At 34.9% G+C, this 72,089-nt stretch overlaps 3 protein-coding genes across 4 annotated transcripts; 2 read left to right on the forward strand and 1 right to left on the reverse strand.

Moving 5' to 3' along the window:
- The first annotated feature begins 29,695 nt into the window (after window positions 1-29,695).
- On the forward strand, window positions 29,696-35,155 carry LOC113343127 (protein FAR1-RELATED SEQUENCE 5-like). The gene is made up of 9 exons (XM_026587425.1): window positions 29,696-29,850; window positions 30,604-32,870; window positions 32,955-33,142; window positions 33,234-33,290; window positions 33,378-33,464; window positions 33,543-33,623; window positions 33,727-33,813; window positions 33,898-34,159; window positions 34,246-35,155. Exons 2-8 carry the CDS (start codon window positions 30,611-30,613, stop codon window positions 33,943-33,945), a joined length of 2,808 nt encoding a protein of 935 aa, XP_026443210.1. The 5' UTR covers window positions 29,696-29,850; window positions 30,604-30,610; the 3' UTR covers window positions 33,946-34,159; window positions 34,246-35,155.
- On the reverse strand, window positions 35,102-40,469 carry LOC113343126 (alpha-1,4 glucan phosphorylase L isozyme, chloroplastic/amyloplastic-like). The gene is made up of 15 exons (XM_026587424.1): window positions 40,074-40,469; window positions 39,778-40,001; window positions 39,592-39,693; window positions 39,192-39,368; window positions 38,747-39,022; window positions 38,278-38,549; window positions 37,964-38,081; window positions 37,476-37,868; window positions 37,122-37,274; window positions 36,684-36,812; window positions 36,322-36,558; window positions 36,117-36,193; window positions 35,802-35,988; window positions 35,490-35,690; window positions 35,102-35,384 (listed from the first exon to the last, which is right to left on the reverse strand). The coding sequence occupies exons 1-15, from the start codon at window positions 40,297-40,299 to the stop codon at window positions 35,268-35,270; spliced, it is 2,889 nt and encodes a 962-aa protein (XP_026443209.1). The 5' UTR covers window positions 40,300-40,469; the 3' UTR covers window positions 35,102-35,267.
- Window positions 40,470-67,060: 26,591 nt separating this feature from the next.
- Window positions 67,061-70,309, forward strand: LOC113343078 (UDP-glucose 6-dehydrogenase 4-like). 2 transcript variants are annotated; one of them, XM_026587391.1, is made up of 3 exons: window positions 67,061-67,207; window positions 67,631-67,777; window positions 68,514-70,309. In XM_026587391.1, the coding sequence occupies exon 3, from the start codon at window positions 68,535-68,537 to the stop codon at window positions 69,975-69,977; it is 1,443 nt and encodes a 480-aa protein (XP_026443176.1). In that variant the 5' UTR covers window positions 67,061-67,207; window positions 67,631-67,777; window positions 68,514-68,534; the 3' UTR covers window positions 69,978-70,309. The 2 variants fall into 2 exon arrangements, with proteins under 2 accessions (XP_026443176.1, XP_026443175.1); XM_026587390.1 differs by lacking the exon at window positions 67,061-67,207 and adding an exon at window positions 67,292-67,482.
- The last annotated feature ends 1,780 nt before the right edge of the window (window positions 70,310-72,089 follow it).

Raw genomic sequence — 72,089 nt, forward strand, 5'->3', positions numbered from 1 at the left:
TTTAGATATAGAAATTGTTAATTGGGCGTTAGTTGTGGGATTTCCTGCAACTACAATTTGGCGCTAGAAACAGGGAGAGAATAAAAGATTTTATCCTACCTGCAATAAATCTTACCATATCTACAAAATTCAGAAGAAAAAGCCAAAGTTCGTGGAGAAAATGGAAGTTTCAATTGAATATTTTCATGTTCAAGAGAAAAAACAAGAGGTAAACCTTTGGAGGAAACAAAGGAATGCGAAGATAAAGATAAGAGGAAGAAGCTGTGATTTCTGTCACAAACAGAAATTCGCACAGATGGTTCAAGGTTGAGCGAACAAGCAATTGGTCACGGGTTCGAATTTGCGCACATACATATTTTTCATTTTCTTCCCATTTCCAGAGGCGCATGTTCGAATCCTCCCACCTTACTCATATTTTTACCAGGGTTTCTCCAAGTGCGAATAATATAATAAGTAAAAGATGTTATACCTTTATTTTGCACGAAGGTGCTTGAACAGTTGGTTAAGGAAGCACCGTGTATGTTCATGGTCGCGTGATCGAATCCTAACACACACATATTTTTTCATTTTCGCACAGTTATCTCGCAGAGTAGAGGAGATGTTGGTCTTTTATTATGATGCAACTACATTTTGGCGTTAGAAACATGAAGGAGTAAAGGATTTTATCCTACCTGCAAGAAATCTTACCAGATCTACAAAATTCAGAAGAAAAAACCAAAGTTTCGAGGAGAAAATGGAAGTTTTAATTGAAGATTTTCATGTTCAGGAGAAAAAACAAGAGGCAAACCTTGGAAGGAAACAAAGGAATGCGAAGATAAAGATAAGAGGCAGAAGCTGTGGTTTCTGTCACAAACAGAAACCCGCATAAATAGTTCAAGGTTGAGCGAACAAGTAATAGGTCACGGGCTCGAATTCGCTCACATACATATTTTTCATTTTTTCTCATCTCCAAGGGAGAATAAAAGAACAACAGAAAAACATTAAGTGTTTACTTCATAGAGGTGCTTGAACAATTTGTTAAGGCAGCAGCGTGTGCGTTCGTGGTCGTGTGATCGAATCCCAACACTCGCATATTTTTTCATCTTCGCACAGTTATCTCGCAGAGTAGAGGAGTAGTTGGTCTTTGATTACTTCGCAGAGGTTTAGCATGGTTCGCACACTTGGTCTAGTTTTTCGCATGAGAGGGTTCGCACACTTGTTCTTTTATTAGTTCGCACGATCTTTGGTTACTTCGCACAGTAATTTCGTACAGAAGAGAATCAACACAGTTGGTCAGTGCGGTACTTCGCAAGGAGCAGGTCATGGGATCGATTCTTGCCTCTCGCACATTTGTTTTTTTTATGCGAAATTTATATAGAATTTCCTATCACACAGTTGGTTTTTGATTATTTCGAATGAGATGCTTGAACAGTTGGTATGGTGCGAGAAAATGCCAGAGGCAGGTCAAGATGTTCAAGTCTCACTTCTCACACTTCTTTTTGTTGTGCAACGTTCATACATTTCAACAGCAACTCGCATAAAATCTAAGTACCACTTTCTTAAAACATTTTACTTTTATAGAAAATAAAAGATTTTTGATTTGGTTTACAAAACGCGATACAATCGCACAATTACAGAGATTTCATAATTACAAAAATTCGAGAAAAATCTCGCATATATCAATTTTTAAGATTTCTCTTGAATATTTGTTTTGCTTCAAATGATATGGTATTTAACATGGAGAGAAGTAGGGGGGAAAATAAGACCTCACGGACAGGCAAGTAAGACCTTTACAAAGGCTGCATAAGACCTCATTAGGATCATTTCCATGGAATATATTTATCAAATGAGACGAAACAAGTCATTCAAAGGAAATCAAAACAAACAAAAACGATTTGAACTTACACATAAATGAAAATTTTTGAAAAAATAAATGTTGAATACTAATCTACATTCTTATTTTCATTACAGCATAGCATGAGGCAAAGAACATGGAGCAATAGTTTCGCATGATTAGTTCATAATACTTCTTATTCGTATGCAAAGACGGATACTTCTTATATTTCGAGGATTAGTATTTCTTATAATTCTTCAAGGATACTTCATACTTCGCATACTTCAAGGAATGATACTTCATATATACTTCTCAAAGATCCAGAACTTCACAAAAGAATAGAGGCAAGTACGTACTTTTCAAGAAAAAGTGTTCTTTCACGTAGTTCCTTCATCAACAAAGATCAAAGACTACTCCAACATCACGCATCTCGCACCAACAACTACAACAAGGTGGATTTTTCCTTAAAAATCACTCTTCAAGCGATATTCAAGAACAAAGAGGCAAAATGTAGGAGTAAAATATCGCACATGTTAGTAAGCATGCGAGGTGAAGACTATATAACTTAAACGAGGGAGATCGCACACATCAAGGTTGAGATGACGCACCTGATGATGTCAGCAAAGTCACGAGTAAAGTGTGAAGATCTATGTGAAGTATAGTCTTTGCGAGAATGAGTGAGTGTACATGCGAATGTATCACATAGAGATTCCGAAAATAAAGGATCCCTTAGCTGTCATCCACTATGTAAATACATATATAAAGAGAAAGGCAGGAGAGAGAGAGAGATGGGATCATTATTATTTTATTTATCATCTTCTTCAACAAAAGAGAGCTCCAAACACTCATTAATGGAGTCTCCATGTAATCCATATGTAATTTCAACAATCATAGTGAACCCTAACCCCGTGGATGTAGATCACATTGATCGAACCACGTAAATCTCGTGTCTATTTATGTTTCTTGCACTTATACTGATAATTAGAAGACTTATATGATTAGATCTAGAAATTAGTATTGGGGTGTTAGTTGTGGGATTTCTTGCAACTACATTTTTCATTTTAGTCCAAAAATAGGACAAATAGAATTGATATCTCTTTTCCAAAACGAAGATAGTATAAGAGATATTTTTATCCTTGATCACACTTTTTGAGAGAACAAGGAAATAAGGCATATTTTGGTGATTTTGGAATTTCTCTTAACTGAATTAAGGGTTTATGATATTTTTCCTTTGTTATTTTTCAAGTAGTTAAACCTTTCATATTGGTCAAGGATGTGATCAGATACGATAAATATGTTATCTTAATCAAATCATTATCGTTTTTGTTCAATTATTCGTAATTGTCATATATGATTGCATGAATGTTTTCTTAGGAGCGCTACTAAATGACCATGAATGCATATCTATAGCTAGACTAGGTGTAGATGGTGAAATTTGAGTGAAGGCTAAAATGATCATTTTGGGTAAATGTTAAGACTAAGGGTATAATGGTAATTTTATATATTAGGGCACAAACAATTATTAGTAATCTCCCTCAATGTCCACGATGAAAATGGAGTTCAAATGATGAGGCTCAGCACATAAAGAAGTTTTTGAGGATAGGATAAAGCTCTCATCACTAAAAGACGAAGTTTGACCTCGATCTCCGCCCTCGTCACTAAAATATGAAGTTCGGCCTTGACCTCAGCCTTCATCTCCTAAAAAATGAAGTCTAGACTCAGCCTAAACCTAAGTCCTCGCTGTCAAAAGACCAAGTTCAGCCCCGACTGTAGCCCTCGTCGTTAAAAGTCAAGTTCAGCCCTGACTACAGCCCTCGTCACCAAAACACAATCATATCCCCGACTTCAGCACTAGCTATGAAAAGGAAAATTTCAGCCCTGATTGCTAAAAGACGAGTTCGGTCCTAACCTCTGTCCTGGTGGCAAAAAAAAAGCTCAACCTTAGCTTTAGTCCTCGTTTCAGAAAGACGCAATTTAGTTCTCATAGATCAAAACCAACTCTCACAAAGGAGACTCATCCCTTGGTCTACAAGGCACCTGTGGACATGATTTCTAGCATACGTCCTTGTGAAACATGCTGGTCATGATGCCACATTTCTTAGCACACGTCCCCTCAAGACACGCTGATCTTGTAGCTCTGAAGAATAATCAGACGTCCACGGCTGACTCATAACCATGAGCGGAGACTTAATGTCTCCGGTAAGTACGATATTCGCCCCTATCTGAGATCAGGGACTGATTCCGAGTACATTCCAGCGAGATACAACTGGTCATATCTATTCTTGGCCACAACTCTTCTTACCAGAGCCTCGTGAGAAACTTTCCTGCGAGATACACTGACCATTCTGCCTCCTGGCCTCATGAAAGACTTCTAAAACATCCTCTTGATATATATTGGTCTTATATCCCCCATTATATGGTCACAATTGACTCTTAGCACATCAATGCGAGATACGCTGGTCAAACAAAAATATTCCGTAGGCCTTATTGAAACGCCCTAATAAGGACAAAATACATTGTTAGCCTCGCTACCAGTTCAACGAACTGAAAGAGACTCAAATTCTATAGAGTAAATCCCTAGACGACCTTAAAATTTCTCTGAGCAATGTAAGCCCAGTTTAGCGCCTTGTACGATCAAAAGGCTTAGGCATAAGCCTCACCTAAGGCATATGCCTCTTTTTCAGCTTCTCAAACACGCCCACGGCAAGTAATTTAAGTCTGAATCCTACTGAAAAATAGGGTATAACAACCACACCCAATAATTCGTTCGAAAATCTGTATGGACTAAATTTAATATAATTCCGAGAGCACCAGCTTATAAAGCGAGCTCAATCAAGAAATATACTAATGAATCATATCGCAATTTCTCAATACAATCTACAATCAAACAGAAAGAAATCTGTGATCCCGATTGATATGAAAAATAACTTGGACGGTACCAAAGACCAATGCCCAAGTGTCAATCAATTTATATCAACAACCAAAGGTTGGATTTACCAATTGATTGAATTACACACAACCTGTGATATTTCAATTATATAAAATATAATGCAGAAAAAAAATAACATATACTACCGGAGGTTTTCTTAACGAGGAAACCGCAAAGGCAGAATAACCCCGGACCTAGTCTAGATTTGAACACCACACTATATTAAGCCGCTACAGACACTAGCCTACTACAAGTTAACTTCGGACTAGAATGTAGTTGAGCCCTAACCAAGTCCCACACCGATTAAGGTACAATTCGTTCCTTAAGCATCTGAACCCACCAGGACTCTACGTACTTGATTCCCTTAGCCGATCATACCCACAACTAAGAGTTTCTACGATCAAAACTCGAAGACTTATAAAAAAATATGTCTCCTACAAATAAGATAATACTCAATACGATAGAACAAGTAATATCAGATCATGCAACTACATAGAAAATAGTTGGATCTGGCTTCACGAATCCCAAATGAAGTCTTCAAGTCGTTAACCTATAAAGGTTTTGGAAAAACCTAGGTTAAAGGAGAATCAACTCTAATCCCAACTAGGACACAGGAAAGTGCGATTAGGTTTTTCAGTTGCTAGAGTTCTCCCTTATATAGTCTTTCAAATCAAGGTTTGCTTTCAATCAAAGCTAAGATAGCTTAGTAACAACGTATTCAATATTCACCGTTAGATGAAAACCTGATTTAAGATTCAAGCTAAGTCTGCTTAAAACCAAAGTTATATCTCTCCACCGTTAGATGGTCTTAGCTTGTTACACACAAATGAGACATACTTTCATTTAGATATGGGTAACATACCTAAACGTGTATATTTAGTTGGCTAAATAATGGTTAATCGAAGTTATCCATATGAACACTTTTGGATTAACCGCATTCATCTAACACTTATAGATCAAATATGATGAATAATCAAACATTCAAACATGAAAGAAAATCAAATGAATCTAATTTCTAATTGTGTTTCAAATAGAGTTGTTCAATTGTTCACTATTTCACAGAAATAAATATGAACCAATTTAATCAAAATCGGATTGATTCATCAGAATCAATTCATGAAAATTAATCCACGGTTTGCAAAGATTGCATTCCTTAATTCATAAATGTATTTGTTTTATGAGTATGAAAACATACTTAACCGATTTTAGAACTTTAACCACTAAGCTTGCAAACGGGTACATAAACTATAGGTTCCGAACTTTGGTCTTGTCTAGCAATTTGCAAACCGGTATGCATATTGTTGTCCCGGACCTTAACTCAGGTAGAATCGTTCGCATACTGGTATGCAAACTTGGTTCCCACACTTTAACAGTTAAAACTGTTTGCATACCGGTATGCAAACAAGGTTTCGGGACCTGAATTATACCACAACAGTTTGCATATTGTATTTTATCCAAACAAAGGTTAATTTGTTCTGAACTCCCATTTCAATCATTGAAACATCCTTAGAAGACGATAATAGTTGTTTCACACAAACTATTAGCTTATAAGTAATTTTCAAGTGATTGACTGATCAATACGAAAAATTCCGAGTCGACATCAAATGATTGTCTCACACAAATCATGTAAGGTGTTTCAATGCGATTTTCACATGATCATCTTTTGACTTATTATTTAGTTTCCAACAAATAAATTGTTTCCAACTAAACTCGTCAAGAGTATGATGAACGTAGCTAAAGCAAAAAGCTTCCAACACATATTTCGAGAAATAGATAACCGAGTTAAACTCAGCTCGAAATATCAAATGTGTATAATATAAAGTCTATATATCTATACGACTTAGTCTCATTAGGAGATATAATATAATAGACTTCTGGGTGATAGATAAGTTTTAGTCTCCACATACCTTTTGTTGATGAAGTTCCTCCAAGCTCTCCTCAGTAGATGTTCGTCTTCAATCGATGAACGCCTTGAAGTATAAAGCTCAACTACACCTTCTATCTTAATCTAATACATAGCTGTAAGTAGACTAGAAATCAAGACTTATAGTTTTTATCACCTAAACTTGACAAACAAGCTTGAGATAACAATGCTTGCGAGTTCGACTGAGCAATGCTCTAACAATCTCCCCCTTTGTCTATTTAGTGACAAAACTATCTATACATATGAATTACAAAATAAATAAACTTTAAATCTTCTCATCCATCATGCTTTATTTCCTTGGTTCTTCAACATTCCTTGAATTCTTTGCCACTCGTACTCCAGTGATTCTGAACGTGTTCAACTCAGTATTATTGTCGTTGAAGATCTGTAGCCATAACAATAAGAAAACATATGTTATCAATCATTGTTATACAATGTCATAGTATTATTACATAGCATCAAAGCCCAATTGTATCATAATTTTGACAATAATACTATGGTGATATGTGTCACTCCCCCTTAGTCAATACTTCCATCTCAAAATGAAAACCACTCCCCCTTACATAATGATACGTAAACCATATGTATGTAGTGTGAACTACCAGATAATTCTCCCCCTTTTAGTCAATATAAATTGGCAGAGGAACGAAAATTACGGGATCATAATAAAATTCTGAAAGAGATAATTCATGACTAAAAGAGAACATACCCACTTTGTTTCGATGATTTTACATAGTCGAAACTTAGTGTATTCATCAAGGAGTTTATAAAGATACAAGATAACTCATATAATATTCCAAAGCCGCACTCCCCACAAAGATTTGACGACTAAGCACAAGTTCAATTAAGAACTCTCCCCCATAAAATGTTGATCGCGAAAGAAGAGCGACCTTAGTTACTTTTAACAAGAAAAGAAGGATTTCTTTGGACATTAAAAAATTACATGAAACATGAATTTGTATCCAGAAATCTCGAATAAATTAATCATAAGAAGAGCTTATAAATTAATTTAGTCGGAAATGCTCAACATAAGAAAACTTACAGAGCCATACAATACTTTCACACATAAGTGGATCAGGGAAAGATCAATACTGCGGAATATTCAAAAGTTCATTCTATCTTTTATCTATATTTGCATAAATACATAATAGACTTAACTTTTGACATATATGATATAATCCTAGTTCACGGACGTAAACACACATAACCCATAAAATATTTTTGTAATATATAAAACCAATAAAGATTAATAATACAAAATCATCTTCCAAATAACTTAGAATTTAAATAAATAAATCTAAAAGATTGCAAGATGAAAATCGTTGGTAATAGCTAGTAATTACAATATTTTCTATTCCAAACCGTAGTTATCCTTCTTAAGAATAATAATAAATTCTCATAAGAAGTTTCCTAGATATTAAGATTCTTGAAATATTCTTTATCGCCCCCGAACTCGTTGTCGTCAACAGACATTGGAACATAAGGTTCATGAAGAAATGAGTCAATTCCAACAATCCATCTTGACTGATGCCGAACCAGGGCCTTCTGAATTTCAAGAGATCTTAAAACAATAGCCTTTTATTTACTGCATCTCCGTCCTTGTTTCTTTCAACTCTTCAAGAACATCAGAAAACTTCTGAAGATTTGAGGGGTTAGCCCTTGGTTTCTTCATATTCTTCCTTTTTCTCTTCAAATTTGTAGAGGAATGAGATTTTAATCTTTTTTCTTCATGATTGATGGCTTAACAATCATATTAACATCTTCTCCATCAAAAGATATGATGCTTGGAGTCTCCATTCAAATATGGGGTTGTGAGATAACTTACACAAAACTATCTCCACAAGCAATCTTTTGATAAAAAAAGTTTTTAGATAAGGAAAAAGGAATGTAGGGTTACGAAACCTATATACAGAGTAAGTAGGATTCACGTACGAACAACTCTTAACCCTAAAAAATGTAAAATTTTCGATTTTGACCCTCTTTTTACTAATCAAACAGGGTAAACCTTTTCAATACCATGAAAAGATCAACATAATTCCAAAAAGAAAACAAAAAAGAAAAAGAAAAATTCTTTTCCAAAAACCCGATTGTGCATGACTCTTGTCTCTTTGAATTCGGGCATATGAGACAAAATGCACTTTCAACACAATTAGACTGTGTTAGGGTAATTTGTTCACCATTTGATTTTTGTATGGAATTCTCAATTCTGATTTTCATAGAACATTTAGACTTAGTTCTTTTCTGTATAGGTATAATTTTTTCTTTAGAAATTAACTTCTCCTGAGATGAGTTAAGTTTACATACCTCAGATGGATTCGACTTCAGAACAAGTTTAAGATTGTTTTCTAATCGACTTGCTCTCCATTGAAGTTTGTTGACATATCTTATTTTATGTTTTTAATTGAAACAATTTGAGAGTTCATGGCCCTTAAAAGTACAATAAGAACATGTGAATTGGAGGAGGGTTCAGGTATCATAGCCGAGCATGCTGCCAAGCAAATTGAAGTACCTGAAACATATGAGGTAGAATTTTCAGTAGAAAGAGTAAAATCAATTTTATCCTCCAAAGTGGTGGAAGAAGTTTCCCCAGGAATAATATCAAGATTGATGTACGTATTGATACAATTATAAAATTAATATTTCCGCTAAGGAGAGCAACACTTGATTTTTCATCTTCATTTGAAAAATAGTGATCAGACATTTCATCAAGAGTTGCAGCAAGACCTTTGTTACCAGTGTATTTTCTACGATTAGGACACTCATTAGAAAAATGACCAAAACCTCTACACTTGAAGCATTGTGGCATATCTTCATCATCAGTGTCGACAGTGTCCCTGTTTTTAGGAGGGACACGATCATGAGGTTCAACTGGAGATCTGGGTTCATCTCTGGTGAACTGTTTACTTTTCTTCAAAAGAAGATCTCTAAACTGTCTTGTGATCAGAGAGACTGAATTTTCAAGATCCTCATCTGAAGAATCAGTTTCAATAAAATCATCCATAGAGTTTCCAACACTTTTACTTTTATCAAGTAATTTAGTATTTTTTTGTGCTTTGAAAGCAATATTCTTTCCAGACTTGGATGTATGCTCATGATCAAATATCTTTAACTTCCCAACAAGAGTATTTCTGGAAAGAGTATCATGGTTATTTCCTTCAACGATGACATGTTTCTTAGAATCGTATCTAGATGGCAGAGACCTGAAAAATTTCATCATAATGTCCTTTTCAGGAATAGTATTGCCCATTGCAAAAGATGCATTAACAATTTCATACACTTTGTGATTAAACTCATCAAATCAATATTCATCAGCCATACGAAGGTTTTTCCACTAAGAATTTAGTTTTTGAAGCCTAGCTTCCTTTTTAGAAGTATTCCCTTCAAATACGGTTTCTAAGATATCCCAATAATCTTTAGACGATGCACGTAGTCACATGGTGCTGAAGATATGGGGAATGACATGGATTATAGCATTCAGTCCGTCAGAATTATGCTTTGCAGAAAGAATCTTGACAGGCTCATACTCACCAATATCCTTTTGAACAGTTACGTTGTTTACGCTAACCATTGGAGTATTATAGACATTAACAACACAAACCCGTGATTCAAAATCTTGCGCTTGGAGAAAGGCACGAATGAAACTTTTCCAACATAAGTAGTTCGAGCCATGACGACTATCGGTACGTTTATAGAGATAACATTTCTATCGATAAATTCAGATTGCTACAAACACAGACTTATGAGGTCTTTAACAATCTGCTCTGATACCAATTGAAAAGAGAGGGTATAACAACCACACTCAATAATTCATTCGTAAATCTGTATGGAATAAATCTAATATAATTCCGATAGCACTAGTTTATAAAGCAAGAACAATCAAGAAATATACTAAAGAGTTATATCTCAATTTCTCAATACAATCTGCAATCAAACAGATAGAAATAAAAATCTGTAATCCCGATTGATATGAGAAATAACTTGGATTGTACCAAAGGCCAATGCCCAAGTGTCAATCGATTTTTATCAACAACCAAAGGTTGGATTTACCAATTGATTGAACTACGCATAACCTGTGATATTTCAATTATATAAACAAATATAATTCGGAAAAGAAATAACACAGACACCAGAAGTTTTGTTAACGAGAAAACCGCAAATACATAAAAACCCCGAGACCTAGTCCATATTTGAACACCACACTGTATTAAGACGCTACAGACACTAGCCTACTACAAGTTAACTTCGGACTGGAATATTGTTGAGCCCAAACCAAGTCTCACACCGATTAAGGTACAGTCGCGTTCCTTAGGCACTTGAATCCCAGCAAGACTCTACGCACTTGATTCCCTTAGCTGATCTCGCCCACAACTAAGAGTTGCTACGATCACGAAGACTTATAAACAAATCTGTTTCCCACATATATGTCAATTCTGATAGATAAATATGTTTCCCACAGAAGCACATGTGAATTTTTTCTTCCGTCTTTCGATAAATCAAGGTGAACAAGAACCAATTTATTATACGGTATCATATTCTCGAAGAAAAGCCTAGAAATATCAATCATGTCACAATAACTTAACTATATGGTGGTAGAAGAAGTTATTGTGGGACCACAAAGAATGAGACGAAGAGCTTTGTGATTACTTTTTATATATTACCTATCAGAGATAAATCTCGAGTTAATCTTAGAGAAGATAGTTTCAATACTATAGAACAAGTAATATCAAATCATAAAACTACATAGAAAACAGTTGGGTCTGGCTTCACGAATCCCAAATGAAGTCTTCAAGTCGTGAACCTATAATAGTTTTGGGAAAACCTAGTTTAAAGGAAAATTGACTTTAGTCCCAACTAGGACACAGGAAAGTGCCGCGATTAGGCTTTCCTGTGTCTAGAGTTCTACCTTATATAGTCTTTCAAATCAGGGTTTCCTTTCAATCAAAGCTAAGATAGCATAGTAACAAAGCATTCAATATTCACTGTTAGATGAAAACCTAGTTTAAGATTCAAGCTAAGTCTGCTTAAAACCAAAGATATATCTCTCCACCGTTAGATGGTCTTATATTGTTACACACAAATGAAATACACATGGGTAACTGTACCTAAACGTGTATATTGAGTTGGCTCAATAATAGTTAACCGAAGTTAGCCATATGGATACTTTTATCTTAACCACATTCATCTAACACTTCAAGATCAAATATGATGAACAATCAAACATGAAAGGTAATCAAATGAATCTAATTTCTAATTGTGTTTCAAATATAGTTGTTCAATTGTTCACTATTTCACAGAAATATGTATGAACCAATTGAATCAAAATCGAATAGATTCATATTAATCAATTCATGAAAATTAAGCCACAGTTTGCAAAGATTGCATTCCTTAATTCATAAATGTAATTTTTCATGAGCATGAAAACATACTAAACCAATTTTAGAACTTTAACCACTAAGTATGCAAACGGGTACACAAACCATAGCTTCCGGACTTCGGTCTTGTCCAGCAGTTTGCAAACCAATATGCATATTGTTGTCCCGGAACTTAACTCGGGTAGAACCGTTTGCATACTGGTATGCAAACTTGCTTTCCGGACTTTAACAGTTAAAACCGTTTGCATACTAGTATGCAAACAAGGTTTCGGGACCTGAATCATACCACAACAGTTTGCATACTGGTATCCATACTGTGTTGTATCCAGACAAAGGTTAAATTGTTTTAAACTCCCATTTCAATCATTGAAACATCCTTAGAAGACGAAAATAACTGTTTCACAAAAAATATTAGTTAATAAGTAATTTTCAAGTGATTGACTTATCAATACTAAACATTCCGAGTCGACATCAAATGATTGTCTCACACAAATCATGTAAGATGTTTCAAGACGATTTTTACATGATCATATTTTGACTTATTATTTAGTTTCCAACAAATAAATTGTTTCCAAATAAACTCGTCAAGAGTATGATGAACGTAGCTAAAGCAAAAAGCTTCCAACACATATTTCGAGAAATAGAACCGAGTTAAACTGAGCTCGAAATATCAAATGTGTATAATATAAAGTCTATATATCTATACGACTTAGTCTCATTAGGAGATAGAATATAATAGACTTCTAAGTGATAGATAAGTTTTAGTCTCCACATACCTTTTGTTGATGAAGTTCCTACAAGCTCTCCTCAGTAGATCCTTGTATTTAATCGATGAATGACTTGAAGTCTAAATCTCAACTACAAATTTTATCCTAATCCGAGACATAGTTGTAAGTAGATTAGAAATCAAGACTTATAGTTTTGATCACCTAAACTTGAAAAACAAGCTTGAGATAGGAACACTTGCGAGTTCGACCGAGCAATGCTCTAACAATCTCCTTTCCAGACTTGGATGTATGCTCATGATCAAATATCTTTAAATTCCCAACAAGAGTATTGTTTGAAAGAGTATCAAGGTTATTTCCTTCAACGATAGCATGTTTCTTAGAATCGTATCTAGCTGGAAGACGCTTGAAAATTTTCATCACAATGTCTTTTTCAGGAATAGTCTTACCCAATGCAAAACATGCATTAACAATTTCAGACACTTTGTGATTAAACTCATCAAATGAATCTTCGTCAGCCATACGAAGGTTTTTCCAATCAGAATTTAGGTTTTGAAGCCTATCTTGCTTTTCAGAAATATCCCCTTCAAATAAGGTTTCTAAGATATCCCAAGCATCTTTAGACCGAGTGCACGTAGTCACATGGTGATGAAGATCTGGGGAATGGCATGGATGGTAGCATTGAACCCGTCATAATTTTGCTTTGCAGCAAGATTCTCCACAGGCTCATATTCACCAATATTATTTTGAACAGTTACGTTGTTTACAGTAACCATTGGAGGATTATAGACATTAACAACACGAACCCATTATTGAAAATCACACACCTGGAGAAAGATACGCGTAACAATTTTACACCATAAGTAATTCGATCCATCGAAGACTCACTGTAAGTTTATATAGATAGCATTTTTATCCATAAAGTCAGATTGCTACAACACATACTTATGAGGTCTTTAACGTGTTTCCCTTCTCTGATACCAATTGAAAAATCAAGGGTATAACAGCCACACCCAATAATTCGTTCGAAAATCTGTATGGACTAACTCTAATATAATTCTGAGAGCACTAGATTGTAAAGCAAGCTCAATCAAGAAATATACTAAAGAGTTATATCTCAATTTCTCAATACAATCTGCAATCAAACTGATAGAAATCTGTGATCCCGATTGATATGGGAAATAACTTGGACTGTACCAAAGACCAATGCCCAAGTGTCAATCGATTTATATCAACAACCAAAGGTTGGATTTACCAATTTATTGAACTACACGTAACCTGTGATATTTCAATTATATAAACAAATATAATGCGGAAAAGAAATAACACAAACACCTGAAGTTTTGATAAGAAGAAAACCGCAAATGCATAAAAACCCCGGGACCTACTCCAGAATTTAAAACCATACTGTATTAAGCCGCTACAGACACTAGCCTACTACAAGTTAACTTCAGAATGGAATGTATTTGAGCTCTAACCAAGTCTCACACCGATTAAGGTACAGTCGCGTTCCTTACGAAAATGAATCCTAGCAGGACTCTACGTATTTAATTCCCTTAGATGATCTCACCCACAACTAAGAGTTGCTACGATCAAAAGTCGAATGCTTATAAACAAATTTGTCTCCCACAGATAAGTCAATTCTGATAGATAAATCTGTCTACTACAGAAGTACATATGGAATTTTCTTTCGTATTTTGATAAATCAAGGTGAATAGGAACCAATTGATAATCTGGTCTAATATTCTCGAAGAAAAGCCTAGAAATATCAATCACATCACAATAACTTAACTATATGGTAGTAAAAGAAGTTATTTTGGAATCACAAAGAATGATACAAAGAGCTTTGTGATTACTTTTTATATCTTACCTATTGGAGATAAATCTCGAGTTAATCTTAGAGAAGACAATACTCAATACGATAGACCAAGTAATATCAGATCATGCAACTACAGAGAAAATAGTTGGTTCTGGCTTCACGAATCCCAAATGAAGTCTTCAAGTCGTTAACCTATAATGGTTTTGGAAAAACCTAGGTTAAAGGAGAATCGACTCTAGTCGCAACTAGGACACAGGAAAGTGTCGCGATTAGGTTTTCTAGTTGCTAAAGTTCTCCTTTATGTAGTCTTTCAAATCAGGGTTTGCTTTCAATCAAATCTAAGAAAGCTTAGTAAAAAGCATTCAATATTCACCGTTATATGAAAACCTGATTTAAGATTCAAGCTAAGTCTGCTTATAACCAAAGCAATATCTCTCAACCCTTATATGGTCTTAGCTTGTTACACACAAATGAAATATACTTTCATTTAGATATGGATAATCGTACCTAAGCATGTATATTGAATTGGCTCAATAATAGTTAACCGAAGTTAGCCATATGAACACTTTTGTCTTAACCACATTCATCTAACACTTCTAGATCAAATATGATGAACAATCAAACATGAAAGATAATCAAATGAATCTAATTTCTAATTGTGTTTCAAATAGAGTTTTTCAATTGTTCACAATTTCACAGAAATATATATGAAGCAATTGAATCAAAATCGGATTGATTCATGGTAATCAATTCATGAAAATTAAGCCACGGTTTGCAAAGATTGCATGCATTAATTCATAAATGTATTTGTTCATGAGTATGAAAACATACTTAACCGATTTTAGAACTTTAACAACTTAGTTTGCAAACGGGTACACAAACCATAACTTACGGACTTTGGTCTTCTCCAGCAATTTGAAAACCCATATGCATACTGTTGTCCCGGACCTTAACTCAGGTAGAACCGTTCGAATACTGGTATGCAAACTTTGTTTCCGGACTTTTACAGTTAAAACCGTTTGTATACTGGTATGCAGACAAGGTTTCAGGACCTGAATCATACCACAATAGTTTGCATATTGGTATGCATACTGTGTTGTATCCAGACAAACGTTAATTTGTTCTAAACTACAATTTCAATCATTGAAACATCCTTAGAATACGACAATAAATGTTTCACAAAAACTATTAGTTTATAAGTAATTTTCAAGTGATTGACTGATCGATACTAAACATTCCGAGTAGAAATCAAATGATTGTCTCACACAAATCATGTAAGATGTTTCAAGGCAATTTTCACATTATCATCTTTTGACTTATTATTTAGTTTCCAACAAATAAATTGTTTCCAACTAAACTCGTCAAGAGTATGATGAACGTATCTAAAGAAAAAATCTTCCAACACATATTTCGAGAAATAGATAACCGAGTTAAACTCAGGTCGAAATATCAAATGTGTATGATATAAAGTCTATATATCTGTACGACTTAGTTTAGGAGATAAAATATAATAGACTTCTGAGTGATAGAAAAGTTTTAGCCTCTACATACCTTTTGTTGATGAAGTTCCTCCAAGCTCTCCTCAGTAGCTTCATCTTCAATCTATGAACGCCTTGAAGTCTAAATCTCAACTACAAATTTTATCCTAATCCGAGACATAGTTGTAAGTAGATTAGAAATCAAGACTTATAGTTTTGATCACCTAAACTTGAAAAACAAGCTTGAGATAGGAACACTTGCGAGTTCGACCGAGCAATGCTCTAACAATCTCCTTTCCAGACTTGGATGTATGCTCATGATCAAATATCTTTAAATTCCCAACAAGAGTATTGTTTGAAAGAGTATCAAGGTTATTTCCTTCAACGATAGCATGTTTCTTAGAATCGTATCTAGCTGGAAGACGCTTGAAAATTTTCATCACAATGTCTTTTTCAGGAATAGTCTTACCCAATGCAAAACATGCATTAACAATTTCAGAAACGTTGTGATTAAACTCATCAAATGAATCTTCATCGGCCATACAAAGTTTTTTCCAATCAGAATCTAGGTTTTGAATCCTAGCTTCCTTTTAGAGGTATTCTCTTCAAATACGGTTTCTAAGATATCCCAAGCATCTTTAGACCAAGTGCACGTAGTCACATGGTGCTGAAGATCCGGGAATATCATGGATGGTAGCATTCAACCCGCCAGAATTTTGCTTTGCAGCAAGATTCTCCACAGGCTCATACTCACCAATATCCTTTTGAACAATTACGTTGTTTACAATAACCATTGGAGGATTATAGACATTGGCAACACAAACCCATTATTTAAAATCACACGCTTGGAGAAAGGCACGCATAACAATTATTCAGCATAAGTAGTTCGATCCTTCGAAGACTCGCGGTACGTTTATAGAGATAACATTTCTATCCTTAGAGTCAGATTGATACAAACACAGACTTATGAGGTCTTTAAATAACGTGTTTGCCTGCTCTGATACCAACTGAAAAGGCAAGGGTATAACAACCACACCCAATAATTCGTTCGGAAATCTGTTTGGACTAACTCTAATATAATTCTGAAATCACAATCTTATAAAGCAAGCTCAATCAATAAATATACTAAAGAGATAGATCTCAATTTCTCAATACAATCTGCAATCAAACAAATAGAAATCTTTGATCCCGATTGATATGAGAAATAACTTGGACTGTACCAAAGACCAATGCCCAAGTGTCAACCAGTTTATATCAACAACCAAAGGTTGGATTTACCAATTGATTGAACTACGCATCACCTGTGATATTTCAATTATATAAACAAATATAATGCGGAAAAGAAATAACACAGACACCAGAAGTTTTGTTAACGAGAAAACCGCATATGCATAAAAACCCTGGGACCTAGTCCGGATTTGAACACCACACTATATTAAGCCGCTACACACACTAACCTACTACAAATTAACTTCGGACTGGAATGTAGTCAAGCCTTAACCAAGTCTCACACCGATTAAGGTACAGTCGTGTTCCTTACGCATCTGAATCCCAGCGGGACTCTACGCACTTGATTCACTCAGCTGATCTCACCCACAACTAAGATTTGCTACGATCAAAAGTCGAAGACTTATAAAAAAATCTGTCTTCTACAAATAATTCAATTCTGATAGATAAATATGTCTCCTACAGAAGTACCTATGAAGTTTTTCTTGCGTCTTTTGGTAAATCAAGGTGAACAGGAAACAATTGATAATCAGGTCTTATATTCTCGAAGAAAAGCCTAGAAATATCAATCACGTCACAATAACTTAACTATATGGTAGTAGAATAATTTAATGTGGAATCACAAAGAATGAGACGAAGAGCTTTATGATTATTTTTATATCTTACCTATCGGAGATAAATCTCGAGTTAATCTTAGAGAAGATAATACTCAATAGAGAGAACAAGTAATATCAGATCATGCAACTACAAAGAAAATAGTTTGTTCTGGCTTCACGAATCCCAAATGAAGTATTCAAGTCGTTAACCTATAATGGTTTTGAAAAAATCTAGGTTAAAGGAGAATCGACTCAAGTCGCAACTAAGACACAGGAAAGTGCCGCGATTAGGCTTTCCAGTTGCTAGAGTTCTCCCTTATATAGTCCTTCAAATCAGGGTTTGCTTTCAATCAAAGCTAAGATAGCTTAGTAACAAAGCATTCAATATTCACCGTTAGATGAAAACTTGATTTAAGATTCAAGCTAAGTCTGATTAAAACCAAAGCTATATCTCTCAACCGTTAGATGGTCTTAGCTTGTTACACACAACTGAAATATACTTTCATTTAGATATGGGTAATCGTACCTAAACGTGTATATTGAATTGGATCAATAATAGTTAACCGAAGTTAGCCATATGAACACTTTTGTCTTAACCACATTCATCTAACACTTCTAGATCAAATATGATGAACAATCAAATATGAAAGATAATCAAATGAATCTAATTTCTAATTTTCTTTCAAATAGAGTTGTTCAATTGTTCACTATTTCACAGAAATATATATGAAGCAATTGAATCAAAATCGGATTGATTCATGGTAATCAATTCATGAAAATTAAGCCACTGTTTGAAAAGATTGCATGCATTAATTCATAAATGTATTTGTTCATGAGTATGAAAACATACTTAACTGATTTTAGAACTTTATCAACTAAGTTTGCAAACAGGTACACAAACCATAGCTTACGACTTTGGTCTTGTCCAACAGTTTGCAAACCGGAATGCATACTGCTGTCCCGAACCTTAACTCAGGTAGAACCATTCGCATACTGGTATGCAAACTTGGTTTCCATACTTTAACAGTTAAAATCGTTTGCATACTGGTATGCAAACAAGATTTCGAGACCTGAATCATACCACAATAGTTTGCATATTGGTATGCATACTGTGTTGTACCCAGACAAAGGTTAATTTGTTCTAAACTACAATTTCAATCATTGAAAAATCCTTAGAATACGACAATAACTGTCTCACAAAAATTATTAGTTTATAAGTAATTTTCAAGTGATTGACTGATCAATACAAAACATTCCAAGTCGACATCAAATGATTGTCTCACACAAATCATGTAAGATGTTTCAAGGCGATTTTCACATGATCATCTTTTGACTATTTATTTAGTTACCAACAAACAAACTGTTTCCAACTAAACTCGTCAAGAGTATGATGAACGTAGCTAAAGAAAAAATCTTCCAACATATATTTCGAGAAATAGATAACTGAGTTAAACTCAGCTCGAAATATCAAATGTGTATCATATAAAGTCTATATGTTTATACGACTTAGCCTCATTAGGAGATAGAATATAATAGACTTGTGAGTGATAGATAAGTTTTAGTCTCCACATACCTTTTGTTGATGAAGTTCCTCCAAGCTCTCCTCAGTAGCTTCATCTTCAATCTATGAACGCCTTGAAGTCTAAGTCTCAACTACAAATTTTATCCTAATCCGAGACATAGTTGTAAGTAGACTAGAAATTAAGACTTATAGTTTTGATTACCTAAACTTGACAAACAAGCTTGAGATAGGAACGCTTGCGAGTTCGACCGATCAATTCTCTAACACCCACATGTTTATCCAAAACGTGAATAGGATTTCTGAAGATCCATACAACCATATGAGGGATCCACAAGCTAGTAATTGACTTTTACAAGTCACATGTGACCGGCCACACAAATTTAGAGCTCAGTTCTTTTCGTGTTTTGCACATGATTTTCAAGACATTTTTTACCCAACACATGACTCATCCTAGTCATACTCGTAAATCATGGAATATTCTTATATCTTGACCCACGTCAGCTGCAGAGAGTATCCTACCCTATCAAACACGTCATCGCAAAGGCTATTTCAGTCATAAACAAATGGGATATCAATTAGGGTTTTGGTCTGGCGGTCCATGACACGTATGAGAAATATACAAATATTTTCTTATCACATGAAATAGAGTAAAATCGGTCAGAGGAATCTAAGATAAGGACGGTTCACTCATCCTTAATTATTCCTGAAAATACGGGTAGAGTGCTCCGCACGACAAGAAAATCATATTTTCACCCACTAGATATCTGAGAATTCAACTATAAATATGTCATATATTTCTCCAAGCGAACAAAAACTTTCTCTCAACAACTCAGAGCAATTCTTCTGTAAAACTTAGAATACTATGACTCTCTCTCTCTCTTCAGATTCCCTCCCTAAGACCGACCCTACCTCCCATGTGAGTGAAGAAGCCTTTGAACGGCCACCGTGCATAGTTTAGGCGAAGGCTGTTCATGCTCAACCTCCTGAAACTCACACTCATAAACCCTAAAATACCACTTATACCATCTCACCATTTTTAGGTAACTCACTAGGGTTTTGAGACACGTAATTGTTGATAAACCTTGCCATAAGTAGCATAATGTGATTAACAATTATATTTAAAACCTTTGTGTGATTGTTGGTAACTATACCAGCTTTGTTACTCGTAGTATTTATGTTGCATTGATTATTTTAATTCATATAACTTAAATCTCGTGGATGATTAAACTTGACATTGCATTAGGTTGTTCTTTGAGTGGCATTTACATATTCATCGTTACATGTGATAACATAAGGAATTTACCAGAGTATGCTCCAATTGGGTACTTTAGAACTCCTAATAATGAATGATTAAGTGACAACTCTAATTATTAGTCAAAGTACATTCTTATGATTGATAATGAACCCTAACCAGCATTTTTAACCTATTAATTTTGTTTATTCATTCTTTTCCCATATAATTAGTTTAATTACTTTAGACTTAAATCACAAAATCCCCCATGTTTACTTAAATTTTCGAATATAATAACAACCCATATCTCCTTGTGGATCGGATATATTCTTATTGCTGTACTATTATTATATTATGAAATGAAATAACTTAAAATAATTTTGCTTGGTTGACAGCCGACCATTCATCGCCACATATCAATCACTCATCTGCTATTTGTAGATGATTGTTTTGTGTTTGGTAAAGCTAATGTAGCACAAGTATGAAGATTTCTTAAAATTTTTCATATTTTCTGCTCTTTATGTGGACAAGAAATCAAATTTTCCACAAGTCAAGTATCTACTTTCCTCCCGAAGTTCATCATAAGCATTGTAGGCTCATAGTAATTGTTTTGAAATTTAAAAGAATATCAAAGGATGATAAAACCTAGGTACATCGTTCTTCTGTATATCCAGAAATTTAAACTTTGAACCTTTTCTTGAGAAAACCTATGCTAGGTGTTGATACATGAAAATAATTACCCCTTAGCAGAACTAGGGAGTTCCTAAAGGAAAGGCAAACCCAATATGAAAGATGGGGGACTTGGAGAATAAAGCCCAAGCCCACTAGAAAGTATCCATAACATGGAAAGGATAAAGAGGGAACTAATGGAGAATGAGAAGATTGTATAAGAGAAGGAGTGATATTACTGGAATGATTTCATAAAAGAAAGTGCTTTTGGGAAGTCTATAAAAGGAGGTACATAGTACAATGAAAAGCAAGCCATCTCTCATACCATTCCTAAAAAAGTGTTGTCATTAGGTGTGATTAGGACGGATAGGACCAATATCACATTCACCCTTCAGCACTAGGCTTAGAGGATGAAAATTAAAGTTACTTTCTCAGGATGATATAACTAATTTGATGAACTATATTAATTCCGCGTTTCCATCATTTCAAATAAGTTGTCTTGAATTCCCTAGTGAAACTTTGAATAAGATGGATAAGATACAAAGGATTATTGGTGGAATAAATATGACCAACAATTGGAAATGAAAACAAAAGTACATAGTATTATATTTCATAAGTTAATAAGGGAATTCATTTTGTGTACTATTACTAGTTCTTGTATATATGCCTGATCTTTGCAATTTTTTGTTGAGAGCTTTCGCATATGGTGAGTAGTAAACGATGGGGAAGGGGAAAAGGAGAAATAACAGAGGTTGATGAACAAGGTTTATAGAGGAAGTACCGAGCTTAAGAAGATAAACTTGGATAATTTTCCTCCACAAATGAATGCTACCACTGATGAAATAGTGATGTTATCCAATCATTTCAATAACGGGATTTTCAATTGATTCAACGAGATGATGATTACTAGTTAGAGACATAAATTTTCAATTATCATATCTTTCCAGTAGGAATAGTTTTTCTTGTAAAATATCTGGAAATGATAACTTCTATAATTTGAAGAGTTTATTGAGAACAAATAAAATGATCAGCATCCATCCTCGTGGATAGAAAAGAAGAATACCTATTGTAGGCAGAGCATACTCTGGCTTAACAAGATGCCCTGGAGAAACTAAAAGTATTGGTTCAAAAGATACCATTAGTTGGGCATTGAATCTCAAGATAACACTGATATTATATTATTGGGTGACTGTGAAAATGTGATTCAACCACTTAGATAATTCAATATTAATTTAGATTAAAGAGAAAAAAAATTTACAAGACACTTTCAAGCTTTACTTGGTTGTTTCAATGATTTTTTTTCTTTATTTGTTAGAAGAAAATAAATAGGTTTAGTGTAAATGGGCTTAGTGGATACACTAGCTTAAGGAATTAGAAACTCTATGAGTTCAAGTTTTTCTACTTTAGACATGTCACCGGCTAACAAGTTTAATTTCTTTGAAACTCTTTATAAGGGGAAATGCCCTAGTTTAAGTTGATTTTCAAGGATCCACGCTTATAGCTTAGTGGAGGAAGTCAAGTGTCCAATAAAGATAAGGAGGAAGTCAGGAATCCCCACCATAAAGACTTCGTCTATATATCTGAGTCAGGTAGGTTGAGTCCCGCAATGAGATAGTCCGGCTGACCGGGTTTGGATAGGTTCTGCATTCGCCCATTGGAAAAAAAAAGAATACTGATTTTTACAAAAAAATTTCATCTTATTAGGATAAAGAGTATCACACTAACTAGTTGGAAGTAGCTAAGCTCCAACAACATACTACTACAATAATTGAACAAGTTGCTTTGCTAGCCTACCAGGGATCCTCATGGGTAACCTAACCAAGGAAGCCGAAGCGGATGGGGGGCTGAGATTGTGTCACAAGGGGAGCAAGATAACCCTACCTTCCATGCTAATTTCTGTAATATTACGTAATTGGGGCTCGAATCTGTGACCTCCTGGAGCACATCAAACTTTGGAAAACAGGGATAACCAGCTGAGTTAAGGAAAAAACATCATTTCTAGAGGACTAAAAAAATAACGAGAATATGGAAGACTGGTTGAAAATCCATGTTAATGAAACATTCGCCTTTCTCTATGTAGCTTTTGATTGTACATTTCTATGATCGTTTTTTATGATTCTTAATCACTTCTTTGTTAATTAGTCCTTTGATTTCTTGCTTCTCTCAACGGTGTTTGGTCTTACAAGCTAAATCCGATCCCTAACTATCTCTTATTTCTCTTTCGATTTTTTCTTCCTAATCTTCTGAACAAACTTTTGATGGAGTTTTAATTCTTTTGCAGGTATCTCTAGATTCGATATGGATTCCTTCCAGTTTTGGATCCTTGTGCAAACCTATGTCCTCATATTCATGACTATATTGTCAAATACGGCTATATTGCCTTCCTTGATTCTATCACCTCCTGTTATATTGCAATACCCTAAAGTGTCAGCTGTGAGTATCACTCAGTATGAGAGACATCAACTATGTCCCCTTATTCAAATTTTTGAAGCCATGAAACACCAGTATCCCTCCCTGAACTGATCCATGAAAGAAATTCAAATTTGCCATTTTTATTTTTTTCCGCCCAAAGATTTTCGAGTCAAAAGATTATCTCAAGTTTTTTTGGATCACATGCAGCAGTCTTCAAACAAAATATTTTCCTTCCCTCTTTTCATTTATCCCTGGAGTGAATTTAGGAAACAAAATATTTGTTCTTTACCATCAATTATTCCACCTCCAAATAAAGGAAGTATTAAAATCTCTTTAAACAGGTTACCTAAAGATATCATAAACCCTAAGAAAAAACTTTGTGCTGAGACAATGGAATCCGGCAGCAACAATAATCAAAGCAACCTCACAAACATCACTGAAAAGATGAAGAATACGTTGTTAAGAAGTGGGAGAGGAGTTATAGGGTCAACAAAAAACCTAACCAATGCTGCTAGTACCTGGTCTAACAGTCTGATAGGGAAACTAATCACTTAGAAGAAGAATGAAAATGAGATCGAAACATCCAATGTCAAAGATGAACTCAACCTGCTGTGGAAGAACTATAAAAAAAGAGAGAAACACGCACAGTTGGGAAACATTTATTTGTTTTCAGATTTAATTCACAGAAAGACTTGAAGGATTTCTTGAAAAAATCACCCTGGAATCTCCAAAGATGCTTGCTTGCTCTTCAAGAGTACTCCACCGAAATTGCGTATGAAGATTATGTTTTCACAAAACAAGAATATCATGTTCAGTTTAAGGGTTTATTACTTGAGCACCATCATGTTGCGGTTTTGAACGAAGTCATTCAAGACTTGGGAAGGAAGATCTCCACTGACCCACCAAACTGTAGACCTCGCTCTGGAAAAATGATTACTGCTCGAGTGGAAGTGGATTTGAACAATCCACTAAAAAGAGGGGAATGGTGGAACTCGAACCAAGGAGCACCTTTCTGGATCCGTTATCACTGGGTAAAACAACCACACAACTTATGTGATCAATGCTACAGAATCATCCATGATGAGGATATTTGTGAGGAAGTAGCTGAAAAATTGAAAGAAAGAGCCATGACAGAGGATGAATATGAAGAACACTGCAGAGAAAAGAGTAGCCGTGCTGAGAAGGATAAAGCTCTAGATGAGGAGTACGTTCATGTATAGAAATAAAATGATGAGATGACAGAAGCTGAGGAAGCACGTACTGCTAAAAGAGCAAGAAACCAGACTGGGCAAGACAATGGCAATAACCCATCTATAGTTGGTCCTATAATTGCTGAACATGGTGGGGCTGCAAATGACATAGGCTCACAAAAATCTGATGCTGAAATTATGGAGGTGATAGAAATGGATGAAAATGATATCAACATAGCTGGCGCAATGAAGAATACCATGCAGAATCTGGAGAACCATGCAGAATCTGGAGAACCATGCAGGCTCGGTAATTTATCACTCTCATAATAACGTACACTGTTCTATAATTGCTACTTCCTACTTGCTTTCAATATTTCTGAAATCGCATACATATAGTTATTGCTTTCATTATACTTTTAGATCAGATAATTCAACTATGAGGGTTTATGCATGGAACTGTCAAGGTTTCGCCAATACAAAAACTAGGGACCATCTTAAAGACATGATACACAGATATGATCATGATATAATCTTTATTTCAGAGGCCAAAATAAGTGAGAGTAAAATGAAAAAATTTATTAGGAAATACAGTTTCCCAAATTATAAGCTTATGCCTTCTCGTGGTCTTGCTGGAGGCTTAATCCTTCTTTGGAAGGATGTATTTCACTTTAATATTCTGAAAGCAGAATCTTGGATTTTTAATTGTCTAGTGCAGGACGACCCCTCCAAGCCAGAATGGCTACTGACCTGCATTTATGGTTCTCCCTATCCTCATCACAAAGAAAAGCGGTGGCAATACATTAAGGATCTAAGTCATACAATAAAACAACCATGGGTTGTCATGTGGGATCTTAACCTGGTTTTCAGCAGTGAAGAAAGACGATATGTGAATGGCTCTATGGAAACAACTACAACTTCTATTAATAATTCAAATGCTAGAGCTTCTTCTTCCAGAGACTCGTCCTTCATCAACCTAATTCATGAAGCTGGTTTACAAGATTTGGGATACTCAGGAAGATCATTTACCTGGTCAAGTAATGTGCATGGAACAAGCATCAGAAGATCAAGGCTTGACAGAGAAATTATCAATAATGATTGGTTCATTAACTTCCCAGATTCTAAGCTACTTCACCTGCCACAAATGAGGTCTGATCACGGCCCTATAATGCTCGATACTTCTTCGTTAAATGCTGATAAAAGAAGAAACTGGAAGTATTTCCAGTGTTATGAGAAAGATGAGACGTTCAAAGATGAAATTATGGCGGCCTGGAATCATGAGGTGAATGGTTCACATGATTATAGGGTTACAAAGAGACTTGCAATCATGGAAATATGTCTCCAAGTGGAATAAGGAGAAATTTGGTAATATCCAAAGCAACATAAATCTCCTTCATCAAGAGCTAGAAGTACTTCAACAACAATCTCCGGATCATAATTCTGATCATCAAGTAATTCAAGTTGAGAACCAAATTGAGCATTGGCACCAAATTCAAAGTGAATTTTTGGGGAAGAAAGCTAGAGATGAATTCTATCTAGAGATGGACAGAAATACAAGGTATCACCATGCAAAGGAAAATAAAAGAAGAGTTCGGAATAATATAGTGGCTTTGAAAGATGGGAATGGTAATTGGTGTACTACTAGAGCTATCCTGGAAGCATTGCTTGTTGATCATTACAGCTCTCTCCATACTACCTTCTCCCCAGTCATAAATGACAACATCTTACAGTGCATCCCAACTGTCATCACTGCCGAGGATAATTTGGATTTGATGAAACCACCTGATGAAGATGAAATCCATAAAGCTTTGAAGGCTATGAAACCATGGAAATCCCCCAGACCAGATGGGTTTCCTCAGGGTTTTTTCCAACATCATTGGGAAATCTTTGGTGCTGATATTGTGGACATGGTAAAGCAGTTCTTTAACTCTGGTTACATCCTCAAGATCCTAAACGCCACCAATATTTCTTTAATCCCCAAGACAAAGAACAAGCAGTTTCCTAGTGATCTGAGGCCAATTGCATTCTGCAATACCTCATATAAAATTATCACAAATATTTTATCAACTAGACTGAAGAAATTAATGGGAAAAATCATTTCTCCTCTACAATCTGCATACGTACAAGGAGGCAGATATCGGACAATATTCATCTTGCGCAGGAAATCATTCACACCATGAAGGATAAAAAAGAACAGTCTAAGTATCTTGCTCTAAAGCTAGATATGTCGAAAGCCTTTGATAGGTTTGAATGGTCTTTTCTCGAAGATGTCATGATGAAGATGGGATTTTGCAAGGAATGGTGTAATCTTGTTATGCAATGTATAAGCACAACTCAAATCTCTATCCTACTAAATGGAGCTCCTTGCTGTGCCTACATACCAACAAGAGGGGTGACACAAGGTGACCCCCTGTCACCTTATCTCTTCATTATTGCAATGGATGATTTCTCGTGTCAACTAATCTCAGCTGAACAAAAAAAATCAGATCACAGGTATCAAAATTGCTCCTAATGGACCGTCAGTCTCACACTTATTTTTCGCCGATGATTGCTTGTTGTTCATTAATGCTGACCTGCACAATGTGAAAAATTGGATACAGATCATTGAAGAATTCGGCGCCGCCTCAGGACAAATGATGAATTTTAACAAATCGAGTGTCTACTACAACAATCATGTTCCGCCGAGATTCAGAAGAATATTGACAAGACGACTAAAAGTGCCTATAATGAACTCAAACGAGAAATATTTGGATATTCTTCTTATCATTGGAAAGAATAAAGTACAATGATTCACAGGTTTGGTTGACAGAGTGCAGGGCCGGCTATCTAACTGGAATAGTGAAGCAGTGTCACAATGCAACAAATCTCTAATGATCAAAACAGTCACGAATACGATTCCTTCTTACACTATGAGTTGCTTGCAAGTGCCAGTGGATATCATTAAACAAATCGAAACCCTACAACGTAATTTATGGTGGGGCTTTAAAGAGAAGAAAGGTACGTGAATTATCTCTTGGAAATCCCTAAGCTTGCATAAAAACCTAGGAGGACAAGGTTTCGGGGATTTAAAAATACTTAATGAAGCACTTCTAGTGAGAGCATCTTGGAGAATCTGTATAAATCCTGAGGAATAATGGGTCAAAGCGATACAACACAAGTATTTTCCCGGCACAAGTCTTCTTCATGCATCTATCAAAAGTAACTGCTCCTGGGCATGGAAAGGTATTCAAAAACAACTCACCTTCATAAAGCAGCATTGCAGGTGGAGATTAAGTAAAGGTACAAAGATCAAGATCTGGTTGGATGTATGGATAACCGGTTTGAATATACCACCAGTACCGAAACAGGGAGCAATTGATAGTGAACTGTACATATGGGTGAATGATCTTTTTACTCAAGGCATCAATGAATGGAACCGTGAACTGCTTCATCACTTGTTCGACAACAACACAGTGGAGCTAATATTGAGAATGTGAATTCCCACAGTGGCTGAAGACAAGCTTATTTGGAGTTTAACACATAATGGGGTGTTCTCACTGAAATCGACATACAACAAACTACATGAGTTAAGCCTGGGTAATCTGCAAATATCAGACAGAATACAAAACTCCACCTTAAGCTGGAAGAGGTTTTGGGGTATATAAACTTGGCCAAGAGTGAAGCATTTCTGGTGGAAATGTCTTTCAGATTCACTTCCAACCAAAGTTAGGCTCTCAAGAAGTAGCACTTACATAAACTGCCTCTGCCCTCTGTGCAATCAGGTCGACGAGTCTCTTATGCATATCCTATTTAATTTCCCTTTCTCTAGGGCTATTTGGATGCAGATTCCGGGTGGAGCTAGTGCCTTGACAGGGAATCACACCAGTATTGTTGCCTTGTTCGAGAGTTGGTTGGATAAACCTCAGCATTAACCAAACCAAATAGTCGAGTTCAACACTGCTATGATTGTTACTTGGACCATCTGGAATGAGAGATGTGAAGTCCAGTTTCAGAATACAACAGCGAACCCAACAGTGACTGCTAAAAGGGACCTATCCTTTGCTACTTATATTGAGAAACTAAATTCTAGTAACTCAGTACCTATTAGAAAAATCATGCCATCTAGGGGGATGTTACCAAAGTGGAAACCACATGCATGTCCATTTTATGTTTTGAATTGTGATGCTTCTTATGATGCTCAAACAGGTCTAACTGGTGTTATCATTGTCCTACGTGATCTTACAAGTAGATGGAGGGGCTGCAAATGCTATGCAGGAGTAAGGGAATCGGAACAAACAGAATGCTTGGATTTTCTTGACGCGATCAGATGGGGAGTCGAGCTAAGATATACACATATCGAATTTCTAACAGACTTGCAAGGAATAGACAAGTACATCAACTGCTCTACACCAACTATCGCATGGGAAAACGAAGACACCCTGCTAGATGCCATTGATACTTTAAGAAACATCCCACACTGGGACTGTAAGTTTGTGTCTAGAGTCAGTAATAAACCTGCTGACAAACTAGCTAAGTTCAGCAGGAAGAATGGTATTACCAATGAGTGGCATATTGAGCCACCTAGCTTCATAGAGAGATATCTCTTGTTAGACATTGAATCGTTTTCTTAGTTAATAAAAATTCTTCGGCATCACAAAAAGAAAAAAGACATCATTTGTAGAGGCGGGAAATTACCCAGCGGTGAATTTGTCCAAAAGCGTGGTGTTGGATGGTAATTAATTTTTACCACTACTTGTACAAAAGCGTTTCTGTAGTGCCAACCTAGAGAAACTATTTCACCTAAAGAAAAGAAGAAGAAGAAGAAGATCTCCAATCTCTCAGACACAAACTCAATCAATTTCTGTCTTTCACTCCCCCGTTTTTGAATGTCATCATCTTTTCTCAAACCCATCCCCCAAAACTCATCTTCTTCAAAGTCTTTATCTTGAACAGCCCCTCAGCATCAGGTGAGCTAAATTACTCTGATCTCACTCTCTCTTTCTCTCAAAATTTTGTAAAGTTTAGTAATTTCTCATTTATCAAAGAATTTAGAATAATGGGGCATCCCATGAAAACCCATATAAATGCAGCACTGAACAGAAATTTGAAAAACTCTATATAATAATTTTGGATTTCTTATGTTGTTTTTGATTACTTGTTGCATTGAATTTGGATGAAAGGGTTTAGCTGAGTAAACCCTCATTTGCTATTTATCCTTAGAAGAATTTGCTTGGACTCTTCACATTTGTGCTGTAAATTGGTGGTTTTAGTTGTTGTAACTTGTAAAAAGTAGTACTGAAAAGAACCATCTTTGTAACTTGTTGTAAATTGTGGAATTGGAGTCGGGGAGTCTTTTCTTAGATGAAGAAATTGAGTGCACGATGAATGCTTCGATGTCCTCGAATGTGCATCTCCTTCTACCTGACTCCAATTCCACTTGATAAGGCAATTTCTAACATAGGTAATTATAGTCTGTAAGAAGTCCAGATATGTTTTCGTATTCAGGGACTAGAAAAAGCCCCTCATCTAGGGACTTGTCCAAGCTAGATTTTCCGTATGCTTCAATCAAATAAGTTAACTTAGGAGGTACACACAATCAACTGTGAACAAAAATTTACCGAGTGCAAATATCTGCATGTTTCATGTATACAATGTCAGAGTTATTCTGTGGTTATTGTAATCCTTGTAATAACACAACCTCAAATGTTTATGTTGTACAGAGCAGTTATGGATACCAGTGGAAGGAGCTCGAATAATAGATGTTCAGGATCCTCACCTGGGAACCTAGAAGAAACTGTCGAACAGACTATCAGAGGTGATACAGGACAAAATTTAAATGGCAACCAAGGAGAGTTAGATAAATCAAATGATGTTGAAGTTGATCTCAACAAGTTAGAAGACTTGATATACGAAGGAATGGTGTTTGAATCTGAAGAAAGAGCATTTGATACATATAATGAGGTTGCCAGGAGAGCTGGTTTTAGTGTCCGAAGAGACAAATTAGTTAAGAGGGCAAATGGCATGATGCGCAAACGAGTTTTCGTATGTTTTAAACAAGGTATTCGAAAGAAGGATAACCGATATCAGTATGTGAGAAAGGAACGACCGCAAATAAGAACTGGTTGTATGGCACGTATGGTTATTAAATATGAAAAGGAGAACAAATGGGTTGTAACTGATATCATATGTGAACATAACCATCCGCTTCCAACCACGTCAAAGTCATATAGGTTAAGGCCACAAAGAAGAACAGCAGAGGCTGCTATTAACGATCTTGAAGGCATAGATACAGTAGGGATTTCTCCAGCTGATGGTTCCAAACAAATTAATGGACGACAAGCAGAGGGGCATGAGAGTGTTGGCAATAAACTTGCAACTTTGGGAAATCATATCCAAAGTAAGCGGAAAATACTGGAGAAGGATGATGCACGTACATTGTTAGATTATTTCACGAGGAAGAAAATGGAGAATCCTGCGTTTTTTTATTCAATGATAGTTGATAAGGAAAATCAGGTGACCAATCTATTCTGGGCGGATGCAAGGTCAATCATGGACTACAATTATTTCGGTGATGTGGTTATTTTCGATACGACGTACCGAACAAACTTGCATGGCTGGCCATTTGCACCATTTGTTGGGGTTAACCATCATAAGCAGACAGTCCTATTTGGTGGGGCGCTGATATTGGATGAATCTACTGAGTCATTCATTTGGTTGTTTGAAACATGGATGAAGACAATGTCTGGACGTCAACCTAAAACGATCATCACAGACCATTGTGCTACAATTTCCAAAGCCATTTCTATTGTGATGACAGAAACACACCATCGAATTTGTTTGTGGCATATTTTTAAGAATGCCTCTAAGCACCTTTCTCATGTTTACTGGATGCCGGGTTTTCTTCAGTGTTTCAGCAAGTGTATATATGGTTATGAGACAGAGGAGGAATTCATTGCCAGATGGGAGAAGATGTTGCATGACTATAAACTAGCAGGAACAAAATGGTTGGATGACTTGTTTAACGTGCGGGAGAAATGGGCATTAGTCTATGGACATGACACATTTTGTGCTGATACAACTACTACTCAGCATAATAAAAATATTAACAAATTCTTAAAGAAGTTTGTGAAAAAGAAGTACTCTTTTACAGAATTTCTTGCGCGTTACGAAAGAGTACTTAGTGCTTGGCGGGAGAGAGAGTTGCATGAAGATTTTGAGTCTATTCAGACATCACCGAATCTTCCCTTTCCTGCACCCATGTTAAAGCAGGCGGCAGATAAGTATACAAGAGCTGTATTTAAAATGTTTGTAGAAGAGTACAAAGAATGGATTTTGTGCAAGGTAGAAGATTGCGGTGAAGATGGGATTTTCTGCAAGTATGAAGTAACACAAGAGAACTGTGTGAAAGGCCTGGTTACGATTGACCCTTCAACATGTCAAGTTTTGTGCAGCTGTAAGAAATTTGAGTTTGTAGGAATCTTATGCCGCCATGCCATTAAGATACTGTATCACAGAAATATCCATGATATTCCTCCACAGTACATTCTAAAGAGGTGGTCAAAAGATGCCAAGAGTGGAACCGTGAGGGATCGAGAGGGAAACCAAATGCAAGCTGATTCTAGCTCACTAATATCTTTACGTTACAATGAGCTTCTTCAGAAGGCTATTAATATTGCGACTAAGGGTTCACTTAATGAAGAGTCTCATTTAGTGGCCAGTCGTGCACTGGACAATGCCCTATTAGAAGTTGAATCTGCTACAAAAGCAACTCAAGGAGGCAGCAGCGATGATTTCCACACATCTCTAGCAACTCAGTCCCACTCTGGAGAGAGAGTTTTTGTGGGAGAAGGAGGTGACAAAAGTATAATGTTCAGTGCTAGGCAAATTATTGGTGATCTAGATATTGGACAAAAAAGGAGAAAAACACGAAATAGTTTTGTTGATTTAAGCCATGAGCTAAGCATGGATAATCTGCACCATCAACAAGGTAAAAATAAATAATATTACTGTCTTAGCCTTTATTTTTTTCGAACACTGTTGTCTGATGTACATTGTTTTTTGTGGATCGAAGGACAAAATCATAGGCTACCAGATGGACTGAAGAGAAATGACCCACCTATTCATCCAAGTCTGCAGATAGTTTCCACACCAAATTCCGCTCACCTTCCGTATACTCCAGTTAGCTTCTCAGAATCGACACAATTTATCTATCCAATTATACGTCCTAATTTACAGTATATCTCAAGTCCGTACACACAGGTACGAGTTAATGAGCTCTTATGTTGTTTATTTCAAGGCACTGTGAGATTAGGCTTTCTAACTCTAGGAATTGATCCTGTTCATAACACAGGGGTCCAGTGGTCTTGGGATGGAACCCTGTCCATTTATCACTCATGGCGCCCCAGAGGTGAGCTTTTGTGGCGAATTGTTTACGTTCTTATATATGTTAAGGAAATTTTGCACATTATCTTAGGTATGTTCGATTTTTGTACAGGGATCTTATATTTCGAGTAAGCCTCATAACTTAGGAAGTACATACTCAAAACCAACAACTGCAAACACTGGTTTCAAGCCTCACCAGGTAATAAAAGTGAAATTTCGTAATGCTCTAATGTTTCTGGATAGGGATCCCTCACAAACTCAATTGTATATGATGTAGGCATCCTTCGGTGAGCCACGGATTCCAGCAACTTTTTACCCACAGCCTTCTTCATTTCCCACTAGGTTCGAATCCAACCAGGTATAACAACAATGACTTACGTCTTAATTTTGTCAGATTTGCTGCTCCAATGGAGAAATTGAATATGTTTTTATATCATTCTTATGCGGGTAAGATTTTGTAGGTAATAAACCCTCATGGTTCATTGCAACCATCAATGTATATGGATCTTCACACAACTCAGGGTGCTCTGGGCATAGAATCTAGCGAGGTAATTGTTTCTTTATGTCTCCGGCTCTTCTTGTTTTGAACTATTCATGCAACTTTCACTAGCTTGTATTTGGATATTATGTAGGAGTCATCCGATTCTGACGAGTCTCAGTTATCACCGCTAAGTAATTGAAGAATGAAGGTCAGACGCCATAACCAACTCGGTTGCTTAGTCAGATTCGGCCAAGGTTGGGCATAGTGGGAAGCACTTGAACCAACGTGTACATAAATATTCTGATAAAACATGGATAGAAGAAATACGAGGAAAATCTTGTTCACTTCGGGATAGAATAAACGATTCGTCATCTAGCATTTGAACCTTCAGGTTTCCTATATTTTCCCAAAAGGTTTGTTTGTCAGGGTTCGCAGTCTCATAAAGTTTACATCCTTCATGTTTAACTAACAGAAAATAATTACAGTTTTGGTTTTGTAGGGTTGTCGGTATGAAACATCGAGGACTTCATCTCTGACAGAGCCAATCTACCACCCATGTTTTCCAATTTATGGAACTGGTTTGAGTACTTGTTTTAGTTTTACACAACCTATCTCTTTTCAGGATTCGCTTCTTAAATGTAAGTTCAGTGGTCCCATTATTAGACATATATGGATTGTTCTTCTTTCATTTTGGTTATTGAAGTTGGTTTGCCAGAAACAAGTTGGTTTTTCAAGAAGAGAATTCTCCGGCTGACAAAAGAAGGTAGTGTTAGAATGAAAGGTTACATGTAGATACTGTTCAGGAAAGACAAAATTCTGAATTTTGTTCAGTATAAAATGTAAAGAAAACTAGCACAGTGGTATGTTTCAGAGATCATTGCAATAGCAGAACCTGGGGGTATAGGTACAACCACAAACTATGTTGCGGAGATCGTTGCAATAGTCAGAGCTACTGAATGGACTGTACAGAGTGGTTTGTTTTAGTCTCCTTATTCAATCCGATTCTAGATTAGGGATTCAAATGTTTATATCTCAGCAATTGCCTTAGTACATTCAGGCTAGATGGAGCTGCATCACTTCTCAGCACATTTCTCTCCAATTCAGACATGCTTTCCATGAAGTTAATTACTGCAATTCCAATGTCAGTGCCCTCTTCTTTATCAAAAATGGAATGGCCTGACAAAGTTTTTAGATTTAGCTAGTTTTTCTAGTGATTTTTTGCTGGGCCTTGCCTTGTTCATTTTGTGGACAAGCAATTGGGCTTATTTGTTTCATTTCTTCTTGTTTTTGCTATTTTCTGTTTGCTGTATTCTTTTGTTTGTTTAAATTTAAAGAACAAAAAAGAAGACAAGTTAAACGAAAGAAAAATGCTATTCAATTTGATATCCCTCCATTTATTTGTATTCCAATGAAGCAAGTCATTTATGAAGAAAACAAAATCGCTGACACATTCCGACTTCTTATCGCACTGCACCACTTCCTAGCCGATATTGTGCCACCAGGTCATGACTCTACAGAATGCTATGGCAATTCAACAGGTTCGATGTTCCATATATCTTTTGCATATTCGCGAATTGTTCTGTCACTACTGAACTTGTAAGAGCCCGCTGTATTCATGATTGACATTCTTGTCCATTTCTGCGCAAAACATAAACAGATCAAAAAATTTGATGACAAAAGTAAAAGAAAACCAAAAAGAATGGTATGCATGCAAAAGCCTGGGAATACAAGATGAATACTTGCCTTTTGGTCTTTATACGCCTCGTCAACCTTATCCTGGCATTCTATGTAACTAGGAAAGTCCTTCCCAACTAGAAAATAATCTGCACGACCGTAACCTTCGTTCCCTTCCAAGGATCCCATCAGTTCATCATAGTTATTGGATCCAAAAACACCACTTCTGATGTATGCCTTGACTTCTTGAAATCGTGGGTCTGGGATGAACTGTGCAAGACCAGAATAGTCGTCAAATAAAGCATTTTTCAAGAACACCTGGATTGGAATTTCTAAATGTTTCAATTACAGATGTGCATTTTTGGTTATATAAGGTCATACCTTTCCGTCGGTTCTTTCTTTCCGTAGCTTTGTGATTTCGTGAGCCTCAGCTCCGAAGAGGAAAAAATTGTCATCTCCTACCTCTTCCCTAATTTCAACATTGGCACCATCTAGGGTCCCAATCAGCACACATCCGTTCATCGAGAACTTCATATTGCTGGTTCCACTTGCTTCCATACCGGCAGTACTGGTGCATAAATGAGGACAAGACAACCAAAGTAAAGTTACTCCAGATTTATGCATGACATACATTAAGGACACTAAGAGATTGACATGCCAAAACTTAGTGTACGAGAGCAATGCTCTCCAGATTACCTGATGTGCTGTGATAGTTCAGTGGAAGGAATAAGCACTTCGGCAACACTAACATTATAATCAGGAACAAATATGACCTACGAAAAGCAAGAAACAGAATTGTGGTTGAGTATAGGCCTGTATGCAAGAAATCTACAGAAAGTAAAAGCTGTATGCTGTATCCAAACAACTCAGTTGATGGCATGTACGAGTAAGCTCACATTACCTTCAAAAGATCTCCTATTTCAGAATCACGATTTATTGTAGCTCCAACGTCTACGATGAATTTCACAATCCTTTTAGCTTGTACATATGTAGCGAATGCTTTCCCTCCAAATATACATACACGGGGAGCAAATTTTTCTTTCCTTTCTTTAGCACTCATTTCTTTCATCTTCTTATACCGGTAAACAATTCCAAGGATATTCAAAAGTTGGCGCTTGTACTCGTGGATTCGCTTTACCTGAAAACATAGTAAATCCCTTTTAGTACCAACGTACCATGATGGTTTAGAACCCCTGAGAGAGAGAGACAGAGAGAGAGAGACAGAGAGAGAGAGAGAGAGAGAGAGAGAGGGTTGGGAATAACCTGAACATCAAACATCGCGTCAGGGCTCACAGAATATCCTGTTTTTTCCTTTATGTATGATACAGCTTTAATCTTATTGCTCCTTTTTGCAGCCCTCCATTCAGCTTGAAGATCCTCATTATCCGCAAACTATGAACAGTTCTTGCCACTCAGGTTATAAACGAACATGACAGGAGAAAACGCATTAACTATCAAACTTTCTACAAGGGACTCATTTATTTAGCCAAATTTTGAAAGGAACCTAACGTCCCAGTTTTATTTCAAATTTCTATTCAGGGAAAAGCTATACATTATAGGCAAAGAAGTGAAATGAGCTCAATCTAAACATTGAAGTTTTGTTCAACAAAGAACAAATATATGTTGGAAGAGAGAATCAAAAGAGAGCAAAAATAACCCAGAAATGAAGCAATACTATAATCTCTGAACTTGACAAATTACCTTTCGGAGCTCGGCCAGCTTCTCAGTGTCTAGTACCCAGCTTTCAGTGCCAGTCCATTTGGTAATAATGTTACTTAAATCTGGATTGCAAAAGCGGATCCATCTTCTTGGTGTCACACCATTAGTTTTATTTTGAAATTTATCAGGCCACATCTGTCACAAAGAAGGTTGAGAGATAATCAATAGGATGAAATAAATTTGTTCAACCCATAAGCAATTCACTAACATGCTAAACTTGTTCAATCCTACCGCGTGCGTGGAATGAGCAATGCCAAGGTGTTATAGTGTTTAACTACTTCATAATTTTATACATAGAAGTAAATGAAAATTTAAAAATTTGTCACGTGTTTTTACCTTGTAGAAGTCGTTAAAGACTTCCTCTTTTACGATTTCACTGTGAATCGCAGCCACTCCATTTACAGCATGGCCACCAGCAATAGAAAGATTTGCCATTCGGACCAACTTTGGTTGTTTCGGATCTGGTTTAAAGAAGGTTTTTTTCTTAGTAGAACTTTTGTCTTTGGAGTTCTTTTTTTTATCCTTGGGCTCAACCTTGTCAGATTTTCCATCTAATTTCACCAGAATTTTCTCTTCATCAGTGTCGGCAGCTGAAACTTCTGCCTTAGCAAATACTTCTTTAATTGTTGCAGGTAATTCAACATTGTCTAAGATCCTCATCGCTTGAATTTTTTTCTCCAGCAACTCGAGATCTTCTACCCCGTACTCCGAAACAATTGCCGAAAGCAGCTGATTGAATTACCAAGCAGACAAGTCAACAATCCAATGAAAGGAATTTATGATGTGTCCTGGATAGAAGATACGATATGGGTGATAAATAGTACCTCGGTTTCAACCAACTCTATGATCTCAACATGCCGAGGAAGCAGTTTCTGCATAAGATCCAAACTCCATTTCTCCAGAGCCTCAGGTAGAACTGTGTGGTTCGTGTATGCAACAGTTCTGTCAGATACAGAAACATGAATTTAATTTACTGTTAAATGAACGCAAGCTAAAGTTACTTTCTAGTACTTAGATTACTAATTAACCAACTTTTATACCAAAAGAACAAAAAATGCATAACTCTCATGTTCTATACGAGCTTTCAATTCAAAAAAAAAAGAGCAAGTGTATTGTGTGTACCAAACAATATAGATACCTTTGAGTGATGTTCCAAGCTTTCTCCCAGCTTAAACCCTTTACGTCAATCAGTATTCTCAATAGCTCTGGGATACAGAGGGTCGGGTGTGTATCATTCATCTGTACTGCAACTTTTTCCGGGAAATCCTCCCAGTTTACAGAACTTCCAGACCTCCTTTCAAAGCGCGCAACAATGTCTTGTAGAGAGGCTGAGCATAGAGTATACTGTTGCTTCAAACGGAGAGTTTTTCCTTCCATTGATTCGTCCCCAGGGTACAATACATAGCATATCTATTTTAAGAAAATGAAGCACTTGAAAGAGTAAGTTATTAAAATTCTAACTATCTCAAAATCTGATATGACAATGGGACAAAACTTTCCATCTTGCAGAAGTAACTTGTAATAGCCACTTAGTAAAACTTCGTGAATCGCACAAATAGCCGTGAACAGGAAGATATCAATGGAACTCTGGAAAAAAGAAACAAAACCTTTTCAGCATTTGCTTGGGCTTCAAATGCTTTAACATGATCTCCAGAGTTAAAAGCATCCAAATCGAATCCTTCTGAAGTTACTCTGGTGGACCACAGCCGAAGGTTGATAGTGGTTTTGGTTTTATATCCTGGTATTGGGACATCATAGGCAAAAGCCTTAATAGTTTCTCCTCCAACCCAGTGTTTTTTTCCATCTGATCCCATAGCAATTTTTCCGTAGAATTTAACATTATACGTTACATCATGTCTTATGATTTCCCATGGATGGCCCATCTGCAAAGGAGTTTGTAAATCGAATGATAGTCAAAATAACCACAGCATTGTAGTAAAACCACCTCACTATTTTCAGCTCATACGGAAAATGAAGCACGACAACTCAAACTGAAATGTCAAATGATGCAAGGCATTCTTCATACGATAAAGCTAAAAACAAGCGTATCACCTCGAGCCAACCTTCAGCAACTTCCTCCTGACCATCTGTTGTAATATTCTGCTTGAATAAACCATATTTGTATCTAAGTCCATAACCCCACGCAGGGTAATTCAGTGTTGCCAAGGAGTCCAAGAAACATGAAGCTAGCCGCCCTAGACCCCCATTTCCAAGTGCTGCATCTGGTTCCTGTAAGAGATGCCATCAAACAAGTTCAGAAATATAAGCGAGCACGGTTTTAAAACGAACGCTTGCTAAGAAAATCTTATTCATCAATTCAATTCAATCTAATCTACGAAATGGCATAATTTTCCAGTCAAAATAGATCCGGTTACAAAATCTCATTTGCTAATCACCAAGAATACAATCCACCGCAAAATGAATTGAGCAAAACACAACATATACACCTGACCTGCCTAGCAACATCCTCTAGGTTATGTCCCATCTTGCTCAAAGCTTCGGCATATTCGCCAGAGAGCTCTAAATTACCAATTGCATTCAACAATGCTCTTCCCTGCAGAAATTTCACAAGTAAGAATGAGGATACTCACACCAATTTCACACACAATTGGTAATGAAGAAATTAAAACAGGCAGACCTGTAGAAACTCCATGGATAAGTAATAAGCTTGTTTCATATTGGTCTTTTCATAACAATCATATGTAGCATTCCAATTAGCAATCAGTTCATCCCTAACACTTTGAGCAGTTGCAGAGTAAGCCTTAGGGAGATCAAAAATCTCTGGAGAGAATGATGGACTGAATTCTGCATGGTATTTTATATTCGATGCTATCGACTTTGAATCACGCCGCAAGATTACACCTGAATCAAAATAAATCCCTAAATCATCTGCACATTAGAAAAAAAATAAAATGTGGGTTTAGATTTAAGTACCTTGTTCTTCTTTTTCAGCAGCTACTGATTGTTGATCAGTAGCGACATTTTTCACAGTAGAGAGAGATTTTCTTCTTGAACGCCATGAATTCCAGGGTTTATTGGTATGATGATTTGGAGAAGTAAATGTAATGAATCTGGATGATGTAGAATTGAAATGTGGGTTTGATTTTGGTTTAGTAGTAATGTAAAATGCTGTGTTTACAGAGGAAGTTGAATTTGACATTTTTGTTATGGTTATTCTCTCTGTCACTCAGGTTGTTATCTGACCTAGATAATTCAGGGTTCATGAGATTAGATTATGAGAGATGGTTTTGTTTGTTGGTTGTTTCTACTTCTTATCTTGTTTGATTTTCATTTCACATCACTGATTCACAAAATGGGGACAGTCCCAAGATCAGTCACAAATCCCCACACACACTCTCTCTATCACACAAGTGGTTGTTTTATTTTATTCTATTGGTGAACAGTAGAACTAGACCAGTTCCATCTAGCTGGACCAGCACCACTGATGAGCTTTTTATTTTATGAACTCTATTACGGTGGCTTTACCAGCAACCGCAGCGGTGCGAGTATAACCAAAGACCAAAGAGAGAAAAAAAAAGACCAAATTTTAGGTTTAGTATGATGTGTGACGTTACGATGGAAAGATAAAATTTGGTCAGACATACATTATATGTTCGCCTGGTGTGGGGCGTAGACTATACCAACATTGGGGAGATTTAAAAAAAAAAAAAAAATGAAAGAAGTGGGGCGGAGGTATAAAGCCCCCACTAAAATTGTTTTGAAAACAAAGAATGAGGCGGGGGTATAATGCCCGCCCCATACAAAATAAAAAAAAAATGGGGCGTAGACTTTGCGTACGCCTCATGTGGAGCGTAGACTATACCAACGTCTGATGTGGGGCGTGGAATATACGTCCGCCTGATGTGGGACGTGCACTATACGTCCGCCTGACGGTGGAGCGTGGAGTATACCAACGCTCGACTATATTTGGGTTTAGTCTAGGTCCCAGATCAAATATATTATGGGTTTTAGTCGTCGATCAAAATTTGATCGATAGTACGTTCCACTACGATTGTTCAAAAGACCAAATATTTGGGTTTAATCGCCCACTGTGGACACTCTAAGGGGGTGGGAATTTGGGGCTTAAAATAATAAGTAGAACTTAAATAGTATAATGTTTTAATTTATTACCCTTCTACTCTATCATTAATCACCTAATTTAATGAAGAAAAAATATTAACATCATTAAAAACCGAAAAAATGGTATAAGGAGAGATTAGATTTATAGTTCAGAAAAATTTTCCGTAATTTTAACTTATTACCATTTTACTCTCTTTTTAACCATCTAATCTAATTAAAAAACGTAAAAATTATTAAAAATTGAAGAAAAAAAATCGTTTCCCTCTATTTATTCTTCTTATCTGCCTTTTTTCTATTTCTTTTTCTCCTTTTTCTTGTTATTCCTCCTCTTCTTCTTCTTCTTCAATTTTTCGTTTTTCAAACGATTAATCGTCGATTCACAAAAAAATTGTCGTCGATTAAACTCATTCTATTAAACCATGAAAGCAAAGGAAAATTTAGGTCAATCTTCGTTGAATCAACCTCCTCCAGAATTAGAGAAACCAACTTCGATTAAACTCACTCTATTCATTCTTCTTATCTGCCTTTTTTCTATTTCTTTTTCTCCTTTTTCTTGTTATTCCTCCTCTTCTTCTTCTTCAATTTTTCGTTTTTCAAACGATTAATCGTCGATTCACAAAAAAATTATCGTCGATTAAACTCATTCTATTAAACCATGAAAGCAAAGGAAAATTTAGGTCAATCTTCGTTGAATCAACCTCCTCCAGAATTAGAGAAACCAACTTCAACAAATGAAGTAGAAAGTGAACATGAAAAAGAAGTGAATGAAGGAGATGCACCAGCTGCCGAGACTGCTGATATCATAGCAATAAGATATGAATTGAAATACCCACTCTTTATTTAAGCTTTTTATTGATCTTTCAGTTGGTTTCGAAGATTTTAGGTCTAAAAAAATAGTTTCTGAAAATGATTACGGCTGGGAGTTCTTTCTTTCCTCGCCGTAAATTGGTCTTACGGTTGCGAAATCTAAGAACTCCCAGTCGTTTATAAATGTTACGGCTGGTATATCTTAGAACTCTCAGCCGTTAAATAGGCGATGCGTACGAGATTGATAAATCATATCCGCAACAACTTATTTACGGCTGGGTTTTTCCTAGTCGTATATTTTCCTGTGTTCGATTTTTTTCTTCAGCGGTAGTGGTTACGTCTAGGTTTTTTCTATCCGTAATTCATTTTCCAAACCGTAAATCTTAGTAACCTAGTCGATTTTATATGACGGCTAGGTTTTCCTATCCGTGATATGAGTAACCAATGCACAAGTTATTTTTGCCAGCCGTTATTCTTTTTACATCTTGGTAGATAACTTAAAATCCCATCTATTGTCTTTGTTATGTCTGGGACTTTCCATATTTCCTAGACGTTACTAGTTTTACGTCTGGGTCGCTTACTAAATATCCCATCTGTAATGTTTTTTGCTTCTGGGTCTTTCCATATTTCTTAGCCGTTATCATTGTCACAACTTGTTTTGTCAAGATTTCCCATCCGATTTTTCTAATATACTTTTGGTTTTTGGCCTTGTTTTCTTTAAACAGAGCAAAAGAAAAAAAATATCAAAAGAAGTAACACCCCGTATTGACCCGGCTTCGCAACCTCGTGACACAAAACAATTATGTGCAAATGCAAGGAATACAAGTGGAGTTGTGACTGCTGGAGAAAATGAAGCTGGAGGAGATGGAATTAGAACTGCAACTGAGACTGAGACTGAAGTTGTTGCTGCTGGAGGAACTGAAGTTACAGTTGGTGGAGGAAGTGAAACTGGAGTTGTTGTTACTGGAGGAAGTGAAGTTGGAGTTGCTGGAGGAAGTGAAGGTGTACTTGTTGTTACCGGAGGAACTAAAGTTGGCACTTCTAATGGTGTTGCTATTGATAATGGTAAAACTATAGTTCAGGAGGACAAGAAGGATAAAAAGAAGAAGTATACACCAAAATAAAATGCAAGAAAAATCATTGATGCTATGGTGCCTTTACCTCCCAAGAAGAATGGAAGACCTTGGGGTGAGCCAAGAGATCGTTCCGTCTTGATTGGTTAACCGTCTTCATGGGCTGCTAGGGTTTGTGGCACAAAGGTAATAAATCAAATTATATATGATATGGATATATATGTATTATTATCATTTTATTATGGATATTTAATCGTAACAACCAAAATTTTATATTATTTGTAGTTTCCTAATAAAGTGGTCCGGAAACTAAAGCACCAACAAGGAAGGTTTTTGCCGTTGGAGAAAGAGCATCCAGATGTGGTAGCTTTGGTAAAAGCTTTGGGATTATGGTTTGGAATTGAGGCTTTGCATAAGACATATGATGTTGTGACAGTTTGTGGTTTTAAAGAAAGATTTTGGCCCGAAACCATGACTTTTCTACTCCCATTCGGAGAGATGACTATGACTCCGGATGATGTAGAGGAAATCACCGGTCTTGCTGTGGAAGGAAAGGCCGTGTGTTTGAGGGTTTCAACAATTCTCTTCCTTGGGATGAGCTTTATGTCTTAGCGAAAGATTTTCTTGGGTGGGGCAAAGATAAAGCGGAAGAAGAGTTTGAGATAGGGTATGGAGCCCCACCTAGAGCTAAAAGGCAATTTAGTGCACCGGGTGAAATTAGTGAAACAGTTAATATGTCAAGGAAGATTAATTTGGGTAGTCTGAGGGAGAAGTTTGGGATTTTTGACCGCAAGACTGCTAGTGGAGAGGTGGTGATGGACGCTTTTGGAACCGTCTTTTTCCCCAATTTCTCATGAAATAAGGTAAATGCTTGTTTTTGGCAGTGGTTTAAGACTCTCAGTCTCGATCCGTAAGAAAAACGAGGTACCTAGGTACTCGTAGGGCACCGCCCTCCTTGCTAGTGTGATGAAAAGTCTTTGCAAATCTTCTAGGTGGAGCGAAACACAAATTACGGGATGTGTTGCTCTTATCCAGGTATTTTTTTGTTTTAATTTAACAAATGTTTATTTATTTTACTTTTATATATTGGTCTGTGTGTAATATCTTATTTATAATTCTTTTTTTTCGTAGTCATGGGTATACGACCATTTTAAAAGCTTGAGGCCTTCTCGGAATACAAATTGGCATTTAGAGAAACCTATAGGAGGAAGATAATCCTTTGGAGGGACTTAACACAAGGCTAAAGAGATGGAAATGGTCGAAATGAGGAAAACATTGGATGCTTTGACAATTGATGATGTGGTGTTTGATTCATATTTGAAACTTAATGAGGCATCAGAAGAAGAAGTTGGTGATAGAGTATTTTCTAATGTGGCGACCTATGTGGGACCTTTCTTTCATTCAACCGGGTTCTTCATTTTGGATCCTCGTAGAACGCTCCGCCAAATTGGTATTGTCCAGAAAATTGTATATGAAGTATCTCGTTTTACAATGAGCGTAGCCAACTCCCTGTTTAAGGACAAAGATATCAAATTAACCTATGAACCAGCACCGTTGATCGAGCATTGGAATGCTCGTTCTAAACAGTAAACCAAATTAGTAGAACATTGCTTGAAGATTCTCATGGGAATTCTGAAGCGGATGCGAACTACATGGAATGGTATCAAGAGTGGGCTCATCCTTATGTGGAAAATTTGGATCCGGAGGCACAGAGATATTTGAAGAAGGCAGAGAAAGAGATTTTCAAAATAAAACGAATGAATGAATGAAGAAGATGGTGGTACGTATACTACTAATTATGTTTTTATATGTTTGCTTTTGTTAATTATCTATGAATAATTATAGTATGTCTATTTGGTATGGAAAAATAGGTTGAACGAGTTAATTAGGTGGTCAAGGACATGAGCAGTATGATTAATTCGGGTGAGAAGTTGTCCGTCCCTGAACAAAGATTACTCCGGAATCGAGTTAAAGGCATAATAATTCCTGAGAAAGCAGATCTATATGCTTATGAACATGACCGATCAAGGAGACATAAGAGGTATAGGTCTCCTTTTTCTAGCGACGACTCAGATACTCCCTCCGATCAGCAAGCTCAATCAAAGCAAGGAAAAGGCGGTCGAGGCAGTCCAGGTGGAACAAGTGCTCGAGGTGAAAAAGGTGGTCGCGATCGAGGAGAAAAAAAAAGCCGAGTTGGAACAAGTGCTCGAGGTGGAACAAGTGGACGTGGTGGAGGTAAAAAAAATCCAACTCAAGTTGGCAGGGGAAAATGAGGTAAAAAGGCTAGAGTGGTAGAACAAGTTGTTGAACAGGAGAAAGATGATGACAACTTGGATACATATTTGTGCACGTCCTCGGAGGAGGAGGAATCAAGTGAATGAATGACTATTTACTCCCTTTTTAGGATTTTAATTACTTTATGGATTATTTTATCTTTTTATTATCTAAGACTTTGGCTATTCTGTTTGGTTATGGATTTAGAGGTTTGCATGTATGCATTAATGTTAGTCTTTCAATTTATCTAATCTAAGAAAAATGAGGAAAAAATCAAAATAATTGAGTTTTTTGTGCATTTTCGGTTAGGTCGATGATTCACAGAACCTAGCCGCAAATGTATATAATAGTTGTCAAATAAACTTCCATAGCCGTAAACAAGAAAACTGTTAGAAAATACCAGTCGTAAAAATCAAAACGGTTCGAAAACCCATCCATAATTTATTCACGGTTGGGAAAAACCTAGCCGTTGTTGGGTCTGATCTCCCTGAAAAACAATGAGTCATGTTTACAGTTAGGACTGGAAACCGTAAATTAATTTACGGCTAGGTCTACCTTTCGAGTTCCATACCGTAACTACTTAAACGGTTCGGAAACCCGTCTGCGAATTGGTTACGGTTGGGACTTTCCTAGCCGTATAGTTTTCTAGTGACCCCAAAAAAAGGGCTCCTGGTTACGGCTGCATATCAAGGCCGTAATCCTAATACACGGCCCGGTATTCTGGTCGTAATTCTGACAGATAGTAAAAAACATTTTTACGGCCGGAAATCCCAGTCGTAATTCTGACACACCACAAACCCTGCAGGTTTGTAAAAAATTACGGCTGGGTCTTCCTTTATAATTTCTAGTCGTAACTATCAATAATTTCTTATTTTACAACATCTTATCGTCTAGTTTTTTGAATTTTGAAAAATAGATCTGTTTGAAGACTGATCTATAGAAGGTTCTAGGTGTTCAACCACTTATATAAACTTCAAATAACTACACATCCATATAAACTCCACCTCCACATAAATAATCTCTACCAAAACCCCTACAAACTCAATACAATGTACTCAAAGGATAAATGAAACTTTACTTTGGAAGAAGACATATCTCTTTGCAGAAATTTTGTACTATGTTATCTAAAGAGGGGAGAAGAACGAAGGAAAAGTGGTTTACCAAGTCAATCGTATTGGAGTAAGATTTTTGAGAATTTTTGTAGTGAAACAGGTAACACTAACAACCGCGATGGGATTGAATTGTATCTTTGATTTTCAGACATACGCAAAAAAAGTGGAAAAATATATGGATTTACGTAGTATGTGCAACCAACTTCGACTAAGAGGTGAGACTGATGGAGAAGTCGTAGCTCAAGCTAAGAAGGAACGGAGAAAATTGAAAGGTTATAATTTCAACTTGGAAGCTTAATTCGCCATCATCAAAGACTTCTTGATACATCGAAAGGGGTGTTATTAAAACCAACCTTGTAACGGGAATCTATTAAGTATGTAATGGGTTTCATTGTGGTCTAGTTAATGAAAGTATTACTTATTTTCAATCATAGTATGTATTCGTGTTAAAAATATAAATTTCTCAACTTACATATTCATTTACGGATGGGAAATATAAGTTATCCCAACCTTAATACATATTCAGGAGTTCTTCACTTCCCATCCTTTTAATGTGATCACGGCTGGGAATTCTTCATATCCTAACCGCAATTACCTTACTACATATGGGTCGTCACAATTTCCCAGCCGTAACATCAAAAAATTCCAGATTTGTTTCATATTTTTAACCGATTTGAATTGATAAAATTGATGTTGGGAGTTTATTATATGGTTATCTTGAGTTTCGTAATGAAGGGTTTCATCATTTATCTTCAAATTTTTTCAAAAAAATTTCACCAAAATCACAATTTTTCCTTTTACAAAACTACAAAAAAAATCAAATTTTGATTTGTAAAAGATTAATGAGTTGATTAGTCTAATCGATTCACTAAGACTGATTAGTCAGATTAATCAATTTAATTAGCACTAATCAAATTAAGGGTATACTAGACATAACAAAAAAGGATAGATAAGGGGTGTTATGGGTTGTTATTTCATGACCCCATCTAGTCCCAAAAACCTCATTCTTTTTAAGCCCCAATAATATAGTTATATTTTATTGATGGTCCACTACAACTAGACCAGCACCCGTGAACAAACTAAACTAGTTTCACCGAAAAAACTAGGGGCGGAGCCAAGGGTTGATTAATCTTGGCTCTAGCCTCCCCTAAAATCACCAGAACAACATAAAACCTTGATTATGTTTTCCATTTAGTCCACCTTAATTTTAAAATTTAGTCTCCTAGTATATGTATAATTGTTTTTTAGTCTCCTTTATTTTCAAAATCGGGATCCGCTACTGGAATAAACCAAACAAACCCAATTAGCTAGAGTAGTTCCCTGCTTAGTTCTACTGATTTTTTTTTCTGAATCATATCTTTCTTTTTTTTCTCGCAAAACAACCCAGGACAAATGACATGCCGATATAGCAAAATCTATTTCCTATCCTACACCAAACCCGTCTAGTTAGACCAGCGTCACTGTTGAGCCAACTGCTATTCCCAAGAACGAAATTTAATCTCAATCATATTAATAAGGGAGATTAAAAAAATTCAGGGGAACCTGACCCTCTCTCTTGGGAGTCAATTTTCCTACCTTACTACACTGTAACACTAGACTGAAACAAAATCAGTCGGAAGCAATTAATGAGAAATACGCATGTCAACATATGATCGGTCTCTCATGCCCCCATCAAAAAATGTCCTTAGAAAAAATTTATCCGAAGAAATCCTTTAACAAACCAAACATGATCTAACAATTACAAGTCCAAGTGAGATACCAGTTTATTAAAATCACAATGAAGTAATAATTCTAAACTATCGTGTACATAGGCAATGTAATTAATATTAGTTGTATCGTTCAATTTTATCGGTGGTATTGGATCGATATTTTTGTTACCATATTAGCTTGTAAAATCGACGATATTAATCTAATAATAATGAAGTGTTTTTTTGTTTGTAAAAGTGAAAAATCTTATATAAACTCATATTTAGGATTGTTTAGTTATGAAGTTAATTATTTAAATATATAACACACGCTCTTCGATTAATGTTATTATGAAAATACCATAAATTAAGGTTTTGTCTATTTACCACCCATGCGTCTCCTAAATTCCACCCATGACAAAAAGAAACTTTTACGCTTTGTGACCTTTTCACATGTGCATATCTAAAACCCACTTAACTACTCTTCCTTCCCCGAAATATTTGATCATTCATCGGTAAACCCTAAATACATTGTTGTTGTCATAACCCACCACCATCAACTTAGGTTGATCGTGCCAACGATAAATGAATTAATATTAATTTTCGTATTTTATCCATGAAAAATCAAAGTATATTGATTATAGTTTATAATTTTTGAATGATGTGATCACGTGACTTGAATCCAAACAATTTGATTTTTGTAATTAGAGAAGGTTAATTGACGATCTGTAAACATGTGTTTGTTATGAAAATCCATTGACGTTTAAAGACTTTAGGGTTTTCTCCAAGTAATCATAACTTGGGGTGATGAATTGAGCATCAATCCTTTAAATATTTGTACATATATTTCAAAATTAAATAATCGATGTTGTTGGTCATTATAATTGATAAATAACCTCATCCGTTCTACAGTAGATTATACGAGATAAGTTCGAAGGAATGCAATTATATTTTTGATTAAAGGATCAAGAGCTAACAGAGATAAAAGAAGAATTCGTAAATAGTTCCTTGAATTCCTGTAATGGGGATCAATATTGCATGTATGAGACCTTCACCGTTTTATTCAGACGGGGTAATGAAATTTTCATTTTTTAGACATCCCCGTTCAGCACCATTTTTTATGGCTAATAAGAAAGCGGTGGCAGTGATGATTTCAATTGATGCCGGTGGCGGATCTTTAGATGATAATGGAAGATGATGACTGAGTTGGGTTATGGTTACGCAGATTAAATTTGGTTCATAATTAAAATAAAATTATAGAGTGGGTGGAATTTAGGAGAAACATAGGTAAAACCTAATTAAAAATTTTGAGTAACACAATAAATAACCACCTCCAAATTAAAATTTTGAGTATTCCCAATAAAAATCGATATAATTGTTCGCCTATGTGTATTCATCTCGTCAATACTGAAGGAGATGAATAACAACTTCATCTCCGTGAGAACTCGATCTTCTGTTACCAATGTAGTTGAATCTCTCTTTGACATGTTGGCAAGTTAGTATGGTCTTCTTGAGATATTACCATTCTGAATTACCATTAAACACATTGTCATCTACTTCAAACTCGTTAGTACATCTTCTTTCTCCTTTCGTTCCATCATCTCAAGGTTGTGGTAATGTATTAAGGAAAAGCAGAGAATATAATTGCGATCATATGCTTTATGGATTCATCTTTATCTCCTACCTGATTCATTCAATGTTTTCCACGTGGCTATCAGATACTTACCTCATACACTCATAATCGAAATGTGACCAAGAGTTGTGATCACCGAGGAAGACTAAGTATAAGAAACATTAATGCTTAGCGAACTTGTAGGCTAGATGAATACACTTGAATTTGGAAGATCGCTACATCATACTCTCTCTGGTTCAGGAAAAATGTTACTTTCACTTTTTCAAAGTACTATTTTTCTTTTATAAAAGTTCAGTCCAATCACATTTTCATTTATTTTTCTTTTTCTAATATTTTATGAAAACTATATGTCCTTTTTTGCCTTAAAAAGAATTACAAAAACAAGACGTGATTTTTTGATAATGAGTTATATTATTTTGGATCGTGAGATATGTAGTAAAGTAGGTGATGAAAAAAACGATAATGAGTTATATTATTTTGGATCGTGAGATATGTAGTAAAGTAGGTGATGAAAAAAAACTAGGAAAGAAGTAAATTAATATGCAAGTCTTTACAACGAAACTAAGTTTTCGTATAGATACAAAGAACCATTGAATTATTATGCATACAGTTGCGGAGCCACATGTTATCCTGGGGTAGTCATGGCCACCTCAACATTTTAAAAATCCTACACTAGCATGTATATTCAATTTGACCATGAAAATATTTATCCATCAAACTGTCAAATAACTAACAGTCTACCACTATATATATTTTCGGTTTTAGAATTTCCTTATCTTCGGCATCAATCAGTTTCTCGTTTTCTTATATATATGGCATATATTAAACTTTAGTTTCAATTATATATTTGGCATACATTAAACTTTAGTTTCAATTGAGGAATTTAGGATCCCATTGTTTATTGTGTCGTTCCCCTTTGATAGCACTATTTGTGCTCCTTTTACCCTTTTGTTATGGCTGATGCCTCTTTGTATTATCGTGTGCATTTCCCTCATGTTTTTTTTTTTATTTCGATAAACTTAATTTTTTATGTCAAAAATTTGTACATTTCCCTCTTGTTTTTTTCTATTCGATAAAATTTAATTTCTTAAGTTAGAAAAAAAAATCATAATAGAAATCCTAAAAGAAATGTGACTAGAAATATATTTTGGCTTTGCGTATCGTCAATATCCGGGTTCACAAGAAATGGATGATGATTTTCTAAATGAATTTTTACTTATGTTGCCCCCTCCAAAATTTAAATCCCGACTCCGGAGTTGTACTTTATTTCTCCGGAGAAGAAAGAGTGGTGAATGTTTACACATCTACTTATGCGCGTAAGAATCCTTGAATATATAGATTGGAAATATCGGTAACAGTTTTCCTACCTTTTTATCTTTATAAAAAGTCATTGATAGTTATGTTAGAAAATCCAACATAACTATATTGCAATCTCATGTAAATAAATATAAACGATGAAAAAAAAGAAAGAGAATATGTGTTACGAATATTATGAACTTAAAAAAGAAAAGCTACACACTAAACTTCTTTTAACTAACATTTACCCATGTTTTTCGAAAACCTAAACCGTTTTAATTTAGAATTTTCAAATATCAAAATTTCTTCATTTGTATTATCACGAATCTACCATTTTCAAATTTTTAAATAAAAATGTTACACTATGTATATTACGAATTTTCTTCTTTGCATAAAACATATTAAAGATGAATACCGTTTGTTGAATATACGTTCTTTTTATCATATGAAGTTAATTTTTTTTCCCATGATTGCTTGATATATATATATATATATATATATATATATAATATCTTAATATATTAATGAAACATGTTAATGGAGGCGGAGGCGGTATTGATTATTGTGGATGAAAATAAATGTTCAATCATTTGGAAGCTTCTGTTTTATATTAGCATTGAATTGAAGTATATTATATTCTTATTGGTACTTCAAATGGATTTTTAAAATTATAATTAATCATTTTTTCAACTTAAACGAATAGGAAACTGAAATTGGTCAATTGTGATCACATCAAAGTACGATATGTAGTTGGGTATAGTCATCTCATGTTTAATTAGTGTGCCATGTTTGTTCACTCGCATATACCCCAATTCACTGTCAGATTATAACCTCTTTTGGCACGTTTTTTTTCTTTCGTACAAGCTCCTGCTTAAAACATATTTTTTTTTTCAGTAAACTAAAAACCCTTTCTTCTTCGTCACTTGGTCCAGTAGCACCAACAAAAGAGGTGAGAGTTTGTTTGCTAGAAACAACCATCCGTTATGCTTCATCTTTAGATCTAAACTTGTTTAGTTTCAAAAAAAAGAGGTGAGAGTTTCTCTGATAAAAACAGCCATCCTTTCTACTTCATCTCTAGATCTAAACTCGTTTAGTTTCAAAAAAAGAGGTGACAGTTTCTCTGATATGAATAACTATCCTTTCTGCTTCATTTCCAGATCTAAACTCATATAGTTTCAAAAAAATGCAGGGATCTAAACTTCTAACTTTGTTATGTTTCTTTTTTCTTTTTAGACAACATTTAGCTCAAAATTGATATGGTGAGCAATGAACATGTTAAATTTACGAGATAAATCTGTCCCGAATGTAAGTAACTACTTAATTTTTACTCTATAACCATAATAGCATGTATCATATCCAGGAAGTTTGAGTGTGGTATTTTTTTAATAACATGTATCATATCCAGGAAGTCTGAGGTTAGTATTTTTTTTTTTGAAAATGAGGATTAGATCTGACTACTTTTTACTTTTTTTTTACCAAAAACACATAGATGAATATAATTGGATCATTTGGTATGATTGTCATCCACGATAATCAATTCGTATGTGGTTGCGACACAAGAGGATTTGAGGCCGAGAGCACACCTGTAATAAAAATATTTGATAACCACTGCTGAGCCAATCGCCAATCCCAACAATAAAGTCTAATCTTGATCCTACCAATGGAGGAGATTAAAATTTCTTCGGGGGAGTCTAACCCTCTCTACCCAATTTCTTACCTTAATACATTGTAAAACTAGACTAAAATGGGACGTTTAAGTCCAAAACTTAGCCAAACTGTTAGCAAACGACGATTTTAAATTCTGTAAACGATCAGTTTTTAATTTGGTTCTTATAGTAGCAAGAAATCCTGCAACAACCCAATACGAGTCCAAGTGAAATAAAAATTCACTAATCCCAACATGAACTAAACTATTAAACTACCATCAACATAGACAATATAGTTACTATTGGCAATTGGTTGTATTGTTCAACTTAATCGGTTGTAATGGACCGACATAAAATCGACGATATTGGATGGTAAAATCGACGATATTCATATAATAATAATGAAGTGTTTTTTTTTTCTTCTAAAAATATAAAATCTCATATAAACTCATGTTTAGGGTTGTTTGGTTATGAAGTTAAACTAAGTTTTCCGAATATATAAGTTTAGGGTTGTTTGGTTATGAAGTTAAACTAAGTTTTCCGAATATATAACATGCGTTTTTTGATTGATGTTATTATAATATAAATCAAAACTTTTGAGTAGCATGATAATTGACTACCTTTAAACAATAAAATTACAAGTGCGTTCGCTATAAAAACAGATATAATCCTTTGTCTATGTGTATTTATCTCGTCGATACGACTCTGATACGTGATATTAACCATTTTGAACACGAGGATTTATGTGATTCAATGTTCAAATTACATCTAAGGGGGTTGATTTCTACTAGTGGTAAGTGATTAAATATCTCAAGAACAAGGTGACTTGGTTAAATAATAGATCTCTTTATACCTTGCTCTCTCAAGTATTTTCCAACACTTAAAGTAGAATAAAAGTTTTCCATTTATACCTAAAGAATGTATTGGCCCCACTTTGATATAGTAGAAAACACCAACACTTATAACCAATGTACTCGAATGATATCCCAAAGACTGTACAAAACCATACTAAACAAGATGCGTAACAACTTCATCTCTGAGCGAGCTTTCGATTCTGCAACCCAGTCTAGTCTAATTTTTTTTTGACATCTTGGCAGGTCATCATGGTAAAGTACTTTGAATGCAAAAATTTACGGGATTAGGAGTTAAAACCTACGATTTTTTGAAGGTTAAAACCAAGGGGATTGATTTCACTAAAATTTGATAGAGTTTACAAGTGGTGAATGGCTAAATCTCTCAAGAACAAGGTGATTTTGGTAAGTAATAACAAGTATCTTTATACCTTACTCTCTCGCGTATTTTCCAACCCTTTAAAAACAATACAAGTTTTTCTTTTATAGGCTAAGGATTATATTGACTCATTTTGTTGTACCACAAAAAATCAATAGTTAGTAACCAATCACATATATCTTAAAGACTATATTGGACCATACTGAACAAGATGAGTAACAACTTCGTCTCCGAGCGAACTTGATTTTCTATTACCAATGTAGTTGAATCTCTCTTTGACACGATGGCAGGTTAGTATGGTCTTCTTGAGATCTTTGGTCGTTCTTAATTACCATTAAATGCATTGTCGTCTACTTCAAACTCTTCATTCCTTCTTCTTTCTCCTTTCCACGTTCCACCATCTCAAGCTTGTGTTTATATTTTGACGAAAGCAAATAACAAAGTTGAGATCACATGCTTCATGGATTCATCTTTGTCTCCTACCTGTTTCTTGTAATGTTTTCCACATGGCTAGCAAACACTTACCTCATATACCCAGAATGGAAATGTGACCAAGAGTTCCAACCACTAAGGAAGACTAAGTATATGAAACATTAATACTAAGCAAACTCGTAAATCATATGAATACACTTGAATTTGGAAGACCACTACATCATAAGCCTTTTTTTAAAAAAAATTCAGTCCAATCACATATCTTTTTTCCCTGCAGTTTATGCAAAACTACATGTCCTTTTTTTTTTCTTGAAAAATAATTAAAAAATAAGAAACATAAATATGAATATATTGATGATGATTCTTATTATTTGCAGATGGTAAGATATGTAGTAAAGTAGGTGATGAAAAAAAAAAGAAATAAAGTTAATTAATATGCAAATTTACCCAATGAAACTAAGCTTTTATATAGATGCAAAGAACTGCTGAAATACTACTTGGTTAGATATGTGTATTTTGCGGCAGAAGAGCAGGTGGTGAATGCTTACACATCTATGTAAGCGAATAAGAATCCTTGGTTGTATAGATTGGAATTACTCATAACAATTTCCTAACCATGTTGTCTTAAAAAAAATCATGGATAGCTATGTTAGAAAATGTACAGGTTGTTTTAGTTTATTTTATAGATAAATTAAACAAAAATATAGAGTTTGAACCATAGGATTACTGGGATCTTGATTGTGTCATGTGCATTGACTATGCATATTATGAATAAAGTGTGATAACGCTATTGTGTTTTTCTTTAGGCGCCCACAATTAAAAAAAACTCCCTACTAACTCATTCTCGAAACATCTGGAATAATAATATTTTTACCTTCAAGAACTAGATTATTTATAACATAATAAAAATAAAAAAAAATTAATCTCGTTATCAACATCTTTATCCTTTGTTTTTGTGTTAGTGATAGCGTATGCTGACTTTATATAGCATCATTTTAATACTTGGATTTGTCATCCAGACCACACAAGTAAAATATTTGATTTCTTCTCAAAACGTTATTGGTATTTGGAAATTCTAATATTGAAATATGTAGTATAACGATTTGGAAGAATAACAAGTTTCGATGATGAGAAAATCCGACATTTGTTAAAATGAATATATATCTTTTTGCTAATGTCACATGCTCTAACTTTAGCTTGTCCTCCGACCGATCTCTCTTTTTCTTGGTAAGAAAAAAGAGACAAGAAAGAGAAATTATTAATAATGAAACCCTAAATAAAAAATCATCGTAATTGCATCTTTCCTTTTTTATTTTGTTATTACCGACCAACGTTCGTGATGCAGACGAGTACGTCATAGCCTATTTGGAGGAAAAATACTTGACTATTGTGAAATAGTCCGACAGGTGTCTATTTTGATGGGAAACGGCTCAATAATCATGACATCTAAATTTGGCCATAGTCCACTGTCTCGGGCATTTAAGACATGTTTTTGCCATTTTAGGAAAGTTTTATTTTGTTAGTAACTTCTTTGTTAGGAGTTCGTTTAAGTCGTCGTTTGTGTCATGTAGTTTCTTTTGATAAGTACTTTCATTATTTAGTAAAATCTCAAATTTTGAGTTTGAGTCGCTTTTGGATTGTGTTCATCCTCTCTTGTCGGCAAGTTAGGGTTTTTTCTCAAGTTTAATTGAAAGCCTTCTAGGTATTATTTTAAACAGTCGATTTTATTAATAAAATAATTTTTATTGAACTTTTTCAAGTGTAATTCTGATTTTTATTTATAGTCGGAAAATCGATTTTTATATAATTATCTCTGTTCATAGTCGGTATTCTTAGGAATAATTCAAGGTCTAAACAAACTATCCCTGTAGAAAAATGCTCGTTCGAACTCGCAAGCGTTGCTATCTCAAGCTTATTTGTCAAGTTTAGTTGATCAAAACTATAAATCTTTCGATTCTACTTATAGTTATGTCTCGGATTAGGATAAAATGTGTAGTTGATCTTTAGACTTCACGACGTTCATCGATTAAATACGAAGATATACTGAGGAGAGCTTGGAGGAACTTCATCAACAAAAGGTATGTGGAGACTAAAACTTATCTATCACTCAAAAGTCTATTCTATTCTATTTCCTAATGAGATTAAGTCGTATAACTATATAGACGTTTATATTATACACATTTCATATTTCGAGATAAATATAACTTGCTTACATATTTCTCGAAATATGCGTTAGAAGATTTTTGTTTTAGCTACGTTCATCGTTATTCTTGAATAATTTAGTTGGAAACAATTTATTTATTGAAACTGAATAATAAGTCAAAGCGGTCATGTGGAAATTTTCTTGAAACATCTTACATGATTTGTGTGAGAAAATCATTTGATGTCGACTTGGAAAATTTCGTATTGATCATTCGATCACTTGAAAATTACTTCGAAGCTAATACTTTGTGTGAGACATCTATTGTCATCTTCTAAGGATGTTTCAACGATTAAAATAGGGGTTTAGAACAAATATCTTTGTCTAGATACAACACACTATGCATACCTAGTATGCAAACTCCGGAAACCTTGTTCGCATACCAATATGCGAATGGCTTTAACTGAAAATTCCAAAAATCTTGTTTGCATACCTATATGCGAATGCTTCTACCTAAGTTAGGTCTGAGACGGCTATTTGCGTACTCGTTTGAAAATAACTGCACAATACCAAAGCCTAGATACTATAATTTGCGTACCTGTTTGAAGACTTAGTTGGTAAAGTTCTAAAATCGGTTTAGTATGATTCTAATACTCATGAAAAAATACATTTATGAATTAAGGAATGCAATGTTTGCAAACCATGGTTAAATTTTCATGCTTTGATTCTTATATAAGTTCTTTGTACAATTATGAATCAAACTGATTTTTTTTCAATTGGTTTATATACATTTATATTCAATGATGAAAAATTGAACAACTCTATTGAAAACAAAATTAGATTCATTTTATAATCTTTCATATTTAATTGATCATCATATTTGATCTACAAGTGTCAGATGAATATGGCTAAGACAAAAGTGTTCATATGGCTAACTTCGGTTAACTATTGTTGAGTCAACTCAATATACACGTTTAGGTACGGTTACCCATATCTAAATGAAGGTATATTTCATTTGTGTGTAACAAGCTAAGACCATCTAACAGTGGAGAAATATTTCTTTGATTTTAAGCAAACTTAGCTTAAATCTTAAATCAGGTTTTCATCTAACGTTAAATATCAATTGCTTTGTTACTAAGATACCCCTAGCTTTGATTGTAAGTAAACCCTGATTTGAAAGACTATATAAGGGATAACTCTAGCAAGTAGAAAACCTAATCCCGACACTTTCCTATGTCCTAGTTGCGATTAGAGTCGATTCTACTTTAATCTAGGTTTTTCCAAAACCATTATAGGTTAACGACTTGAAGACTTCATTTGGATTCGTGAATCCAGATCTAACTATTTTCTTTATAGGTGCGTATTCTTATCTTACTTGTTCTATCGTATTTAGTATTATATTCTTATCTTACTTGTTCTATCATATTGAGTATTAAGTATTATTTTCTTTGTAGTTGTGTAATAGAAGACAATCCTGAATAACATTCCTAACTTTAAGTATAATTTTCTAACTAGCAAAGATCTCATACCTAACATTTGAGTTCCATAATTCCACAAACTTATGATATTTGGCTTTCAGCTTCTAAAATGAATCCCTTACCAAACTTTCATTGTCATACATAACACTTATGAATGCCATCCTTCTCATACTTCAAACCCAAGTTTCAAATACTTCATTCTATACAAATATTCAAATTTGAAGCTATAAATGGTCATCAAATAAAACATGAAGAACATATTACAAACTCACATAAAAATATCAACAATGGAATGTGTTAAGAATACCTACAAATCATAAAAATGAGAATGTTGAATAGCGTTGCGTGCAACCTTGTAGTATGAAATACATTTACATGGAAAAGATCTAGATGTTGCTGCTGAAAAAAACTTGAATACCATCATCATCTTTACAGATATCAGTTCACACTTCAATGATTTTTCAATTTGGGGCAGAGTTCTCTAGAAAAATTATTCTCTAGATCAATAAGTTTAAGTTTTTTTATCGCGCAGTTGGGAGTTATGTTGTTCTTTCTTATTAAGTTGTAGTTTATATGTCGTGTTGGGATAACTAAAAGTACCCTGGTACTACAAGATAAGTTACTCAGCATTGAACATCACATGTCATATAATCTAACTATGTACCTAAATATATCTTCACTTTTACTAAACATGTACGAAAGTTGTCGCGTACAAGACAAAATAACTTACCCCCACACATCTTGTAAGATGCAAATATATATAAAACTGGCCGTGTGTTTGCTCATATCATAACCATGTGTGCGACCTATAATCTGAGGGTCAAACGGGGTGTTGAGGAAGGTTTGAGTGTACTTAAAGAAATCTTCAATTGTGTTACTTACAAAAATATTTGTTAAGTTATCAACCAATTACTACATTCCATAAAAATAGAAAATTTACAATTTTGGGCCGTCAACTTGTAGGGTATGTTTTTTTTGCCCTTTTTTATTTTTAAGTTTTGTTTTGTATTTTTATTTTATCCTTTTATATATGGATTTTACTATAGGTATGCAACCTTATGAGAAGACGAGATTTAGAATATCAAACATATACCATAATTTATTAGTGACAATTTACTTCCTCACAGTACAATGAGTTTCAAACTAATTCTTACTTGTGCTAATGTCGTTGATGATAATTTCATCAGAGTTTTATAAGGTTATATCAAATTCAAAAGATATTTTTGAGGACCTTTGAACATCTATGCTTGAATCAAATTTCGAGATTTTTAACAAGGTTATCTTGACTCGAAATTTCTTCTTTATAAATCTACTAGAACTCATATGACATGGTCGCAAATGATAGAATGGTATGATAGTGAGTAAGATAAAATAGTTTAGTATTCACATATTTGATAAAAGAAGTTCTCCAAATGTCTTCGTCGATCTTCATCGTAGGTGATCTCTGATACTCAACTACCAAATTTAAACCTAGTCCGAGAGTTGATTTAGTAGACGAAATTAAGAAATAGTTTTGATCAACTAACATTGCCAACAAGCTTGATGATATATCAAAACTTGTAGGTTTAACTGAGCATTGCTCTAATAATAAGTAAATGACTAATAATGGTTGCATGACATTACATCTAATACTTAATGTCCATTGTATGTCATATATAAATAAAGGTCCTTACACAAATACGTTGCAGACTAATTCCATGGATCAAATGGCCTCTCATATCTTTTTTCCATACTTTTTTATGTTTAGCATTTTTGAATTCCTTAGATTATAATTGGAAACAATCTTTTATATTTATTACAAATGAGTTATATATGTTAATATAATCATATAATATCAAAGCCTTTCCCAAATTTTGGAAACATCTTTATTACGCAGATCTTTTATTTTTCAAAATTGGTAGATTCTGTTTCCAAACAAGCCTTGGACATAACACTGTATACATTGAGTCTTTGTTTTCTGAAAAACTCATCCGAGAACCTAGTCGTGTGGAAATTAATACTTAATGTTGAGTTAATGCATAGTTATCTCCTGGATAAGTTCTTGTTTATATCATGGTCCTTCTCTTCTGATATAAGGATACCAAGGAATTTTAAGAACATATTATAACAAATCCAATGATTCACAATTTGTTGATATAATTATTAACTTTCCAGCATTAACAGACTTGTTATGTACGACAGGTAATATAGTGGAATCAAGTCGATTATGCAGGTTGTTACTTTGAAGATTAAGAAGATTGAAGACCTTTTAAGTTGGAAGATTTTGGTATTTGGGTTTTTGTATGACTGTCTACTACTGTTTGTCTGGGATTTTGAAAGCGGTTTATCTTTGATAAATGTGAATCTTAGAGATGGGTAAGTTTTTTGCTTTGAAAACTTAAACCTTGGAATCAAGTGTATTACTTCCATAACTGTAAACTTTGATTCTTGTTTTCAAGTAGTTTAGGATTTGTAATTTTCTTGGTGATTCAAGTGTTTCAAATCTAAAAGGAAGACATCCTTCGACTTTGAACGTTATCATTAATCTGTGATTGTGATAAGGACTGAGTTGGTATCAAGCAGGTTTGTTTTTTAACTATCTGATAGATTTCCTAAAAAAATCATAGTCAGACCAAGTTGAGAGTTTGGTAGAGATAATTTTGACGACATACTGTGCAACAACTCTTGACATTGGACTTTCCATTCGGTCTCAACTACACAAGTTTGCGTGTAAGCATTAGTGTAGCGGCTTAATTATGAGAGTATTCAAAATTTGACTAAGTCCCGGGATTTTTCTACCAAACATTTTCCGTGTCAATAAAACCTTGTACACGTGTGTTACTTTACTTCCGTATTATAATTATTTTTATGATTAAAGTAAATACACTCGTGCGTTAAATAATATATTTAAAAAATATAGTATGTAACAAGTCGATTAAATTACATAATATTGTTATTTCAATATTTGCATATTCAAAGTCATATTAGATGGGTTTGGAATATTCTTGATAAGTAAGAATGAGTAATACTTACATCAAGACGGAAATACGATTCTTCTATAAGGTGGAGAGTTTAGATGAGTTGAAGGATGTTCCTAATTTCAGAACAAAATTTATAAGTATGTGGATTTTCGAACGTTACATTATCCCCAAGTTTATTTACCAAAAACCAATAAAACAAATTAGTTCGATCAACATTCCGAAAAAGAATAAAACGCGGTATGAGAAAGCAACAATACCGAGAGTAATAAGGATTCTGGTCGTCAATAAATCCGCCATATTCCACATCATTTATTCATTGAAATTCGAAAGATAACGTCAATCAAAAATATCCTAAATCGTTCGATTGACCACACTCTTGTCATTAAATAAAACGAGTTATAAAAATTCTTCAGAAGTAATTTCAAGATAAAAAAAAAGGGAAGGGATAGATAAACTAAGTTTTTATCATGCGTTGTGACAAATCTTCATGCTTGAAGCTAAGCTATGCTATTTAGCGTCATTCACAACTTTTTGTTACAAACTTCATGTCTGGAGCTAAGCCATATTTTTGACAAACCATATTGTTTATAATTAAGCTAAGTTAGATTCATCACTAGTGCGTTATAAATCTCCGCAACATATCTTCACGCAAAAATAAATAAAAGAGGGCTGATAAAATAAAATCAGACACCAAGGCGCTTCTATTTCACAAAAAACTTAAGTATATGTACAAAAAAGATATATATTTTCCACCCTTATAACCACTAAATAAGAGCACAAAATAGACGAATGAATCAAACAAAAAGATCAAAAGACTAGAGAAGCAGGAGTCTAACATCCCAATGTTACGTCAATTAAGCCTCTCAACTAATCGATAAAAATCAGGACAACTCTTTTGTACTGCCTCATTATAAACCCTCTTAGCCTTCACCAACGCGACACAAGCAAAAAGAAAATTCATACCCTCAAGATCATGACCCGGAAACGATAAGCTGTTAGCATCATCACAAGATTTCTCCACGAAGTAAAGTTTATCCACAACCTCCATATCCTTGTTGACTGACTAGGATAACAATCCTCTTCTTCATCCATCAAAGATTTTTGTGTGTCTCAACATAGCAGCGAGAATGCACCAGTGAAGAACACCGGTAACAACTACCTTCACTTTTCTCATGTGCTCATCAGTAAATGCGATAGTATGTTTACAAGCATCAATTCAGTACTATCTTAAAGGAGAAACTCTAAATTTTTAGAGGAGCCAACTATTTCAGAAAGATTGAAAAGTTGTAAGAGGGGATGCACAAAAATGAAGAATATGAAAACCACTAAAATATGAGGAATGTATTTACATAATACCTGTATGTCAAAATACACATCTACTCTTCAGCATCCGAACAAACATAACGCTCTGACACCATATGACCTTCCGAAGACAACATTAACATCCTAACAAACGCGATCTGTAGACACTGTTCGAAGTGTCGCAATACACATATACCAATAAAACTTTCAAAAACGATACATCAGGTCTAATAAAACAGAAGACCATTCATGAAGACCATCCATGAAGAAAAAAGCATAAAGCATATACCATATTTTATATGTCCTCCTTAAGTGTAGGCGGTCTAAGTCTATTGGAATACACTAAAATGTATGTAACTTAGATAATGTACTCTCTTGAGGAGCATCAGATCATAAAGGAGTTGCTCTCTCAAGACTACAATAAGTAACCTTAGCCTCAAATCTAAGGATCCGAAATCGATCTTCTCCAGGTTCCCAACTTGAAGATTCTACCAATAAAATTATGATACTCATGTCCATTTGTTTATATTTTATCTTAGTAGTGAGTTTAACTCTACTTGGGTGTAGGAGTTAGCATTTTAGCAACTACATAACGAGTTAAAAAGTTATCTATGAGATCTAGTTGAACATGTAGATAACAAATCAAGGAGCTCTAGTTGAACCTACTGAAACGAGGTATTTACTTGGCGGGTATGCTCAGTCCCAACTACATTAGATCAGATATGCATATGAAACAAAAAATGTAACGGGTTAATTCGGTGAGTGTGCAAGACTGGACGAGGCTCCGAGGTTTCTCTGCACATTGCAGTTTCCAAATTTTATTTATTTTTTCTTTCATCGTAATAGTGTTGTTTTTATAATTAAAAGCGAAACTTTCCTAGTTAACCTGTATGTATTGATTGATCTTTTGATTTTTCAATAAACAAAATGTCATTTATGAGTTAAATGAAGAAAAAATGGTGTTATATTCGACCCTTGTCTTTTCAATCCTAGTACGAAGCTAATGGTATGCGATTTGTTAGCCAATTATCCCCATCGTACTTGTACATGATTGGATGCTCCCGATTTGTGGTTCGCAAGAATAAATCCCATATATATCAAAATAAATATACCACCGATACTGAAAGTAAATTCATTCAGTACTATATAACAATTTTATTCTATTTTTTTTTAGTTGAGATGAACTGTGATATTTACCTTGAATGCCCCATAAATCATCAAGGAAATTGTAATATTTACCTTAAATGCCTTATGCCTGTTATGATTTACAAAGTAGAAGCTATATTGAATAAATCTATTTTTGCAAGTAGGTAATTGTATATAATATATATTTTTTACCAGACACCACTATATTGTAACAGTAGTCTCGTTTTATAATTTTGTTATACATGATTATCAGCTAATCAAACTAGATTGATACACTACTCTGAGATTTACAAACTCATAATCACGAGTCTGACTCCAATTTACATGGGATGGGGATTGGAATAAAGATATTCTTATTTTCTGTGTATCTTGAGACTTAATGATTTTTTAAGAAATTAAAAATAAAGTACAATTCTTTTATGGTATTATAAAATAGAAAAAGTGTGGATTTTTTTTGAAGGAGTAAATTTATTGTATTTTCATAGAATATGAATCAAATACATCATATATGAAAAATATGAAAAAATACATGCACCAAGTATTACAAAAACATGAACCTTTTAATACAATGCAAACATCAAAAACATGATTTTTCCGTAAGAAACTGATGATAATAAGGGGTGAATTGAGAGGAAAACGAAAGTAGAATATTCATAGAACTTAGATCAATATAATGTCGACGAGTTTCAAACTCAGGTCTCTCAATCATTACCCAATTCTACCACCCTTCTCTCACTTATTCATCAAAACCATTTTTTCCTTTTAATTATCAAAAACTTCTCTTTTACAGATTTTTGCATTTTTAAATCTAGATCTACGCAGATTTGACTTGAGATTTCATATTTGCCGAGTAGATTTGGGTTTTTCTAATTAGTAGATTTGCATTTCAACATGAAAAATTGTTGCCATATTAGGTTTTCGATTTTTAGGTTTTTTATTTATTATGAATAAATATTATCCATGGCTACTTCAAGTCATATGATGTTTTATTATGCTGTTATAATGACTTATCATAGTCTAAGGGCAGTTCTGATGGTATATGATGTTAGAACCAAATACATGGATTTGTTAAAGCAGATTGTTTCACCAGATATTGTCTTAACAATCTCATGTTGGAAATTTTTCTCCGGTATTCTCTCAGCCAATGTTTTTACAGCAACTTCGGATATCAGTGATTTTTTCTTTTGAATTTTTTTTGGAGAATCTCAAGCTTCTCAAAAATGATTCAATTATTTATGTGGAAGGTGATTCAGGTTAATGATGGAAGAATTTTGGGACACCAGATTATTGATTTTGATACAACTTCTCTGATGTGATTAAATATCTAAATCTCATTGATGTGGTAATTGAAGGAGATGTGGATCATATTGAGCAAGCCAATTTTGGGAATGATCAAAAAGTTCCTTGGAGGTTTAAGAATTCAATTAGACTCTTACATGTTGTTCGATTTTATACAGATCAAAAAAATCACATTCTAGATTAGTTGATATTTTCTTATTATTCTTCTTCTTCAATTCCTCTTACAAAACTTCAATTACATATCAATTCTTCAGATTATTTTGTGTTTCCTACATCCACTGTAATATTAGTGGTAAATTTGGATAAAATTTAAATTGGGTTTTTATCTTTCAATAAAACTTATCCTTGTTCAAATGGGATTTTAGATTCAGGTTTTGTATATAATTATCATGATCGTCTTCTAGTGGTTAATTATTGTCATCACGAAGAATGTAATAGCCTTAATGGCACTTTGTTAACATGTATTGACTACGATCTCCTCCGATGTGACGTAGACTTCTGCAACTCGATACAAGATCCATGAATACCGGTTATAATCGTGATTATTATATTATGTGCATATTACTCCTTATTAAGGGAGCATCAAGATTTGAAGGAGTTATCCAGATGGTTGGAAACATTTCCAAAAATCATCCCTCAAAAAACATCTGAGTTCTATTTGAATATGTTTTTTTATCTTAAATCTTCTTTATTACGAGCTCTCATTCAATGTATTTTCTACTCTTCTTTTTTATGATGTATGAATTTCTGTTACTCGTTGACATTTTATTAATATAAATAGTGTAGGGGCTACGTGTAGCCCCTTATTGCTTCAAAAAAATATAATAAAAATAATGATGTGACAGGAGGGTTTGTTTTTCTAATATTTCTTATTTATCCACCCAAGTGGCCACTCAAATTCACCTGTTTGACAATTCTTATTGGAAATTGTCCAAACGGTCCTTGTCTGTAAGGTCCATTTGATTGGTACATTGTTATTCGCAAATTTACTGTTAGTCCATAAAGACTTTTAGAGAATCTCTTAGGCCATGTTTGGGAACTTTGACAACATAAAACTTAGTTAGGGAAGAATTTTTTCTAACTCGACTAGAGTTATCATAAGATGTATTAGTAAAGATGTTGTTTGTCCTTCTATTGTATCCATCACAGGTTTATTATATATTATGTTTGTCTCACCGTACTCTAACCTCATATTTTTACAAAATAGTCCTATATTAAGGAAAAAATTATATGGAGGAAAATATGAAAATATAAAAATTAATCAAAAAATAATAAAAAAAAATGAAAAATTAAAATAACTACCTATATAACCGCCTAACCTAGGTAAGGATATTGGTATCCTAGCTATTTTGGAGAATACCATAACCTTACTTTTTTGGGTTCCTAAAATCAAGGAAGATTTAGTAGTTCCTGTTCAAGATTAGGATTGCAGTGAGACAAACATATTTTTATTGTATTTTCTTGATAACCCAACCTAGGATAGGAATTTCCAAGGGGCCAAACACGACCTTAATGTCTCTAGTTATTGGTTAGAGACTTTTTTTAAGTCATTTAAATTCTCTGGAACTCCATGTTATTGGATTAGGATTTCATAAGAGTCACTCCAACACTCATGTTATTCGAAGGAGAATTGAAAATCATTGATTTGTTGTTTTCTGAAATTTGGAGAGATTTTTTCTTGAAAATAGACATGGTAGAAATTTCTCTTCAAGAGGTGATATTTTGGGAGACTTGAGAATTTGGAGATTTTTTGGTTTTGAGAGTGAACCTTTTTTTCCTCCTTTTGCAATAATACACTTATCTGCCACTTGTGCAGTGATAAAAACTTTCGCGTAGGAAATCAGTAGTGAGATAACATAACAAATAAAATGTGGGAAGGGGTGGAACAAAGAGAATGAAAATTTAGACATAGGACAACAATGAAATTTATCTTGTTTATTAGGTATTCGTAATACTTTTATAATTAATGTAACTTGAACAACAACAAAAATCAGTAAACGTTAGGAATTAATTAGGGGATGTTATACAAGTTTTTATCTCTGCAAATCATATAAATTTTTTATATGTTTTATTTTCTTATCTATACAGGTCTCATTTTTTTCTCTACGATCACCAAAACTCTCATAAAATTATTAAATATTTTCAAAGAATTTATGGATGTCACTAAAATTAAAAATAAAATAAAAATAACCATGTGACAGAAGATTCTATTTTTCTACCCACCCAAGTGGCCATCCAAATTTACCTGTTTGACAATTCTCATTGGAAATTGTCCAAACGGTCCAGTCTCTAAAGTCCATTTGATTGGTACTACATTTTGTTGCATCAACTGAGCAAAAACTCCCATCATTTCACAATTTCAAGTACATCCTAGGTTTTCATTTTTCTCTTACAACAGTAAATCAGAAGCAAAAAAAGGAATTGGACAAAAGTATAAATTGGGATCCATATACATAAACCCCAATAACCGAAAAGGTAACCCTTTTAATCAAAAAATTTCCTTCCTTTGTTTCCTTTAGGTGTTGTTGATTGTTGATTGATTATCACGTTTCCTTTACCATAATTACAGAGAACCCTTTTTCATCGATACGTTATATATTCAAACCCCTTCCTTCAATTTCACTCTCCTCCTCCCTTTCTTGATTTTCTCGTTGGATCTGTCTTTTCAAGTTCTCATTTTTTTTTTACCAGAAAGTTACAGTGAATTTCATGTGTTAAAAAGGACAGATTTTTATAGCTTTTGTTTGAAGGTATCATTGATTTAATTTATTAGTAAAAAATTTGTCGGTTATTTGATTTGTGAAGTGGGTCTAAGAACGTGGTTGAATATTCTTGTTTAAGTTCCTCCCGAAGGAAAATTACTAATAAAGTTTTCTTCTTCTTTTTTTTTTTTCTTAGAAATCTGAAAGACGGGTAGATCTAAACAACCCCAAATAGTATTTAAAGGAGTTTCAGATCTCCTTCTTTGTAATCTCTCTCTCTCATTAACTCAGAAGAAGAAAAAAAGATACACTATTTTCTTCCTTCATCTCTGTTAAGTCAAAGGTAACCAAGTTAATTTTTTGAATTTGTAATGACAAACCCTTCATTCAATTTGCAGAATCATGATTTGTGTTTGCATTTCTAATTATGGTTTAATGCTTGTTTCATGTTTTTGAGTTGTGGGTGGGCTTTAATTCCATTTGTTTAAATTGATCTAATGCTCTTGCTAGCTTTGTTTGATGTATGATGAAGTGGGGTGTAATGATTTGGTATTAGTGTCTGTGATCCTGAGATCTGCCACATTTTTTCTGGATCCATAAGCATTTTGGGTTAGCTGTTTCATGTATACATTAGTCAGGATTGTTCTAGTGAGTCGAAATTTTTACTGGGTAACGAAAATTCGAATTCGAGCTTCTATTCTATGAACTGTATAATGTAATGGGTCAGATCTTTTCGATTCTCATGACCCTTTGGTCTACACTTGGTTCATAATGATATGGGGTTCCTTTTATTCAGTTAGTGAACCTCAATTAGCTTGATTTTATTTAGAGAGGTTTTGTGCTTGTGATCTGTTCAATTACGGACAAGCCGTTGAGCTCGGATTTGCTTACAATGTTATCTATATAAATTTTGTAGGAAAATCCATAGATGTGTAGATCATGTATATATAAACATATGTTCTTTTGCTATTCGATAAACTCTCAGCAACGATGAATTTTTGAATTGTTTTATTTCAGAAGAAAGATCATCTGGAAATGTTTGGTTCGTTGTGTTAACCTTGTCTCTTTCTCTCTTGCAGATTTCAGATCAAGAAACAAAAATGGTGAAGATCTGTTGTATCGGAGCTGGTTACGTTGGTGGCCCTACCATGGCTGTGATTGCACTCAAGTGCCCACATATCGAAGTTGTTGTTGTTGACATTTCCGTTCCAAGGATCACAGCCTGGAACAGTGATCAGCTTCCAATCTACGAACCAGGTTTGGAAGATATAGTGAAGCAATGCAGAGGAAAGAATCTCTTCTTCAGTACCGATGTTGAGAAACATGTAGCAGAGGCAGATATCATCTTTGTCTCAGTTAACACCCCTACCAAAACTCGCGGTCTTGGAGCAGGCAAAGCTGCTGATCTGACATACTGGGAAAGTGCTGCTCGTATGATTGCCGATGTGTCAAAATCCAACAAAATTGTGGTTGAGAAATCAACTGTCCCGGTTAAAACAGCTGAGGCGATTGAGAAAATTTTGACTCACAACAGCAAAGGGATTGAATATCACATTCTTTCAAACCCAGAGTTTCTTGCTGAAGGTACTGCAATTGATGATCTTTTCAAGCCTGATAGGGTTCTCATTGGAGGCCGGGAGACTCCAGGAGGACAAAAGGCAATTCAAGCTTTGAAAGAGGTGTATGCCAATTGGGTGCCAGAGGATAGAATCATTTGCACCAACCTTTGGTCAGCTGAGCTTTCCAAGCTTGCTGCCAATGCTTTCTTGGCCCAGAGGATTTCATCTGTTAATGCTATGTCAGCTCTCTGCGAAGCAACTGGTGCAGATGTAGCAGAGGTTGCCCATGCTATTGGGAAGGACACCAGAATCGGATCCAAGTTCTTGAATTCCAGTGTTGGTTTTGGAGGATCATGTTTCCAGAAAGATATTCTCAATCTTGTTTACATCTGTGAATGCAATGGCCTACCTGAAGTAGCAACCTACTGGAAACAGGTTATTAAGATCAACGATTATCAGAAGAGCCGATTCGTGAACAGGGTTGTCTCCTCCATGTTCAACACTGTGTCTGGGAAAAAAATTGCTGTACTTGGATTCGCGTTCAAGAAAGACACTGGTGATACAAGAGAGACACCTGCAATTGATGTCTGCAATGGACTTCTTGGGGACAAAGCCCTTGTCAGCATTTACGATCCACAGGTGACCGAAGAACAGATTCAGAGGGACCTTTCAATGAAGAAATTCGACTGGGACCACCCAATTCACCTACAGCCAATGAGCCCCACTGCTGTGAAGCAAGTGAGCGTGGTCTGGGACGCTTATGAAGCCACAAAAGATTCCCATGCTATCTGTATTCTAACTGAATGGGATGAATTCAAGAACCTCGACTACAAGAGAATTTACGACAACATGCAGAAACCCGCTTTCGTATTCGATGGACGTAACATCGTGGATGCAGAGACGCTCAGAGAGATTGGTTTCATTGTTTATTGTATCGGTAAGCCTCTAGATGGATGGTTGAAGGAGATGCCTGCTGTGGCATAAGAAAAACAACGATAGATTGGAAGAAACAAGGCGTAAAGAAAGATTGGAAGGAGGATATTACTGTTGGGAGGTAAAATTTGCTGTTTTCTAATTTTGAATTGCATTTTAGATATTTGTATCTGTTGTTTAGTTGGGATTTACTTTACTTTCCTATACTTAGCTGAAGGTAGGAAAGAGGAGTAATCTGTATTTTTGCTTTACCAGTAATAATAATAACATATGTGATGATAAAGGAAAAAAAAGAAAAAAAAATAGTGTCCTGCGATTGTTGTTTATTTTAGTTTACAATGAGATAAAATTTATAAATGAGAATTCTTCCTTTAATGTTTTAATAGCATGTGTAGTTTTCTGTTCTATAAACTCTTCTTCGATTATGCCCATTTGTTTGCCTCCTTGGGGTGAGAACTTCATTTTTATCATTGGGTGCCGATGTAGGCTGTTGAGCCCATTGCCACCTGCATGATTTGTTCTGGTGTCTGGATTGTTGTCTTGTATATTTTCATGTTTCTTGCTATCCAGATATGCCAGACGACCAAACTTATATAAGTGCTTTGGTTGTTTCGGGTATTTTTCATGGCTATTAGCTCATGGATGGATTTTGTTGTGGTAATGGGTTTGGGCTTCTGGATAGATAACTGAGAACTTGTGCATTCGATGATTATGTGAGTTGTAGAACACCCATCCAGGAAAGATTCCTTTTACCGGACTCCTAACCTAAAACTTCATACTAAAAATTTGTAGTTCATGTCGTATTTGGATACCAAAGGCAGAAATCGAAGTGGAAAATTACTCCTGAATGTGTATCCAACCAGGCTATTTCTGGTTTACATATCAGCAAAGCGTCCCTAGGTTGGGTAGAATCTCCAAAAGATGAAAGCTCTCTGATTACATAGTGATTGAAACCAAAGTTGCAACTTTCAAGTCTGTTCAACTTCAATCAAAATTTTGCCATCAATTAATTCATGAAGCATAGTCAACCCACTTAAAGTCGTGCAATATAGCCTAATTCATCAACTGGGTGTAGTTGGATTTGGACCCAACACTGAACGAAGATTATTTAGACAAGAAATCAATGCCTAACAGTGATTATTGATAAACACCAAGAGGAGAAAGAAAAAGAAAGAACGATTTTTTGGGGACCAGCCTTTTTTTGAGGGGACCATGGTTCTATTTTGGGTAAAGACATTGGAAGTAATTCTAGGTCACCCCTGATCTAGATATTTATTTAATACCTAACCTACCCTCCTAATTAATTTAGGTTATGATTAGTAAAATAATTTAGTTAAAAACAGTTAGTGAGATTAAATTAAAAGATGTGTTTATTATTAGTTGAGTGAATTTTTTATGAGTAGACTTTTTGTGAGATTAGAGTTAGAGATGATGAAGGAGAAAAACATGGAAAATAATTTTTTTTTTCCAATTCAATCCTCTCATACAATATTTGTTAATCTTCAAAATGATCCGGGTTTGGCTTATTTATTAGATGGTGATTGTATTATTCAAGAAGAAACTCAAGATGAAACTCAAGATGAAAATGATGATTTTTCAACTGGATTTGGGACTGTTCGGTTACATTATGTGAAGAACATGTAACCGAACTCTCCTGAAGGTGTAGTTCGGTTTCCTTGTGAGGATGAACAAGCAACCGAACTCATCTGAAGATGTAGTTCGGTTACTTGATCCAAACACGCAGGTTACCGAACTCCATATCAGTGGAAGTTCTGGCATGCAGCGTTATGTTCGGTTGGTTCGCAACTAACCTATTTTTACATACAAATTAACCTAACTTTCTAGGTTTTTAACCCCACAGTTCGGTTACATGGAGGTTTTCAAATGTTTGCGATCAAGCCGAACTCATAGGTCAGAGTTCCGTTTTAAGACTAATAAAACCAATGGGAATAACAGTAACGTTCGGTTACATAAAAAAAATTTCTTTCTATGTTTTTAACCCTGGAGTTCGGTTACATGGGAATTCTACAATGTTTTTGCCAAACAACTGAACTCTCTTCCTTTTGTTTGTTCGGTTTCCACGAGAAAACAAGGACTACCATAGGTTTTTAGCTCCACAGTTCGGTGACCTGGTATTATTTAACAAATTCATCCATAGAACCG

This window comes from Papaver somniferum, unplaced genomic scaffold (assembly GCF_003573695.1).
Source record: "Papaver somniferum cultivar HN1 unplaced genomic scaffold, ASM357369v1 unplaced-scaffold_54, whole genome shotgun sequence".
Taxonomy (NCBI): domain Eukaryota; kingdom Viridiplantae; phylum Streptophyta; class Magnoliopsida; order Ranunculales; family Papaveraceae; genus Papaver; species Papaver somniferum.

Coding starts and splice junctions, on each gene's coding strand:
- LOC113343078 (XM_026587391.1), top strand. CDS start 68,535: ATGGTGAAGATCTGTTGTATCGGAGCTGGTTACGTTGGTGGCCCTACC.
- LOC113343126 (XM_026587424.1), bottom strand. CDS start 40,299: ATGTCAAATTCAACTTCCTCTGTAAACACAGCATTTTACATTACTACT. Junction 37,869..37,963: donor TAGAGTTGGTTGAAACCGAG/GTACTATTTATC, acceptor TAATTCAATCAG/CTGCTTTCGGCAATTGTTTC. Junction 36,559..36,683: donor ACGCGATGTTTGATGTTCAG/GTTATTCCCAAC, acceptor CTATGTTTTCAG/GTAAAGCGAATCCACGAGTA.
- LOC113343127 (XM_026587425.1), top strand. CDS start 30,611: ATGGATACCAGTGGAAGGAGCTCGAATAATAGATGTTCAGGATCCTCA. Junction 32,871..32,954: donor TAATCTGCACCATCAACAAG/GTAAAAATAAAT, acceptor TGTGGATCGAAG/GACAAAATCATAGGCTACCA. Junction 33,291..33,377: donor TCACTCATGGCGCCCCAGAG/GTGAGCTTTTGT, acceptor ATTTTTGTACAG/GGATCTTATATTTCGAGTAA.